This window comes from Phoenix dactylifera, chromosome 1 (assembly GCF_009389715.1).
Source record: "Phoenix dactylifera cultivar Barhee BC4 chromosome 1, palm_55x_up_171113_PBpolish2nd_filt_p, whole genome shotgun sequence".
Classification (NCBI taxonomy): Eukaryota; Viridiplantae; Streptophyta; class Magnoliopsida; order Arecales; family Arecaceae; genus Phoenix; species Phoenix dactylifera.
In genome coordinates this window covers 28,437,813-28,509,312 of record NC_052392.1, presented here as the reverse complement: position 1 = coordinate 28,509,312, position 71,500 = coordinate 28,437,813, and the positions used below count along the sequence as shown (strand labels likewise).

At 39.5% G+C, this 71,500-nt stretch overlaps 4 protein-coding genes, 1 long non-coding RNA gene and 1 pseudogene across 12 annotated transcripts; 4 read left to right on the top strand and 2 right to left on the bottom strand.

The window, feature by feature from the left end:
- Positions 1–18,886: 18,886 nt before the first annotated feature.
- On the top strand, positions 18,887–22,115 carry LOC103722095 (aquaporin NIP6-1-like). Its single transcript, XM_008812539.4, has 5 exons — positions 18,887–19,211; positions 20,300–20,524; positions 20,617–20,811; positions 20,912–20,973; positions 21,382–22,115. Exons 1-5 carry the CDS (start codon positions 19,023–19,025, stop codon positions 21,569–21,571), a joined length of 861 nt encoding a protein of 286 aa, XP_008810761.1. The 5' UTR covers positions 18,887–19,022; the 3' UTR covers positions 21,572–22,115.
- A 10,634-nt stretch (positions 22,116–32,749) lies between these two features.
- Positions 32,750–35,592, bottom strand: LOC103722084 (exocyst complex component EXO70B1-like). Its single transcript, XM_017846984.2, has one exon. It carries the CDS (start codon positions 35,149–35,151, stop codon positions 32,992–32,994), a length of 2,160 nt encoding a protein of 719 aa, XP_017702473.2. The 5' UTR covers positions 35,152–35,592; the 3' UTR covers positions 32,750–32,991.
- A 276-nt stretch (positions 35,593–35,868) lies between these two features.
- Positions 35,869–38,665, top strand: LOC103700425 (nucleobase-ascorbate transporter 3-like). 8 transcript variants are annotated; one of them, XR_005513779.1, is made up of 8 exons: positions 35,869–36,433; positions 36,537–36,936; positions 37,013–37,198; positions 37,282–37,477; positions 37,628–37,786; positions 37,873–38,013; positions 38,113–38,172; positions 38,276–38,665. XR_005513779.1 is itself a non-coding variant. In XM_039131155.1 (3 exons), the coding sequence occupies exons 1-3, from the start codon at positions 36,056–36,058 to the stop codon at positions 36,836–36,838; spliced, it is 603 nt and encodes a 200-aa protein (XP_038987083.1). In that variant the 5' UTR covers positions 35,882–36,055; the 3' UTR covers positions 36,839–36,979. The 8 variants fall into 8 exon arrangements, 1 of the variants encoding a protein (XP_038987083.1); XR_005513778.1 differs by having other exon boundaries at positions 37,360–37,477; positions 38,113–38,665; XR_005513776.1 differs by having other exon boundaries at positions 38,113–38,665.
- A 2,730-nt stretch (positions 38,666–41,395) lies between these two features.
- Positions 41,396–43,723, bottom strand: LOC120112304. Its single transcript, XR_005513770.1, has 2 exons — positions 43,067–43,723; positions 41,396–41,622 (listed from the first exon to the last, which is right to left on the bottom strand). It is a non-coding gene; the product is annotated as an uncharacterized LOC120112304 (long non-coding RNA).
- A 732-nt stretch (positions 43,724–44,455) lies between these two features.
- On the top strand, positions 44,456–49,261 carry LOC103722057 (F-box protein SKIP1-like). The gene is made up of 2 exons (XM_008812492.4): positions 44,456–44,898; positions 48,430–49,261. Exons 1-2 carry the CDS (start codon positions 44,507–44,509, stop codon positions 49,001–49,003), a joined length of 966 nt encoding a protein of 321 aa, XP_008810714.1. The 5' UTR covers positions 44,456–44,506; the 3' UTR covers positions 49,004–49,261.
- Positions 49,262–54,558: 5,297 nt separating this feature from the next.
- Positions 54,559–58,855, top strand: LOC103724034 (annotated as a pseudogene).
- Positions 58,856–71,500: the final 12,645 nt, after the last annotated feature.

Sequence of the window (71,500 nt, the reverse complement as noted above, 5' to 3'; positions counted from 1 at the left end):
AAATGATTCCCAAAGGGAGACTATTGATCTAAGTACAACCAAGCCACTTCACATCACTATTGTGGAAGAGATAGTGACAGATATTGAGAGCAAGTCACCTGAATTGGCACTTGTAGCTAAAGATACCCATGCAGAGTCCAACCTTGAACATTCCCCAGTAGTAGTTTCTCTTCTAGAGGAGTTTCATGATGCACTCCCTGATGATCTTCCGGATGCACTTTCTCCAATGCATGATATCCAACGCGCAATCGATCTAGTTCCCGGAGCATCTCTGCCCAACCTTCTACATCATAGGCTCAGACCGAATGCATATGCTAGGACCTGGAATTTAATGTTACCGACAGTTGAGTTTGCATGTAATAGTTCGGTTAACAAGTCCATAGGTATGAGTCCATTCGAAGTAGTGCATGATTACAAACTTAGGCAACCCATAGACCTGTTTTTCATTTCTCATCAGTATAGAGTCTTTGAGTCTGCACAATCAATTGTATCACATCCACATTCATTGCATCGAGAAATCAGCAATTGTAGTCACTTTAATAACTTAAAATATAAATCCTTTGCTGATTTACACAGACGTTATAATGAGTTAAGTGAAAGAGATTACATCATGATAAGAATTAGGTTTGAACGACTTTCTTCGGAAACGTTTAAGAAATTGCAAATTTGTAGTGCAGAACAGTTCAAAATCTTAAAGAAAACCAGTTCGAATGCATATGTTGTGGATCTTCCTGATGACTATGGGATTAGTGCGACATTTAATATTGAAGATTTAGTCCCATACAAAAAGATAATATTCCTGCCTTCTGACCCCTTTATTGATATACCTGCCTATGTTGGACACCCTGCCCTATTACCTGCTGTTGAGCCACCACCTCCCAAATTTCATGCACGCAGAGAACAAATAGAACATATATTGGATGAGCAGGTTATTTCAAGCAGGAACGGTGGTTACCAACGTTACCTTGTTCGGTGGAAAGGTCGACCAAAGTCTGATGTGACGTAGATTTCCAAAGCACAGTTGCAGCGCATTGACCCCGATCTTCTGGAGCAGTACGACAGCCGACCAGACCTGTACTCGACGGGGTCGAGTTTTTCTCACCCGGGAGGAGTTGATGGGGACATCAGAGCCCTTCATCCAGATGATCCTGAGCCCCCGGATTGAGCCAGACTCGTTTATTTGCATATTTATTTTATTATTTTATTTTTGGGCTTATTTGCATTCTAGGGTTTATTTGTGGTTTATTTTATTTCTGGGCTTATTTGCATTTTAGGGCTTATTTGTGTTATTTGTGGGTTCATTAGGATTTATTTCTGTGTAAGGGGGGTTTATGCAAGTTGTGTATTTGGGCCCTATATATAGGGAACTATTTTCATGATTAGGGTTGAATGAATGATTAAGAATTTCTTTTCCCCCAGATCTTATTCTTCCTCCTCCTCCTCCCCTTCTCTTCTTCCTGTGTCTCTAGAACCTCTTCTTCCTTCTTCCTCTCTTGTTCTTCCTTCTTCTTCTCTTCCCCCCGCACTGGTGCTGCATCATCCTGGCTCATTTTTGGTGGGGTTTGTGAAGTGTTCGGGAGAGCATGGAATTGCAGTGGCAACCATATAGAATGCACTAAGTTTTCTTTAAAAGATTACATAAAAAAAAAAGTTTTCTTTGAAATAAGTGGAACCACGAGGTTATTGGAAATATCTTTAAGGACTCGTTTGGTTAGCGAAAAAAAGAAAAAAGAAAAACTATGGTTAATGAAAAAATAAAGAAATATTGTTGCTTGGTTGGAGTTTTCAAAGAACAGAGATAGAAAAATAGTATTCTCATGAGAATACTATTTCTATGTTTTATAAGAAAGACAAATCTATGGAAGGCATAGAAAAAATACTTTTCCACCAATTGAAAATTGGGATCTGTTTTTTTTTAAAAAAATACTTCTAAACTATCAAAATCCTTGAATAAAGTCTTTTTCTTTTATTAAGGATATAATAGGTATTTCGTATAACTTTTCTAAAAAAGTAAATACTCAACCAAACATAAGCCACTCTAGGATATGCCATTTTTTTATGGTCGACCAAACATGCTAAAACTATTTTTTCAGGCATTATATTTTCAAAAAAAAAAGAATTTTAGTGAGAAAATTTTTTTTAGTACCCAAACAAGTCCTAAAAGAATAAATGAACTGAGAGCTAAGATTCTCAGGCTATGGAAGCAGTGAATGAGGGAATTAACAATATGACCATTTTATCCTCCTGCAGCTACTCAGAGATTGTAACAGCTTACTTTTAGATTCCAGGAAATCTTTTGAGTCCAGTGGATTAAAGATGATGATGCCAGCCCCTTATTTGTTATATACATCGACACTACTTAAAAAGGAGGCCAAACCTTGCAAAACCTTGCTTGTAAATAAGGGACTGCGAGGCCAAAATCGTTCATGCAATGATCTTTGTCATGGCTCTTAAGGAAACTATTGAGCATATACTTTTGCAGTGTCAATTTGCACAAGTAGTGTGTCAAGCATTTAGCTCTCTAACAGGATATCAATTACCCTCACTCAATGCTTTGGAAGCAATCTTACAAATGATGATAAATAAAGATGTTCAGGGTTCAAATCCACCAAAAGAAGAAAAAAAGAATGTTGGTTAGTTTAAATGTTCTACTATAACAATTGACTTCTATTTGAGGTAGCTACAAGTCATTCTCACATTATATATATTAAATACCTTTCTCATTTGAACTTTTCTAGTTAATACTCACTAGAGATTAATCTTGTGAGAAGGCACACATCATAAGGGCACCAGATAAATACATGCCCACCACTATGCTTCAACGAAAATGGATTGTTTGCATGGGATTGTCCAAAAGTTATTCCAGTTTGATCTATAATTTATCGAAGTTAAACAAAATCACTATGAAATAAATGTTTCAGACGAATCTAAAAGTGAAAAATATAACAAGTAAAAGAGGTTTTCTGCGAACAAAAAAAGAAATGATGGATGACTTGGTCGAATACAAGAGGGTCAATTACCTTATACCCCCCAAAAAATTTGGAGCAGCAATGTTATCCAACTATTATTAACACTAGATTCTTAGATGCATCCTCTAATGATGGGATTATCTAATCACGGCCGTTGCACCAATCATGGATGGCTATGATGGGAGAACTTGCTCCACTTTATGCACAAAGCATAGAGGATCCCTCACCTTTGTCTCTAAAGTATTAAAAGTGTAACAAAACACACACACACATATACACAAGGGGTTATACAGTGGAAGTAGCCCCTAACCTTTCTGAACCCCGGTGAAGTAAATTTCAATCTCAGATCATTTGGTACAACTGTGAAATACTTTACCAGCTTTGTAAGCTACCACATTCTATAAAACTTTTATGTAATTAACCTGATTTTAGTTGAATCCGTCGTAGGAGTCTCAATCTAATTAATTTAAATCTGACTCTTTTTTCAGATTGTTTATGGTAAACTTCAATCGTGATTTTAACTTGGCTAATTAATAATTATACTAACCGGTAAACTAAGAGTTTTAGTTAGCTTCAAGTCTGTAAAAGAGATCTTCTGAAATATTGATCCCATATATGTTAAGTTAATTTGAGACTGCAACTGAATCCTTAAAGATGACCTAGGCCCAACTGATAGCTAGAGTCATCTAACTAGGGCGGGAAGTGGGCTGGGCCGGGCTATGCCTCTACCCAAACCCGGCCAGAAAATGTTTGGAAATTCAGGCCTGAATTATCCATTTGGGCCAAAAATAGTTATGGCCCGAACCTGATTGATAATTAATATTTCATAATATTGCTTTACAAGAAAATAAGCTAGTTAAAAATTAGTCTATTTCTTACAATACAAGTAAATGATACATGATACATTATTCTCAGCTAAATCCATTTTAATTTGTTCTTTACTTTCTTATTATTTTCTCTAAATAACAACATACAAAAACAAATCGATTTAGACTTAGGCCCTGTTTGGGAGAGCTTTTGGAGGGCCAGAAAACACTTTCTGGCCCTCCAAAAGTACTTTTAGATGAAAAACTGTGTTTGGTAAATTTTTCAAAAAGCTGTTTCAGCTTTTGCGGGAAGCTGAAAACAGCTTTTGGGAGGAAGCTCCAATTTGGAGCTTTTGCGAGGAAGCTGTTTCAGCTTTTTCGGAAAGCTGTATTTTTGACAAAAATGCCCATATTAAAATAACATAATTACATAGTTTGTCCCTTTATAAACCTAAAAATCTGCTGGAGCCAAGAACCCTGGCCGTCAGACTCCCTTCCGTAAGAAAATGTATTTTTCTTTTCAATATTTGTATGCATCTCTTGAACCACATTTTAGAAGAAAAAAATTTTAATCCTTTTCCATACCTTCCAAAATCAATCTATTGTTTTTTTTTTTATCATCAACCTCGCGGCCCACGCTGAGGTCCTCCTCGAGCGTGGACCACGAAGAAGAGCCCCTGGACCGCGGAAAATTATTTTATGGGAAATTATGGAAAATTATTTTATACTAATAATTATTATATTTTATACCTTTATATTAAATTCGGATTTTATTTGGGCTTAGGTTCCGACCAGGCTAGTGACATACCTAGCTCAACCTGAAAATTAAATGTGTTCTACATCTAAAATCTAAATCCGATTTGAACTCTTTCAGATCTAGTCCGAAATTTAGTCTAAAGTTGGGCCGGCCCGATAGGCTTCACGGCGGCCCTACATCTAACCTGCTAGCTATAGTCAAAACGAGCAAGCCTTAGATCAACCAATTTTGCATTGATGCTGCGAGTAGACTCTAAGTGACTTATCGCCATGGTTTTCAAAGCTTTCTTTCCATCGAAAATATCATAGATCTTTTTCTTCATTCTGGAGGTCCAAGATATCACTTAGTTTTCACCACATCACTTCAGTCACAAGGCTGCTTATGTGTCAATATTCTTTTCTAATTTTGTTGCATTCGCAATCATCATAGCTGCTGTCATCTTGCCTGCATTTACCCATTCATTTTTTTCATTAAAAATCAAATAATAAAAGGTGAGGAAATTTTGGATAGAATCTAAACTTTTTAAAGCCTTAATGGATATATTAGAGTGATACATGGCCCGGCTAATTTAATAAAACCAAGATAACATTATCTAGACATTGATTTTTAAGAAAGTAACAAACCAACGAAGAATATCAACCGACATTGATGTCATATGAATCGATATCTTAAGCTGTACTAGTTTGAATTATTGAGACTTTATATATATTATATTGGTAAGTGCCTATATTAATACAGGCAAGACGTTGGTGGAGCTGAAAATCTCAAACGAAATCATATGACATTCTGTACTTATGCGCCTTACTCAAAAAATATCATATATGATCATTGAAGCCAAACTATATTCTCTGGTAATTTTTTGATTGGCTTAGCTAAGGTCGAGCTTCAACGTGTATATATAATCTAATAACGCAGCGGATGACCCGTGGATTTCTACTGTTCCGCAGGCGCGCTGTCCCCGCACCATCGGCAATGGAGCCTTGGAAACTAAGATGGTACGTGATTTGATGGCTGCTGGAACCAGATAATGAGACGGGGGATTTATCAAACAATGTTTTGGAGAGGTTCTCGGTTACCAAGTGCTCGTTATAGCGATTCCTTTGAGGAATACGGGTAATAGACTCGAGAAATTTATATTAAAAATATGATTGGAATTGTTTGTACTTTTCATAATACTGATATATTATATATATAAATTAAGCCCAAAATATACTCAAATATAACAATAAAAATTCATAATTATGAAAAATATACTAGAGAAGAGATATAGTATAATACAATACCAAAATTTTATGATTTGATATGAATACTAAATTTGAATGTAACAATCAGATTCCATAATATTTTGAGATCGATCTGAGCTGATATACTAAAATTATCCATATAATATGTGGCAGCTATGATATCCAATATCATATATATTATAATAGATAAGATTGTGTATGATTCTGAGTTGTAATACTCCTCTCAAGTTGGTGTGTAGATCCGTAATACTCAAGTTGGGGTGTTGGCAAATAGAAAAACTTATTTATGAAAAATAACATTCCTACTAGTGCTTTTTTTTTTCCTCAAGTAAATCATATATGCGGTAGCATTTTTGGCTATAGGGATATCCTACAAAAATGCACCTACGTGCATAAGGTCCAAATTTATTTTTGGCTTGGATATGAGAAAAACAAAGACATCTGAAGGTACATAAATAGTGGTAAGAGAGTTTTTTTATCAAAAAATATTTTATGAGGAGATTTACCACCTAAAATAGGAGAAAAAAGTCAGTCAATAAGATAAGCCGCAGTTAAAAGACACTCATCCCAAAATTAGATTGGTAGGTTAGCTTGAAAACGTAATGCTCAGGCTACTTCAAGGAGGTGTCTATGTTTGCTCTCAACTATTCCATTTTGCTATGGTGTGCCAACACAAGATATTTAATGAATAATTTCTAGAGAAGCAAGATAAGTTTGCAATTGATGATCCAAGAATTCTATCCCATTATCACTTTTAACCATTTAAATTTTACAAGAAAATTGGTTGTCTACAAGAGTAATAAATTTTTCAAGCAAATAAAATATTTCATGTTTGAATTGCAAAAGAAAAATTCATGTTCAACATGAAAGTCATCCACAATTGTTAAAATATAATGTGCCCTAGTATGAGATTGAATAGAATAACCTCTCTAAATATCAATATAAATAAGTTCAAAACTGAAGAAAGCAACAAAAGTACTTGTATGAAAAGGAATTCTAGTTTGTTTGGCTAGAAGACAAATAATACAAGAATCTAATTTATTTTGAAAAGTAGAAAGAGAAATAGAAATATCTTGTACTAAAACTTTTAAGCTTAGAGTCAACGAATAAACCATATGATTATGTCAAAGACTCAACTGAGTGCAATAAGCTGTAGAAGTAGAAAAAACTGGACCCTTGTTATTGTAAAGACCATCTTTTTCTTTATCCAAACTAATTAGCTTCCTCGTTGATAGATTCTGAAAAATACAGAAGTCAGAAAAAAAAGACGGCAACACAATTATGTGTTTTAGTAAACTTACTACTGGATAGTAAATTTAAATTAAAAGTGGGTACGCAAAGAACATTTTTTAACTCAAAAGAAGAGGATATTTTAATAGTCTCTTTTTGGGTTATTTAAACTGTATCTCTAGTAGGTAGTTTAATGGATTGATGAGTTGGTAAAGGTTCAAGTGATAAAAAAAAAAAATTAGAGTTGGAAATAATATGGTCAGAAGGACATGTGTCAATTATCCATATCACAGGTTGTGAGTGGGAAGAAATACTAGTCATATTGATGAAAGTGGTGGTTTTGTTGATGTTTAATATGGATAGCAATTAGACATACTACTCTGGCGTGAGCTGAGCACAATAGATGGGCCAAGAGGATTTTCTCTATTGGCAATGTGATTTGCAGCTGGAGTAGAGGTTTTGGTTCCTCTACGGTGGTTTGGGTAACTATGTAATTTGTAACAAGTGTTATATGTGTGACCAAGATTATTGCAATAATCATAGCATGGTCGTCCTTGACTGCCATGACCTCCACGACTATGACCTTCTTGTTGGTTACTAGAGTGACTAGAATCACGCTTGTCAAAACTTAAAGTACCCATGGCAGCGCCTTTAAGAGACTACATTAGTTTGACTTACAGTGCTTTCTATTTCTCCTCTTGCAAAATAAAAAAAGAAGTTTTACTTATTGTAGGTAGTAGCTTCATGGTAAGTATTTTGCTCCGAATGATTGCAGGTAGCGCTTGAGATGGTCAGTTTAAAGACCATGGTTAAGCCTTCACTATCACCTGCAGGTTTTAGTGAGATGACAGCGCTTACGATCCTAACAGAGTTCATCCTAGAGTGGCACACTTAGGATTGGTTGCCATGCAGACAGGCTCTCCAGTATAGATGTATTGATATGCTCCCCCATTGTGATCAATGCACTGAGATAGAAGATTTTGTGAGCCAGGTAATTTTTGAATACCCCAAAGCTTTACAAATTTGGAGAAAAGCCTTCAATCTTCTGTCTCTATCTATCCTTGAAATTTGGAGACTTTCTTCTAGGTCATGAAGCGGGGAAGTCTTAGTTTCGCTGATGATAAGTTGTCTGATCATTTGAGTTATCTTGCATTTTATGCTTTGTTAGCTAGAAAATTGAGATTGTTTGAAAATGTGAATGCAAGCCCTCCTATTATTTTTTCTAAAAAGCATTCGCCATGCCTCGAACTTCATACGAGCCAGATCATAAAAAGGATTTAATGGGTGTTAGGAAAATTTAGAGTTTTGCTTTAGTAGGTTCTGCATTCTACGTTGCTTACTTCACTTGGAAACATCCATCTTTTAATTTCCTGAAAATTAACTTTGATAGCAGTGTGAAGAACGTGGGTCAAATTGTTGGAGTTAGGCTTGTTATTCGGGACTCCAGATCAGCACTCATGGCTGGAGCTGGTTCATCACCATATGATGCTACAATCCCTTGGGCAGAAATGATAGCTATGTGGAAAAGCTTGATATATGCTCTCATTGTTTGTTTTACAAGGTGGGCCACATCATTTTGGATAGAGATTCTAAAATAGTTATTTTTTTGGACCAATGTAGAATTATATCTTCAGGGATCAAATCATCCACTGATAAGACTTAAATCAAGCATGAACTCATGTATGTTAAGTAATGGGGAAGGCTTCTGCTCGCACATCTTGATATTTTGCAGACCGATTTGACCCGGTGTATCGGCTTTGTGGGGTAGCCGTTCCAGCCAAAAATTAAGAGAGAGAGAGAGAAGGAGAAAGAGAAGGAGAGAAAATGGGAAGAGAGAGAGCGGAGACAGAGAGAGGCGATGGGCCCGGCAGGGGAACAAACGCGCGTGACCAAGGGGCACCGCCCAGGATGCTTTTGGCGGGCCGGGCCACAACATGGAGAGAGATGCTTTTGGCGGGCCAGGCCACAACACGGAGAGAGAGAATTAGTGCTGGCTCTTGCCACCAACCAAAGAAAACGTGACGCCGTACCTCCAAAGCGTAAGCTTCTTTCAAACTCTCAAAATGTAACAACTCAAGTTAAAATAACAACTTTGGTGACCTAAAACTTCACATTTTCGTATGTATCACTGCAGCCAGGCTTTTGCTTTCATAGGCAAGAACATCACAATTTGGAGTGGTTTAGGTCAGATCTAGCCATCTAGGTTAAGTTGTTCCAGGTTTGGGCAAACCCATTCATATCCTAGCTTGGTACTCTAAGAGGTGCAAAGCAGTGGACCGGAGTTGAGGTTCATCTTCTTTCGTGCGAATCTAGCGTTTTGGATCCCACAATAAATGCTTCAAGATCCATACTAATGAATAGATAGAGTTCAAAGTGCTTTGAAATCTGTGCAGAACATGATCCAACGGTCGATGTTGCGAAAGTAGATTACAAAGGAACAACCCAAACCCCAAAGCAGTTGGCTGTCATCCATCCATTCCAGCTTCACTTGTAGATTGACTTATTTTGGAGGTCATATTACCTCTTACAAAAGCATTCGATGGGAACAGACCAATGCCGGATGTCACGGAGCCTATCTTCAGTAGGATATCAAAAGTCCTAATTATATTAGAACATTAGAATTATATTATGAATTCTAGTTGGAAGAATTTTTTGTCTCCAGCCGTTGAATTGGTAATTGGTTGGACCAAATCTACTAACGGATCAATCCAATCATAAATGGAGAAATATAGAAGGAACAATGAGCAATACATACCGTGTTTGTGCATGTCGCATATCCCTTTATGGTCTCTTGATTAGGCTCTCAAAAAGAGTTTATTGTTAACTTTATTTTATAATTTTTTTAGTAAATTAGAAAATTTAAATCCTTCGAGCATAGATACATATATAGAAATCAGCAATTAAAATATTTAACAACTGAGCAAAAATATTTGTCAAAGAATCCCATATCTTCCTATTTAGTTGTTAAATGTTTTGTTGGACTATTTTTTTCTTTTTGTTCAAAATATTTTTATTTCTTCTTTATATATTATCCTTTTTGCTTTCCTTGTGGTGTATATTAGTGCCTACCTTTGATGTTCTTGGGTGTTGGATGATCATTCTACTTCGAGTCCATGATCATTCTATATTATATCAGAAGTTAGATTATGAATTTGTAAATTTTATATTTGTGGTTTGGCATGCCTTCTACAATTTTTCATAATTTGATGTGGTCTTGTATAAATGTGTAAATTTTGTTTATAGTTCAATATGCCGATCTAAATGGCTGGCTTTACGAATATGGATAGTTGATTTTATCACCATTTTTCCACTTCTCAAATTGAAAAATATGAATTTTTCATGTTGAAGGTCCATTGTGATAGTAGATTTCATCACCTCTTTTCCACTTCTTAAATTAATAGGATAAAATTTATTAGATATCTCGGCTAGTTCAAAAATAGTGATGTCACTAGAAACTCATAATAAATATGGAAGTCAGAAGAATATTGGTGTTGCCGCCAAATCCAAACTGAGGTGGGACTGTGGACGACCCTGAGATCGGTTGGAGGCAAGCTTAGCAGGCTGGTTGAGGCGTCGGATACTAGTCTCTTCTGCTGGGTGGCTATCAAGAAGTCCATTTGTTGAAGAGTTTTTGGCTAGGAATCTTTCGATATCTAAGTTAGAATAATAAAACAACAATGTGGAAGGAAGAGATTTCAACAAAAGGTGGTCTGTGTGAATGATAGTGAGTGTTTATTATGTGCATCCCAAGTTGCCCTATTTATATAGAGAAGCCACTCTTATTGTTACCTGGATCGATATGACGTGCAATGATGCTAGGCAGTGGTTAGTGGTACGGCCTCAGGGCTGTCAGTTGTTAGGGCAGTTAGCCTCCGTTGATATGTGTTGATGGTTCTCTTTGGCTGGCGATTCTCAGTTGGAGCTAAAGTTATTTACCTCCATTCATGTCTTTGGTCAGGGGGTCAGTCTGGTCTGAAGTTGAGGTGTCCCATATTTCTTTCATCAATAGGTACTAAAATTTAAGAAGATGATTTCAATTTTACAAGTAACACTATACTGAGAAAATTATCATGATATCTAAAAATATAGAGAAGTCTTAAAAAAAATATCCTCGTGATTGTTTATTTAAAATTCAACGGTGCCGAAAAGGGCTTTCAAATAAAATTTTCATGTCATTCAAGGCTTTGCACAGAATATAGATGAAGAGCTTGATTGGTTCGAAAACGAAGATTTGAAGCAAAAGAGCTTGGTTGGCTAGAGGCAAGATCGAGTCTATAAAAAAAACTAAGGAATAATAAGGTTGTTATGTAGGACTCCATATCAGCATCCGCAGTCAATCTCATACCTATGTCCATTATTGAAGCGCCAGGCATTCCCAACGAAAATATTGGAGGAGCACCTATCAAGGTATATGATTTTTCGTCAAATTGTCAACTAAATTTTTGTAGAAATGGAATAGTCAGAATCAGTTACAACGTTCGACCTTTTAAGAGTCTGATGGAGTTCTAGGTTGTTTTTGCACCAACGACATATCACGCTCTTCTGGACATATCATAGATTCATAAATATCAAGCGGTTCCATCGACATACCATCAATGTATTAAATATTGATCAAAGAAAAAGAGGTAAGAGTACATGAGTGAGCACTTCTTTCGAAAAGTCTGAAATTCATTTTGGTAACGCCATCCATTATTCGGAGTTTGCCGAGGATAGAGAGAGCTTTCATCGAAAGTCATGGATGCAGCTGGTTCGCCACTGTACGATGCTACAATCCTTTTGGCAGAAACGAGTGCTGTGCGGAAAAGCTTGATGTATGCATTATTGTTTGTTGACAGGCGGGCCACATCATTTTGGAATGAAGATTCTAGGATAGTTATTTTTTTTGGATCAATGTAGAATTATAGTTTCGGTGATCAAATCAAATCATCCACTGATAATGGACATATGGTGACTTAAAATCATGCATAAACTCATGTAGGTTAAGTAATGGGGAAGACTTCTGCTCGTACATCCTCTTGATATTTTGCAGACCGATTTGACGGGGTGTATCGGCTTTGTGGATAATGGACATATGGTGACTTAAATCAAGCATAAACTCATGTAGGTTAAGTAATGGGGAAGCCTTCTGCTCGTACATCCTCTTGATATTTTGCAGACCGATTTGACCGGGTGTATCGGCTTTGTGGGGTAGCTGTTCCAGCCAAAATGTAAGAGAGGAGAGAAAGTGGGAAAGAAGGAGAGAAAATCGGATGAGAGAGTAGAGGGGGGACAGAGAGAGGCCATGGGCCCGGTGGGGGAACAAACGCGCACAGCCCATGCGCGTTTTCCAAAGGGCCCGGGCCCTGGGCCCCGCCTAGGATGCTTTTTGGGGGCCAGGCCCCAACTGGAGAGAGATATTTCGTGCGGGCTCTTGCCACCAACCAAAAGATATTTCGTTTGCCGACGTGCCCAGCATTGAATAAACGAGATATAAATCTTTTCCTTTTATATCTGAATTATGGGATGGATGAGTCGGTAGATCATATACTATTCCAATATGTATGGTCGAGAAGTGCCTGGAGTATGACTGGGATCCCAGGAGACACTTGAAGTGGGAGAGATTTTTTCCTGGAGGAGGTTCGGTATTGGGCTGGTGTTTCTCAGATGCGGAGATTGGCTATTAGGGCGTCTTGTACAGCGTATGAGATATGGTTGTCCAGGAACGCCTGGATGTTTGGTGAGCGCCGACTGTCCATGCGGTTGGTGATAGAGTGGGCCCGTGCTCAGGCTGCAGAGATTATCCATGTAGAGTCAGTTCATAGACCTTTGACAGCTCGGGACATCTGAGGCCCCCATATTGCTTCGGTAGCTCCACATAGGGTATTCTTTACCTGAGAGCCCCTACTCCCGAGTTTCCTCAAGGTGAATTTTGATAGCTCTATCTCGGATGGTGGCAGGAGGGGAGGGGTTGGATTCGTTGTTAGGGGCCCGAGTTCTGATGCGGTGGCAGCATAGGGCTGTCAGATTTTTGATACTTCGGTTTCAGGGGCAGAGTTGCGAGCAGCCTGGATGGGTCTGTACTCCGCGCGGCGGGTGTTCTGGGCGAGCTCGGTTTTTCTGGAGGGTGACTCGGCCACGGTGATTAACTGGATCCGTAGGGGCCCGAGTAGTCATGGAGGTGCTCATCCCTTGCTTCACGACATTTGGATGATAGTGAGGGAGGGTGTTACATTACAGGCTATGCATGATATCGTAAGGCCAATGGGGCGGCTGACTGGGTGGCAGCATATATAGCGAGCCACTCAGGAGGCACCCTATGGGCTGGGGAGAGAGATGCCAGGAGCACTTCGAGACCTTTTGTATTCTGATTCTATAGAATGTATTCGTATCCATGATGTATGAAATGCCCGCTTTAGTAAAAAAAAAAACAAAAAAAAACAAAAAAAAAACAAAGAAAACATGACGCCATACCTCCAAAGCATAAGCTTCTTTCAAACTCTCAAAATGCACCACCAAAGTGGTAGCATATTTGGAACGGAGCTTTGCTTTTTCCGACGTAGTTCAGGTTCGAAACACACGGTCGTCGATTAAATATTGGGGACTGGATGCCCCCGCCTCGACACGCTCGGTGGAAACGCTATCTGGTCCAGCTGGCACTGAGGTGGCGCTGGGGTGACGTACTCACACATGAGGTGACCCACGGGTCAGAGAGGATAAGAGCAAAAATTTCTACCCACATCGAACATTTTCTGGTGGAAGGAGGGCTCAGTGGGGGCTGCTACACGGGTGAGGTTTCCTCTTCCTCCTCCAGAAATGCAAAAACTTAATTAAAATAACAACTTTTCTGTGCTAAAACTACACATTTTCGTATGTATCACTGCAGCCCGGCTTTTGCTTTCATAGGCAAGAACATCACAATTTGGAGTCCAGGCATCTACGTTAAGTTGCTCCGGGTTTGGGCAAACCCATTCTTATCCTAGCCTGGTACTCTAAGAGGTGCAAAGCAGTGGACCGGAGTTAGTATCTTTTAAATGATAGAAGGATTCACCTTCTTTCGTACGAATCTACCGTTTTGGATCCCACAAATGTTTCAAGATCCATACTAATGAATAGATAGAGTCCAAAGTGCTTTAGAATCTGTGCAGAACAAGATCCAACGGTCGATACTGCGAAAATAGATTATAAAGGAACAACCTAAACCCCGGAGTAGTTGGTTGCCATCCATCCATTCTAGCTTCACTTGTAAATTTGGACTCATTTTGGAGGTCAGATTACCTCTTACAAAACCACCCGATGGGAACAGGCCAATGCTGGATGTCATAGAGCTTATCTCTAGTAGGATATCAAAAGTCCTAATTATATTAGCACATTAGAATTGTATTATGAATTCTAGTTGGAAGAATTTTTTGTATCCAGCTGTTGAATTGGTTATTAGTTGGACCAAATCTAACAACGGATCAATCCAATCATAAATGGACAAATATAGAAGGAAAAATGAGCAATACATACAATGTTTGTGCATGCCACATATCCCTTTATGGTCCCTTGAAGTTATTGGTTGAACCATTTCACATTGCATACTTGGAAGCAGCTCCTTGCTCCCGATTAGGCTCTCAAAAAGAGTTTATTGTTAACTTTATTTTATATTTTTTTAGTAAATTGAAAAATTTAAATCATTCGAATATAGATATATTTGTAGAAATCAGTAAATAAAATATTTAACAACTGAGCAAAAAGATTTGCCAAAGAATCTCAAATCTTTCTATTTAGTTGTTAAGTATTTTGTTGACTATTTTTTTTTTTTGTTCAAAATATTTTTATTTCTTCTTTATGTATCATCCTTTTTGTTTGTCTTGTGTATATTAGTGCCTACTTTTGATGTTCGTGAGTGTTGGATGATCGTTCCACTTCGAGTCCGTCATCTTTCTATATTATATCAGAGGTTAGATTATGAATTTGTAAATTTTGTTTTTGTGGTTTGGCATGCCTTTACAATTTTTCATAATTTGCTGTGGTCTTATATAAATGTGTAAATTCTATTTATAATTCAATATGCCAATCTAAATGGCTGGCTTTACGAATAGGGATAGTTGATTTTATCACCATTTTTCCACTTCTTAAATTGAAAAATATCAATTTTTCACATTGAAGGTCCATTGTGATAGTAGATTTTACCGCCACTTTTCCACCTCTTAAATTAATTGGATAATATTTATTAGATATCCTGACTAGGTCAAAAATAGCAATGTCACTAAAAACTCATAATAAATGTGGAAGTCAAAAGAATATGGGTGTTGCTGCCGAATTCGGACTAAGGTGGAAGCGGAGCTCAGACGACTTTGAGATCGGCTGGAGGCGTGTTGAGTAGGTTGGTTGAGACGTCGAGCATTTGTCTCCTCCGCTGGGTGGCTTGCAAGAAGTCCATTTGTTAGAAAGTTTCCGGTGAAGGACCTTCCAATGTGTAAGTCAGAATAACGAGGCAATAATGTGAAAAAGAGAGACCTCAGCTGAGTGTGATCTCTACAAGTGATATTGAGTGCTTATTATGCGCATTCCTCGAGTCCTCCGAGTTGTCTTCTTTATATGAGGGAGCCAGTCTTGTCGTTACTTAGGCCGATATGACATCCAATGATGTCAGACAGCGGCCGATGGTAGGCGCGAGAGTCAGTCTGCATGGGCAGAGTGCAGCACAGGTCTGATGTGGGATTGGGGATTGCCATGACTGGGGCTACTAAGGTTGTCAGTTGTTTGGGCCGTCAGTCTTGGTCGATGCGTCTTGATGGTTTTCCTCGGCTGGCGACTCCTTGGGTAGGGCTAAAGTCATTCATCACGGTTCATTTCCGAGGTCAGGGGGGTCGGTCTGACTTGAGGTCGAGGTGTCCTGCATTGTCTCCATCAATGGGTACTAAAATTTAAGAAGGTGATTTTAATTTTATAAGCAACAATATACTGAGAAAATTATCATCATATCTAAAAATATAGAGAAGTCTTAAAAAAAAGATATCCTCGTGATTGTCTATTTAAAATTCAACGGTGCCGGAAAAGGATTTCAGATAAAATTTTCATGTCCTTCAAGGCTTTGCAAAGATTACAAATGAAGAGCTTGATTGGTTCGAAAATGAATATTTGAAGCAAAAGAGCTTGGTTGGCTAGAGGCAAGATTGAGTCTTATAAGAAAAACCAAAGCATAATAAGGTTGATTAGCTCAAGTATATACCGAGTCTAGAAGATTATCAAACGGAATGTAAGCTAAATCAAGTCTCGAAGAGATTGAGATGGAAGAGGCAATCAGTTCCGAAGCCACTTACGAGTCCAAGATACAATAATATTTTAGATGTACGGAGAACTAATCTTCAGATTTAAATAAAACTGAAATACAAGAATTAGTTTCATGTATAGAGGGAGCCAGCTACATATACATGCATGGAACTAGAAACATGAGCATGGGTGCACAAGAAGTACATACATTGGAGCACATGCATGGACATGGGACATGATCAAAATGATCCAAATTTGAGCATGGCATAACAAAGCAAAGCTTGGAGGACACAATGATGAGATCACATGGATATGAATTGGAGAAAGGAGGGAGAAATTATATTAAGATAAAAAAATTGTTGAAATCAAAGGGCTCAGTTCAAGACTTATTCCATTGTGGAAAGAGGCTAGTTTTTGTTTCAGCGTGTTTGGGCAATAATGGAGGGAAAGTGGGAAAGTGAGTTCTTTTATGATTTTAAAATGTTTTAGCATTGGGTTAGAATTTGAATATGGGAGGGAAAGTGGGTGGAAGCGGGGATTACAGCTACGAACTTCGGTACGAATGCAAGTTTGGTCGGCAAGCGGGTGCTCAAGCCGATTCGAATGAAGGAGGGAAAGGAAGGTGGGTACACAGTTGTTTAAAGATTTCTTATCTTCAGGGCAAGTTGGATTCTTCTTGTTTACTACTTGTCATGATCCCACTCGGCGTCCTCTTGTAGTTGAGTAGAGTAGGGATTCTCAATAGTGCATGCATGCTGTGCAGCACTGAGACGACCCCCATGGGAAAAGATATATCTACAAAAATTATTATTATTTTTTTTTTTTGAGAAACAAAGTTACAATCAAGTATATATGCATAGACATATCTACAAAAATATTAAAAAACTACAATATTGCTAGTTCTTATCACTATTTATCGATTTCCATTTTAGTCTGATATGGAAATATGGCTATTCGCCCTCGTCTAGAGAGTAATAGTGGTAAATAACAAGTTTTATAAAGAATAATAATTAGATATAATATATAATGGAATAAATACTAGACACTCCGACTTTAGGCCTGATAGACCTCTCTATCCTCAAATGTAAATCGAGGCGTACAACTTCAGCTCGGTGAATGACTTTGGCTCCGACCGAGAAATCGCTAGCTGCGCAGAACAATCGACACGTATCGACATGAGCTAATAGCCCCAACAACTGACAGGTCTGGTACTTTGCAGTCACAGCAGCATCACATTCTGTGCCCTACTAGCGCACAATACTGCCTACGTGGACTGGCACCTATGCCGCTGCCGTACCATCGGCTACTTTCTAACCATCATTGCACGCCATGTCGATACAGGTAATGACAAACTGGCTTTTCTATATAAGGGGAGTAATCTGAGGGACCTCAGGTATGCAAGATACATGCTATATGCTATCCTTCTCACATAGTCCTCACTTTCCTAAAATCTCTCTCTCTTTCATATTGTTGCATCGTTGACCTGACTTAGGCATTGAAGGGTCTTCGACCGGATATTTTTTGGTAAGTAGTTTCTTGCAAGCCACCTAGCAGAGGAGTCTAGCACCCAACGTCTTACACAGCTCATCCCGCTCAAAGGCCATTTTCCATTTCTCCTTGACCATCGTCATACGCTTCGTGGACCTCTCGGCCAACCACTTTGTCTCGCTAACCACATGGGCATGCTGAAAAGGGGAATAAGAGTCAGTAATCAAATTGAAGGACGACACGAAAATCTCGCCCTCGATCGAGGTAGTTGTTCAGCTTCCATTGTCCAAACCAGAGTACTGTTTAGCCTTGGAAGTAGGGGACAAGTGATGGAGAAAATACTGGACACCTCGACTTCGGGCCCGACCGACCTTCCTGTCCTCGAACGTAAACCAAGGCGAACTACTTCCACTCGGTGAATGACTTCGACTCCGACCAAGGAGTCGCATGTCGTAGGGAGCAATTAGCACGCATCGACAAGGGTCGATAGTCCCAACAATCGACAACCTGCAATCCGCAGTCGCAATAGCATCACATCCTATGCCCCACTAGCACATTTTGCCGCCCACATGGACTGGCACAATTACTACAATCATACAATCGGCCACTGCCTGGCCATCATTGCACGTCACGTTGGCCCAGCTAATGACAAACTAGCTTCCCTATATAAGATGAGCAACTCGGAAGACCTCAGATACACAAGATACATGATATATGCTACCCTTTCCACACAATCCTCACTCTAATAAAATTTCTCCTTTCCATACTACTGCTTTGTTGATTTGACTTAGACGTCAAAGGGTCCTTCGCCAAAAATCTTTCGAACTTCTTGCAAGCCACCAACGGAGGAGTGCAATGCCCAACGCTTCAACTAGCCAACTCAGCCTGTCTCCAACCAACCTCAGAACCATTCGAGCTGCGCTCCTATCTCGGTACAGATACGATGACAATAATCCATATTAAAAAAAAAAAAAAAAGACTCTGTGATGCCTATACACGATAGAAAGCCTTCAAAACGGTTTTATTGACCGTTATTTAGAGACCCGATACAAACATGAACGTTGTGCCAAGCACGGAACCTGTTAACTAAAACCAATACCCGAGAGCATCACAACCCAAATTCCCTGGCCCAGCAGCGCTCGTCTATTTAAGGTGGCCGGGCGGCTGCGTCACACCCACAAAGGTGTAGTAGGGAAAGAGTGGAAGAAAAAGAGAAGGTTAAAGTCTACTTCCTCAAAAGCAGTGCCTCCTCCATCCTCCCTTTCCTCCCTTGTATTCTTTGTTTGTGGACATGGGCGAAGACGGCGCCTCTGCTCTGGCCGCCTCCGAAGCTCCACTACTCTTCGGCGGGTACAAGACCAGCCGGGCCGCCGATAGGTGGCGTTCAATCCTTTGCCATGGCAATTGCTTCACAGTTAAGCCTTGGACCATCGATGACGATGGCCCGAGCATGCCGGCTTCCCTTTCCCTTGCAAGAAAGGTGAGTTTCTCAGTCTCGTTTCCCATTTGCTATTTGCTATTGGAAGTGCATCCAATTCCTCGGAACTTCTAAACAAAGGAGAACATCAGACAACGTTCCCGTTTCACTCATCTCGCTATCGTTTCCACTGAATCATTCATAGCATGTTGCTAAAATTTCATCTAATCAAGATTTTCCAATAGTTGTTTTGCATTCTTTCCGTCAGCGAAGGAATCAAGTGAATCATCTGCATCGCAATTAAATCCTTCCTAGTAGATAAGATTCTCTCTCTCTCTCTCTCTCTCTCTCTGTGTGTGTGTGTCTTTTTTTTAGGCATCCAAGTAGATAAGATTCACTAGAGAACCAAATTAAAACACTTTTTCTTCTTGAGGACAAAATATTTCGTGCCAACCAAAAAAAAAATAAGGAACAGTCAAATAATGGAGAATTATGTAATTATCAGTTGTCATTGTCGTAACGCCAAGCTATGTTTTTGTGATTCATTAATTAATTACTTGCAACAAAAGTTAGTGCCGAGGATGTTGACCTGGCTAACTAAATTTTTTTTTAGGAGGAAGAAGAAAATTTAAAAAAAAACTAGTGCATACGTACCTGACATCTTATCCATAGTTGCTTTAATACTTTTTGTTGGATATATATAGGTGACATGGTATAGCAACCAAAAAAAAAAAATTATAAACACACACAGAGCAACAAATAAAAAAAAAATTATGGACACACACATACACAAACAGCAACCAAAGAAAAAAAAATTGTAGACACACATATGTATGCTTATATGTATGTATATGTACATGATGGTTTAAGAAAATAGGGCTATTAAAACACACACACATATATGTATGTATGTATGTATACATGATGGTTTAGATATAATACGGCTATTAAACGTTATCTGAGAAGATATTTAAAATCTGGAGATCAATCGAGTGCTCCAAGGAAAAGGTGAAGAAATTTGTTTCCCTTCCCTACCAATAGATTCCTAATTTCTAAGGTGCAGTAGGCAGAAGGTGCCGGGTTCTTATTCATAGGCTGTAAAGAAGCATAATTGACCACTAACCAGCATTTTTTGGTGGGTCTGTCGGCAGGTGGGGGCTGAGTTCATTGGCACTTTCATGCTGGTGTTCGCCAGCACGGCTGCGGCAATCATCGACCACCAATCCGGCGGTGCCGTCACCTTATTAGGCCTCGCAGCCTGTTCCGGCATCGCGGCGATGATCATCATCCTCTCAACTGGCCACATCTCCGGTGCTCACCTCAACCCATCTGTCACCATTGCCTTTGCCACCTTCAAACACTTCTCTTGGGAGAAGGTGAACACCTTGAAGCAAGAAATTAACTTCTATGTCGACATAAGGAATTAGATATAGTTCTATAAGCTTATATTTGGTTGCATGTGTGGAAGGTTCTTGTATACATTGCGGCACAGATGTCGGCATCGCTCTGTGCAGCATTCACATTGAAGGCAATCTTTCATCCCGGTTTGGGAGAAGGCGTGACGGTGCCGAGTGGTACTGCGGGTGCAGCGTTTCTAATGGAGTTTATTATTGGATTCAATCTCATGTTTGTCACCACGGCAGTTGCCACTGATGTCAGAGCAGTGAGTACTTTCCCTTCTTGATTCATTATATCCATGGAACAAAAGATTGGATCCATCAGGGTTCTTAATTAATTCGTGCAATCTTGATCATTTCATTCAGGTTGGGGAGCTGGCCGGGATCGCGGTAGGAGCAACTGTAACAATGAACAGCCTCATTGCTGGGTTCGTATGACATGTTCTATGATTAGATTAAAAAGAAATTAAAACCAATACAAAATTTCTAGGTGAAGTAGCGAATTCATCATGCAAGAGTAAAAGCCAGTGTACGCTAGCTCGGGCATAAAGATGAAATCAATTACACTTTGGCACTGTGTAGTGTTTCTCATCTTATATGCTTATATGTCGAGCTTTCTCAGCAAAATATCCCGGTACAGTCGAGAGAGATATTTTGAACAAAGAAACTTTATTGTGATAGAGTTGAAAAAAGTGCAGAGACGAAAAGGTAGATTCATAAATATCTCTCTCTTTCAGTCTTTTCACCCAACAATTAGCCATCTCTTTCAATCTTTGCTCTCAGAAATATCTCACTTTCCGCTGTACCCAATAGTTAAGTGCTCAAAAATATCTCAGGAGGATCAGCGGAGCATCCATGAACCCAGCGAGGACGCTGGGCCCGGCCATGGCGGCGAACGACTACAAGGCCATATGGGTATACTTCACGGCACCTATCCTGGGGACCCTCACCGGGGCCGGCGCCTACTCTGCTGTCAAGCTCAGAGACGACGACGCTACCCCGACTATGCGAAGCTTCAGAAGGTGACGACAGCCATCGATTGTTCTTTGTCCAAAAAGTAGACGACGATAGTTTTGTCCGATAAGATCTAGCTTAATAACTTCGTATGTCCTCTTGTATGTAACAATGTAATCGTAAAGCTGGTTGGTGTAAGATGATAGTTGTGGGGGGGCTGAAAGGTTCATGAATACACCATCAGCAGTCTATGAAAGAAAAAGGGTTATAAATAAAGCAAGAAATTTGCTGAGGAGGAGGGTTGGGAAGTTGATTGTTGGTGGTGAGATATCAATGGTGGTCTAAGCTTAGGTTTTGGAGTCGAAGCTTCTTTGTTTTGATCCGTATGTTGTTGTAAGAAGTTGTGACCCGGGCTTGGGTTGAAATGGAGTAGGCGCCGTGTTGTTTAGGAGACTTTGAAGAATATTATTTGTTATTCTCCTTATTCTCAGTGGCTTCAAATGAATTTAGGAGACTTTGAAGAATATTATTTGTTATTCTCCTTATTCTCAGTGGCTTCAAATGAAGGCTTGTGTTAAATTCAATGTAAATTATGGAATATGACTGTTCTAGAATATTTGTATCTGTTTGCACTAATGGATGCCCTGGTGCATTTGTTGAGGAGTGATTATTGTTTGTACCATGTTGTGGACCAGTCCAACTACGAAGCAACATGCATGATGACAGATAGAAATAAAAAAAAATAGATAGAAATAAATTAAAAAAAAGCACGATACATGTGCATATTTGTATGTGATACTTCATGGTTGAACGGGTCCACCAACTTGCAGACGCGGTCCAACTAAAAATTATATTTTGCGGAGATTTTCTAAATTTTCTACAAAAAAGTTATGTTTTTCCTGTGACTTACACACTAAATTTCTTTGTAACCAAAGATTTTATTTGTTGTGGCAGCATGGAAACTGAAATGAAGTCATTGAAATCTTCAAGTCCTACTGATGCATCAGCTGGATATCAACAAGGAGAGGATGACTAAACCCAGAGTTGAGATAGCACCGCATTGTTCCGATAAATATCAGTGATCCACTTGATAACTAACCATATTGATCTGAATTCTGAAACTGTAGTGCAAGATTGCTGTCATGAGACCGCTCTAAGCAGCTTGGATTTCAGCCAGGGGCACTGATTGTATGAGCTCTTCTAGAAACTTGTATAACATTGCCTTCATTATCCCTAATAACAAAGCCCAATCTGTTAACAAAAAAAAAAAAATAGCCCAATCGAGTAGATTCTTAGTTCCATGAAACATCAAAATTAACTTTTACCATGTCACATGGAGAGATATGCAAGAAACCAATAATTGATGATCACAAGATGAGCTTGCTTCGCTGTCGGTACCCCAGAACTGCAGGTTAGCAGTAACAGTTGAATTCGATATAGAGACGTGAAACTCCTCTATTAGAGGATGGGCAAATTGATATGTCCTAGAAGAAATTATCTCATTTTCTTGATGGATATTCGCTAAGGATTCAAATCCATTCAAATCTAATTACAAGTGTCATGGTCGGCCCGTGGACAGCCTCTATAAACCTGTGTTGCAGTGTCCTCCTAGTTTACATTTGCTATGGGCCGAGTTTGCTCTAATACTATTTGTTACAATTTAGGATCTCACTCAAAAAGACTAGTTGGAAGGTATTTTTTGGGTTCGTTAGACCTGTATAAGTACTCAAGATCTTCTCAGCGAATAACCGATGTAGGACTAAACACACGCCCATACAGATTCTTACACCTCCCGAGTGAAAAAAACTCTAAATTTACATAACAACCTACCCCAACTAACTTTCTACGAGAAGATTTGAACTAGAGGTGCAACTTTTCACTTCCACACCCATCTGAGATCAATTCCTTCCTCAACCTCTGAATGCTGCTGAATGTACCTGATTACTCCATCTTCTATTCTCCACTTTAGATATTCCAGCCTTATACCAAACCAGTCTATCCGGATGATGATATTTAGGCAGGGGAAATCCTGATATCATTTGAATCATTCCAGACGAAAAAATCTGCTCCAAAAGATTAGCATCCCAAGTACCATTGGTATTTATCAAATTAGACACCATCCGGTCATTATGGCATAAACACAATTGATGGGAATCAGGATTTGCTTTAATGGAACATTACTCGGCCTATTTTGACTCTTCTGCTTATGCTTTACGAAAGTAAATGCCAACCGGAGTCATTTGAGGACGAGTAAAGATAGCTTGAACCCTAAGCGATAAACCAATTTACATCGCCATATATTGTGGTCACGATTTGGTGGCTGAAGGTAGATTAGGAGGTGCGACATAGGCCTTCTCATGTATTAAACATTTTTTTTAGTACTATTGGTAAAAAAAATAAATAGCGCTGATTGGATTGCTTCCTATATTTTGAGAGAGCTTCAGATCTGTCTTCTTTTTTTTTTCCTCTATTTTTTATTATTATTATTTTTTTTGGGGATATACTTATGACTCATTGCATTAAAAAAAAAAAAAAAGGGGATGCACATAGAGTCATTGATGTGATACAGCACTTCCCATAATCAATTGCGATCATCATGCATGGCGACGCAAACTATTTCCATCAATCGAATATCAGTACGAAAGATGTTAGATACCAAACAAAAAAAGCCAGCTATGGGTAGCTGACCAGCGATGGAATCTTTTTTTTTAAGGATAAGGGAGGCTCAGCAGCCCGATTTGGATTTATTGAGGAGATAAAAGGGTAGAAGAGAAGAGATAGCTAGAGAGGGATAAGAAGGTAGAAATAAGTTAAACAAAAAGGAAAGGTACTCCAAGAGAAAAAGCCAAAACTTCACAACAGCTAGGAGAAAAGTGGCATGGATTAAAAAAAAGAGGAGGAGGTAGAAGAGATCATCTTAGCCGTTGTTTCACCGTTCTTCGATGAGAATTGAATATCTCTTGATTGTAACTACTGAATCGGAATAGAATACCTATCGATTGTAATACAATTGTAACTCCTTTCTTAGGAATGGAATGACTTTGTGGTCATAACTACAGAATAGCATGCTCCTACGGTTGTAATTATGTGATCTTGTACTGTCTATAAATATACTTGTCAGTAGGAATCTTCGTTCGATCACCGAACCGTCAATCTTAACTTAAATCAGTCATCAAATTAGTAAGTCCATTAATCTGTAGTGGAATAGTCTCACCAGCCCGTAAAATAATCGAAGTTGTGGGCATGGTCACGACTGGCTATTGATTCAACTCTTTACATGATATCTAAAAGCAGGTTTACTTACCAAGTCCCTTGGCCGAGAGTAGTTCCAGCGTGTAATTGTTAAATTGGTTCGTGATCTCCATGCTTCAACTTGAAAAAGGCATCTTGGCTATCATCTAGCCGTTCATCAAGTATTTGATAAGAGCAAAATATCTCTCGGTTCTAACCACTGGATCGAAATAAAATATCTGCTGACTATTCCACGGATGTGACCACATAACGTTCCCTTTCTTAAGAAAAAAACAACTCTGAGGTTGTAGCTATAGAATTGAATGCTCCTATCGCTGTAATTACGTGATTTTGTACCCTCTATGTATACTTGATTTTGGGAATGATGAGATAATGCAGTCTAGCTATTGATTCCACTCTTAATAGCTATTGAAGGTAGAGAAACTTTCACTATACTGCTTTGAGACAAATTTCTCCACCTTGGGATTTGGTGTTAGAAAATTTTAACTTCATTATGAGTCCAAAAGGCTTTCCTCAATCTGAAAAGAGGAATTCCAGAAGGTTAGTCAGCGGTAGAAGTAAAGAATTGATGCACTTGCTTGATTCTGGCCCAGATTTTAACAACTTCAGGCAGGTCTTTGTGATCGTAGAGTAGGAACCGTTCATTTAAAAACTGAGATCCTTAATTTGAAGGCAACAGATTCAAGAATGGAGGATTTTTCAAATAAATACCTCAAATTTCTTTCCTTCCAACAGCACCCACCATGAGGATTTTTTCAAGTAAATAAATGATCTACAGATTCTGTGTGGCAGCTTCAAAGGATAGAACTACCAACATATTTGCTCAGTTTTCTTTGCAGAAACTTTCAAGTATTTAAGTTACATATGAGAGCAAGCCAAAGGCAACAATTTACTTTTGATGGAGAACTAATCAAATGGTGTCCATTTAACCCATCTAGTGTTAAAAAACCCCTATAAACAGCCACAAGAGTAATTACCTAAACCTTCCAATTTCTAAATTAGATCAAGAAGAATTTGGGTGGAAATCAGCAAGAAGAGCTTGAAGTTTGCTCTGTTCTTCCAGGGCATACAAGGAAGGATTAATGCAGCACTTTAAATTCTTGGTTTGTCATTTGGAGTTAAAGAAACTAGCCAGAGAAAAGGAATATAAATAGGGGAAGAAGTTTTGAGAGGTGCCTCAATGAGCCAAGAATCCTTCCAAAACAGCACATTGTATCCATTTCCAACAATAAAAGAAGATCTGTTACAAAAAGGAGGGAGGGCATCAATAATCCCCTTCCAGGTTTTAGAACATTTTTTGCTGGGTTTCCAATATATATATATATATAGAGAGAGAGAGAGAGTTTGACTCTCTTGAAGTAGGTTCAAGAAATGAATTTTCCTCCATCCCCATTTAGCTAAAAGGGCATGGTGAAAAGATTTTGAGATCTTTGATTCCAAGGCCAAAGCCCCCTTCTTCTCTCTCTCTTTTTTTTTTTTTTTGTGGCTAAACTGGATGTATTATATATTACAGGTACAGATACAGCAAAAAAAAGTCAAACAATAATAGGTCTTGGAGCGCACCAGATCTCTTTCTTCCTTACCCAAACAAATTTTTCTCAGTTGATCCTGCTGGATGTTCCATGAGCAGTTAGTTTCAAAGCCTTTCTAAAGATAGGCCTTTCTGATAGCATCAATTCTTTTCAACCTGATACTTCAAAAGTGACATACAAAGCAGTGGCTTGACTGTTAGAGTAGAATTAATCAGAGTCAATCTGCCCTTGAAAGATAGAAATTTTCCTTTCAAAACTGTGGCATGGCTGGTAATCCTAATAAGTCTGTCATATTGATTATACAATTAAGGCAATCATGCCAATAGTCGACTTTCATGGATCTCTTATAATTTTCCTTCTTCCAAAGACTATATACATCAAGGCTTGATGTCATGTATCATGGCATAAGACTACCATAAGTTGGCCTCTCAAAGTGTCATAAATTGGCATTGGATTATTAGATTAGGCCAGGAATAGTCTGTGCAAGACATAAACTGGGCTGATTGGATCTAGTTATATGGTCATGGATGAGGTTGGATCGGATCTGATTATAGGTTTCGGTAGCAAGGTCGAGCCAATCAGATGATATAGGATCAATATGTAGCACCAAAATTGTTTTATAAGTCTGGTTATTACTTCAAGTAGTTCCATTTGGGCAAAGGGCTGGCTAGGCCTTTCTTTTAGGCATGCCAAGATAAAAGGTTTGGACTACCAATATATGCAACCTAATAATAGATTTCGAAGGTTTGAGTTGGTTTTGGCTGATGGGGTTCACGCACAATGCTAAACTCTGAAAAATCGCTTAGAAAGTTTGCTTGAGAGTGTTGCACCATTGCACCACTTCTCAATACCTATTAAACTAAAAGGAGAGAGAAAGTTAGAGCTCTCTACAAAATTTAGAAAAAATTAAAAGAAATTCATAAAAGAAACTAGGGGAAAAAAAGAAAATAAGAAGACTTCATGAAAAAAAAGAAATATTTAAAAAGAAGGTGTCCAAAGAGTTATAATTTTTTTTGGACTCTATAAACTTAAGAAAATCGGCTAGAAGATGAAGTGAAAAAAAAAAAAACAACATACATCGCCAAACCGATAAAAAAAAAATCCAACGTTCAGGTCATGTGCCTATAGGATCATGAGGGCCACTAGGATTTGGCAAATTGAAATTTTGTGCATTTTATTATTTTTTTGATCTTTTTTTATTTTGACAGTAAACATTGGCTCTTTTTTTTTTTTGAAGAATATTAGGTGGCAAAAATTGAAGTTGCAATTTAAACTCGAAGATTACCATGCTTAACAACAGAACCGTCAATGGGACGGGCTGCCTTCCAAGGGGCCCAACGGGATACAACCCAAAGTTACGCTCAGGTTGTAAAGCGCAAGCTGGGCTAGAATAGGTTGCAGATCGGGCCTGGATTAGATATTTGATAAAATTGGGTCAAAGTCAATTTAGAGCCCATCTCAGTCCCAAAGCATTCAAGATTCCCAGGCTAGGTTTTAAGCTTGGGTTGGTTTTGAGACTCTGATCCAACGTGACCCTCAATGATCTGTCAATAAAAATTTTTAAAATTGACGGCGTTGGCAGCCAAAGCAATGAATTTTTAACCTTCTTTTATTTCTTCACTCGATCGCCATCTTCCACTCCTTTTCTAATGTGGATCTCTGATGATGAATGAATTTATTTTTCATGGAAGGATTGGGTTCTTATTCTTATGGAAGGTGCCGTTAGTGAAATGTGGCTGTATCCTTCGCGCAAAAGAAGGATTCACCTTCCTTTGCAACCATCACCATTGGATTACAAATTGTACAGATCTCAAAGATATCCAAAGTCTATCATTCATCCATTTGTACGGACTTAAATCAAGTAGAGGATGATCCAACGGTGAGTGGCGCGAAGGAAGGTGAATTCTTTTTTAGCCTGAAGGATACAACTATGCTTGTAGAGAGGACTGGAGACACGTGTGATGCAAGACCTACGATCAGTGAGATATACCAATCTGAAAGTTTTGATGTACGGTCCAGATCATGACATTAAATATGGATGGGTCTAAACTAACTGGGGCACATTTATTAAAGATTTAAGCAATAATGGAGGTTGCGATATGTTCACTTGATCACTCAAATTTATTTTAAAAGAAAAATACCATTGATGGTATATGATAATTCTAATATTGGATAACACATTAAGAAGAAATGTGGATACTTGTGAGATACAACTTCGTAAGTTTGAGAGACTATGAGAAGAACTAACATTAAGAAGAAATGTAGATGTTTGTGAGATGCAAGTTTGTAAATTTGAGAGACTACGAGAAGGACTAAGAGGTTAGAAGAAGGGTCGGTCACTATTTTTATCCTAGTTGAATAAAAGGAAGGGAGAAAACCCGACCCTTTCTAAGTTTTAGAAAAATCAGAAAAAATAAAAAAAATTGAAACATTTTTGAAAGTCATGTAAAAAATAAAGTAAAGTTTATGTTAAATCAACCATTTATGTTAAAATCATATGCACATTCATTTATGTTAAATAACACACACAAAAAGAAATTTATATTAAAATTGGTCCGTTTTTGTTAGAATTGTTTGCACATTCATTTATGTTAAAATTATGCACAAAAAAAAGTAAAATATATTTCTCTGTTATTCGTATGTGCAAAAAGTTTCCACTCATAAAATAATTTCACACATACACTCATAAAAAATTCATGTGCAAGTACAAAAACTTACATTAACATATAAAAAACCTTTTGATTTATAGTGGCATAAAAATAAAATTAATTAAATTAGATTCAACTAAAAGAAATCCATGCATGCATAAAAAAGAAAAATTAGTTTTATTTTTTTGTGATTCGTACGCACAAAAAAATTCATGCCAAAAAAAACTATGCTCATACTCATAAAAAAAATTTAAACATATGGACAAAAAATTGCATGCACACACAAAAAGCAAAGAAATATAATCATACTAAATTTAGATTTTTAATGGTATGAAAAACTCGCTCAAACATTATTACATGTATGCACAAAAAAATGCGCAATCATACTAAAATTAGGTTTCAAGTGACAGAAAAAAATTAATTAAATTATACTATAAAAGAAATCCAAGCATAAAAAAGAAAAAATAGTTTTAGTTTTTCGGTGATTTGTATGAAAAAAATTTCAGCCAGAAAAAAATTCTGCATCCATGCATAGAAAAGAATTTTTTTTATACGCTCATATATAAAAAATTGCATGCATGCATAAAAAAATTTAATTTACAAATGAAATTATTTTGAAAAGCTATTAACTAAGTATACCCATGTAGAAGAAAAATTTTGAAATATTTGAAATAACTTTAAGTTTGAGTAGAATTTTTCTTAATTAATTTTAAAAATATATTGATAGTTTAGAGTATGTGTAAAAAAATTAGGAACCTTTAACGTATGTTCCCCTTCATGCATAAAGTTTTGAGAAAATATATGGTATCAATTTGATGGACCCTTCTTAATTAGTTTTAAAAAAAGTATTGGTCGTTTATATGCCCCCAATAAAAAAATAATTTTAAAGTTATTTTAAAAAATTCTTAACTAATTTCACGTACGTAGTATAAAATAAAAAATAATTTAAAATAAATTTAAATCTCTATCTCTATATATGTCAAATCACGAGAAAGTCACCTCCCCTTAAAAATTTACAAAAAGTAGAGAAAAATTTTAGGAAAACTTCTATTCTTGTTTCTCCATTAAATGACACATTTTACTATACCAATCCAAAGGAATCAAAAAGAATACGCTGCACCAAGTGACTTTGATAAGACTAGGTTCGCACAAAGATGCACTTCAAACTCAAAAGGCACCATTAGTTTATGTTTAACCTCTAGAAGGTGTCGGGATGGAGAAGTATGATGGGCATCAAGCTTGATATAGAGAGAGTCTGTGATAGGATGAGGTGGAACTTCATGACACATTCTCTGGAGAGCTTCATCTTTCATCCGCTCCAAATCAGGTGGAGCCCATCGCAATTTTGCCATATTGGTGAACGACTCCCCATCGCAATTTTTCGAGTCATCGATGGGGCTGAGACAAGGCTGCCCCTTGTCATCGCTTATGTTCATTATCTATGCAGACTCCTTGTCTAGATCGCTCCAGCGTGCCTCAGTGATGCAGTAGGTGGAGGCCTATAGGCAGCATCTGACTTGGCTCAGATTTCGCATCTGCTATTCGCTGATGATTGTCTGCTATTAGCTCGTGTGACGAGATGGTCGGCTCTGGTGTTTTGGAGGATCCTGGGAAAGTACTATGCGGAGTCCGGACTCGACTCAGATCTCGCATCTGCTATTGCTGACGATTGTTTGCTTCAGCCCGAAGATCCATCCAGGTGTGAAGGCTTCTATCACGATAATTCTGGAGATTGAGGAGCAGGAGGGAACCTTGAGATATCTCGGGGTCTCAATCATAGGTCGGCGCCTCCACAAGGGGGAGTGCTCTTCCTTGGAGTTGGGCGTCAGATGTAGGCTGGAGGGATGGCAGGCGAGCGCTCTGCCTATGATGGGTAGAGTCACACTGGTATGGTCAGTTCTTAGCTCGATCCTTCTTAATCTATTATCCAACACTATGGTGCCTCTCGCAATGCTGTAGTGCATGGAATGACTATTCAGAAGCTTCATCTAGGGGCGGCATGGGGGTAACAATGGTGTTCACCTACTGGTGTGGGATACGATCTGCCAGCCGAACAACAGTGGTGGCTTGGGGGCCCACTCCCTGATCAAGCGACGGGAGATCCTCGCAACCATATTGGTAGTCAGATTTCTTCTGGAGCCGGAGAATCTCTGGAGCTCTCTGTTGAGGGCCAAGTATGGGGATCCAGCGGACCTGGCAGTTTTTCGCACTGGTCGGCGCAGCTCCTCCAATTGGAGAGAGATCTGTGCCCGCGCCCTATCAGCTCTTTCGACGATCAGATGTGAGACTGGGGATAGACGGGCTATCGACGTCTTGGAGGACAGATGGTTGTTGGAGGTGCTGTTGTGTAGCTGGCGCACCTTGATCGACCTTGGTTGGTTGGATGGGCGTAGAGTCTGCGATCTGTTTGCTTCAGGAGAGTGAAAGTGGAATGAGGACCTCGTCCGACGGACATTTGGGGAGCAGCTGGCCGAGCAGATCTTGTCACTTCCGATTCCTACAGGGGATGTTGTGGACAAGAGGGTCTGGAGCGAGATTGGGAGGTCAGAGGTGAAAACTCGAGACTTACTTGGGTTGGTTAGGAGACATGCGGCTCTGCGGATTGAAGGGGTTGGATCTGGAGACTGTGCATCCACCTCCGAGTAGCTCTGTTTGTCTGGAAGGTGGTATGAGGGAGCCTGCCAAATAGAGGCATACTGGCTCGGCAAGGGGTGAGTATCTTCCCTGCTTGTGTGGTTTGGCCGGAGGTGGAGGAATCTATTTTTCACATCCTCATTGGATGTTCACGGACTGCTCAGATCTGGGGGTGCGCTGTGGCCTCCCTCGACCCACAGCAGGGGTGGACGTTGACCAAGAATTTTCTAGACTTCTTGGAGGGTTACTCATGGAGGACCGGTCTTGAGGAGAGGGGGATCAGGGCTACCATATGGCCTACCATTGTTGGCTAGATAGGAATGCCCAAGTCTTTGAGGACAGCAGAGCGCAGCCGAGGGTACTAGTGGCGGACAGAGCTCTACTTCATGCAGTGGAGGTTTTTGGCACCACCATGTCGTCGTCCCTTAAGATGGCTAGGAAAATCTAGAGTTTCCATTTTGCTCCTGTAGTGTCCAGGACCGTGTTTGTCTCTTTGGAGCTCCCACCTCTGGCTTTCTCAAGGTGAACTTCGATGGCAGTGTCAGCGAGAGTGAGCAATAGAGGTGTGAGATTTGTCATCAGACACCATGACGCCAGATTGGTGGTGGTCGGCGATTGGCGGATCTTCGATAAGTTGTTAGTGCCGAGCTCAGAACTGCATAGGAGGACATCACCTATGCGAGGCGTGTTTTAGGTGCGGACCGCATTCTCCTTGAGGGGGACTCAGCCATGGGGTCAGAGATGCGCGGCCGGCGGGATGTCACTGCTACATGACATCCGTAGACTTTCGGATGAGTGTGATTTTTATCGAGCCACACATGTCTATAGGGAAGCGAACAGTGTTGCCGATTGGGTTGCTTCCTATGACGCATTATTTTGGAGATTTCATCTAAAAAAATTACATGACTGCTTCTTCTTCTTTGTATTATTTTTTTTAAAAAAAATTGTTGGATACAACTACATTGGTTGTGTATGAGTTGTTGTTGTATAAAAAATAAATAAATAAACATGGATCTGTGAGAGACTTTGGAATCAGACAGAAGTAATGCCAATCCATTTATTACAGTCATTTTTCCAAGAATTCAGCTTGTGCTTACATCACCATCAACACGCATGTTTTTTGGTAAAAAAATTTATTATCTGAAATTAAAACCTCTGAAACTGTGCATCAAGAACACCAGCAGTTTAAATACGGCCCAAATCATTTCTTTTAATCTTTGAGTTGTAGCCTCTGACAAAACTTTGACAGTTATTTTAATAATTAAATACATCCAATGCAAACCCTTAGAGGTTCCATGCAATCTCGGTTTCTTGACAGAATACATTAATACAACACCCTCTCTTCATTCCAACTCTAAGCACAATCACGAGCAGCTAAAAGAGAGAAAAAATGACGAAGGTGATAAGAAGCCATTCCCGTTCCCCATCATGTCCTCCTCCTTGCCATGGAGGAAGGGTTGCCGTCGAAGAGCTCATCGATATAATTCTCGAGGTCATCCGCCCCGAACTTGATGTACTTCTCCGTCTGCCGCCCCGGGTGGAGGTACTGCGAGAATCTCCCCAGAAACGACCGGTATGCCGGCACTACCACCGCCGAGATCGACACCCTCAGCTCCGACTGCATCTGCTCATCGCTCACCACCCACGAGCTCTGCGTCTTGCGGATCTCGTCGATCATGGCATTGAAGCTCTTGAACCGCTCCTTGAGCACCGGCTTGGACACATTCCCCCTCACATTCAGGCCTTCATCCCTGAAACAAGCGAGCACCTTCGACCACGTCTCGCGCTGGTAGTTCTTGTGGTACTGCCTCAACTCCGATGATCTCTTCCGGCGCCATGCTTCTCCGAGCAGCTCATTGATCCCTGCTGCCCCCTTGATCTTCTTCATGATGTACCTCCCACTGTTCATCAAGAATATGTTGCACAGTGCCTGATCCTTGTAGAGCTTGGATTTGGCCTCCAAATTCGAATGCAGCAACTCCATCAACTCCGTCAATTGGTCTGCAAATGGTTTCGGGTCAGTTGCAGTACTGCTGCTGCTCTGGTTTTCACGGTTGCTGGTGCTACCCGGTGGCGCATCATCGCCGTCGTCGTCGTAGGATGACGGCCTCTCAGTTCTCTGGTAGTCTTTGAAGACCTGCTCCAATGTGTTCGTGTATTCACACGCATATTTGAGGTAATTCATGACATAGCGGGTGAGGGGGTGGACGGCGCCGCCGGGCACGGGCGTCTTCCCTGTGTCGGTCTTGATCGAGCTCTCAAGGTCGCAGAAGATCGCTATCGCCGCCTCCCCGAGACGGGACTGGATGGCGGAGATCTCCGACTTGAGATCCCTCACTGGTGAAGCGGTCGACTCCTCCTCGTTCCCTTCGACGGAGAAGATGGCATGGATGGCCGGCGTCAGGTCTCTCAAGGTCTCGTATATGTCGAGCATCTTGAAGAGCTTCTCCGTGGAGCGCTTCGTCATGGAGACGGCCTCCGCGAAATTGAGGAGCTGAAAGATGGCACCAAGGGCGAGGTTGTTGAAGAGGCTGTTGGCTATGTCTCCGTGGCCTGAGAAGACGATATCGAAAAGCTCGCGCTCGCTGGGGAATGAGACGGTGATCGAATGCCGAAAGGCCTTGATCCACGTTGCGATCTCTCCCTCCAGCGAATCCCAAGCCATTCTTTGCACATCGTCGATGCTGATCTTCTCGCATCCGAGGCTGGATAAGCCTGCAAAGAAGGCGTTGCGCCGAGCAACGCTAAACACCTCGCAGCACTCGGTCACGTAGCCCGCGGGGATCATCACCGCGGCAATGCCTCGTAATCTCTCCACGACATTCGGTGGATATGTTTGGGGATATTCTTCATTGGTGCTGGATTCCGCTGAAGGCAAAATGCACCTGTCTTGTTCATGTTGTTGTTGTTGTTGTGGTCGGCTGAAAGATGGCGGCCGCTTAGTCTTCGTGCTGGTGCTGCCGAGATCCTGCTGCTTTCCACGAGAATTCTCGTCGAGGAGCGAAAAGAATTCGTCTTCGAGGAAGGCCATGGCACGGTGGAGGACGCCGCCGGTGCGGTTCATGGCATGGTTGTACCGGGGCTCCGACGATAATGGTGTTAACGCCGATGTCAGCTTGTTAACTCGCTTGAAAGCGTCGAGGAGGGAGATCTCGTCATGGTCGGGAGACCATTTTCGCTCGCCCGACTCGTACGTGGCGATCTCCTTCTCCAACGCGTCGACGAACTTCTCGATGGTCGATTCGGGGAGCTCGGGCAGCTCATAACCTTGAGCCTGAACATCTTGGAGGCTGGCAAGGACGCCGACGAAGCGATCAATCTCATCGGAGAAGGAAATGAAGCTGCGCTCGGATTCTTCGACATTCTCCTTGCTTGTTTCCTCCTCCTCCTGCTCCTTGTCCTCCTCCTCCCTCTCTTCCTCTATACAGTCCTCCTTGCTATCATCTCCCTCCTTCTTCTCGTATCTATCTTCAAACTTGATGGCACCTAAGGAGAGGTTCCTGTCAGATTCTCGGAGCTTCTCTTCGCGGCTAGAGGAGGAGAAGCTGTTGGATTTCTGAGGTAGAGGGGATTGTTTCGTCTCCATTTTCTCTGCTTTTTTCCCTGTGCTGTTTTCTTCTCAAAACGGGCTAACTTAGAAGGGAGAGTTAGACAAAGGAAGACGAGAAAGAGAGAGAAGGAAACTGAAAAGAAAAAGGAGAAAAAGGTGGAGAACGGAAGGTGTTTATTGTTCTGGAGGGGAGAAGGAGAGGGGTGGCGAAAATAGAGGAAGGATGATTGAAATGGTCGTTGCGGCCCACGTCGAGGAGAGATCGTTGCTCGCGGCATAGACAGTTGTCATTGTTTTATTCGTCCCAATCAAATGTTGACCACCTTTTTGTCTGCCATGCCTTCATCATGTTAAAAACTTAGTTGCCCGTTTAACAGGAGATTTCCACGCCAATTCTTATTTTAAAAGATCGGCTCCGACTACCACTTCAACGTCTCCGAGGTTGCATGCACGATTTCATTTCTCCCACTGTAGGGTCAACCAACTATAGAAAAGCTATCCTTTTCGTCTTGGTTGCGATCTAAGAGGATGCTTGTAACTTGTAAGCATTGTGAGAGATCGAAACCTAAAACAATACTTATAAGCGTCATCGAAAACTACTGCACATGTCGGGCAAAGACTTACAGAAAAAGTCGGTTTTACCGACGCTTTTTTGACGACGCTTTCCACAAGCGTCGGCAGTATTTGGTCGGCAAAGGACGACGCTAATAAGCGTCGGTGTAGTCGCCGGATAAGACGACGCTAAAAAGCGTCATCGGAAACGAGCCCTCTCTCTCTTTCCGTTTTCCCGGCCACCGCCCTCCACCCTCAACCCATTCCAGAGTTTTTTAAGAGGGGATCATCATCCCCATTCCTCGTCTTCTCTCTCTCTCTCTCTCTCATCATCATCGCCCCCCCTCCCTAACCCCCTCCAGATTCAAGAAGCAGAACGGCTCCGGCGATGATATCTTCGCCCGCCTCTTCGCCGCCTCCTTGGATCCCGACTTCGCCCCCCTCTCCCTCGAACCGCGGATCCTCAAGTCCTACCTCATCGCCGGCGAGACCCTCTACGGCCTCTTCCTCCTGCGCTCCTCCCCGACCCTCGCCGAGATCCCCGACCCTCGCCGCTGCCCGCACCCCAGCCATCCTCCGCCTTCTGGAGCTCTCCACCGCCTGGGCCAAGAAGGCCCTTGATCTCGGCCCCCAGGGACTCATGTTCCCCATGATCGAGTCCCCCGGCACCACTGTTATCCTTCTCGGTTTCCAGCACTACCTGGTTATGCTTGGCACCACTGTTATCATTCCTACTGCTCTTGTTCCTCAGATGGGTGGAGGAAATGTATGACTTAATTACACAAATATGCATGATCCATGAGGTTGATGGTTCGTTTAGCTTTTGTTTTCACAAAAAATTGTACGTGAAACCACTTTTATTGCTTTAGGATGAGAAAGCTCAGGTGATCCAGACATTACTGTTTGTGGCCGGCTTAAACACTCTGTTACAGACCTTATTTGGAACTCGTTTACAAGGTCAATTTTCTAAACCAATTGGCTATCTTGGTTTCTGAACAAAACACTTGAAAATACTAATGAGATTTCATGAACAGGCCTTCTAGTGTACATTGGGACAAGTTTCTTCTCTTTAGGTTCTTCCGAAGCTTCCTGCCTTTCTTTGTGTTTGAAGTATGTTATCTGTTGTAATTGGAATGTAATTATGCTCTGTCAGGTTTTTAATTTTAAGTAGGTTGAAGAAGTATAATAGAAGAGACGGGTCTGGACTGTCAAGTCTCTGTGAAGGATTTGGGGTTTTGTTTGATTTTCTTGCATGTGCTTCTGAAGCAGGTATCTCTTAGTTATGGAAATCCTAGTTGCAGAGATTTATTCATGTCAGTGGTTGCTTTTAGGATTGCTTTTGCAGCTCAAATTCATGGATTATGGTTGAAATACGGATGTACCTCTTATGAGTCCCAGAGACTGCAGGGTTGTCATGGACGCAGAAGATCTGTATATGCCATGTCAGAAAAATATTTTGCAGCGTCTTGGAGGAAACAAATATTTGAGTATTGTTTATGATAAATAATCTGCCAACGGATCTAGTAACAAGGTATGCATAGTTATCATCTATCAAGTTTTGATCTCCTCTTTTTGCTAAATTGAGATTAATAAAAAAGGATTAAACTTGAGCAGCTGCTAGAATATGGTTTGTGCTTGTCGTTCTCAGTCAACCTCCTCCTCCTCCTTCATCCACTCACACTAATTATCCAGGATCAATTTTTTGGGGATGCACCATCTGATAATCGAATCGAGAACTTCTGGTTGCTAAGCAGAAGGTTGACTGCTGGGGCAGATCCCAATTCTAAAAAACAACTTGATTGGTTGCAAGGTAAGGGTGAAGTACAACGGTATAGAGCTAAGATTGTAAAGGTAGTAATGGTTCTATTCACATTTGTAACTTTATCGTAGATTAATGACTAAAAATATAGATTGATGGCTGCAAAAGGCTGGTCTGAATTCCCTTCTCATGGACATGCAGGATTAAATGGAAAGCATTTTCCAAATATACGAGGAGCTGAATTTGTTTGGGGTATGGAGGCTGGGTGAGTTTGCCCATCGACCAAACAGAATTTGCTGTGTGAAGTGGCAGCCTTTGGATGGTGGTCTTGTCATTTGTGAAATTAACATTTGCCCCCAGGTGGTACTGCTGCTACTGTTTGATTTCTCAGTTCAGCAAATTTTTGCTGCTTAATGATTCCCTGCATCTGGCATCATTCTTTGCAGGATTACTTTGGCCTCTGAAGGAGAGGCTAAAACTGAGAAAAGCTATTGCTATTTTCTTGTGTAGCATAAATCAGTGCATAGAAATGCATCGTTTCATGTGATTAAGAATTTGTAGTCTATCCTCAAACATTCTGCCGCCAGGTGGTACTGCTAGTGCTTGATTATTGATCGAGATCTCTCTCTCAGTTCGACGAACCTTCGATGCTTGATGATCTTTACATCTTGCATCTATCTTTGTAGGATTACTTCGGCCTATGAAGGAGAGCCTAAAGCTAAAGATTGCTGGTGATCTTCTTCCATGTGGAGTACTAAACTCAAAGGAAGGGTGGCATCTTTCCTTATAATTTACTTCTACCATAGCCTTATTTAAACAAAACTTGATATTTCTGCACATATTTCACAGACTGGGAGAAGCTGAGAAGGCAATTCACCATTACAAGCTATCACGAAAGGAAACCAGCTCTAATGACTTCTCACAAGTTCATGCTCTCCAGACCCATTTGGCCAAGTGTAATGAAGCACGTAAGCAAAAGGATTGGCTCACTGTGTTAAAGGAATCACAGGCTGCTGTCTCTGCTGGTGCCGATTCTGCACCACAAGTCTTACATTACAATAACCTTTCAGTTTACATGGTGGCAGAAATTATACCTTATCTTGTTTCATGTATTATCTTTGCCTTGAAAGTATATATGCCCAAGCTTCCTTATCTATTTCCTTGTCCAAATTGATTCATTATTTCAAAATGTTAGTTTTTACTTAATATTACTATGTTATATGTTTTTGCCACACCGCATATCGTTGCCCTGTTGAGATGCAATCAGGTTCCATTTGAAGATCTAACTGCAATCAAGATTTTAGTAGAACTTACAGTGAGGAACGTCAGTTGAACGCTGTCTAAAAGATTTCCTGTGTCATTTTGTTTAATATCTTCATAAGAAGAGTATTAACTGTGGTTGGGTAGAGATAATTTAAGTCTATATATTTTTTCTTGTGTTATGCTCTTAAGGTCTTTGCATTGCAAGAGGAGGAGGCTCTTAAGCTCCTAAGGCATGACGATGCAGATTCAGTGTTAAATGGTGCCGCTAGGAATGCATACATCCTCATAATCCGAGCACAGGTTGATATGGCTTTAATTTACATTCGTATTTTTATTTTTTTAAAAAAAATAGCAATCTCGACGCTTTAAAGCGTTAGTAAAAAAAGTTGTGGCACGCCTAAATACATTTGCCGACGCTTTAAAGCGTCGACGAAAACCCAAAACTAGCAATGCTTTGGGCTTTCCTGACACTTTAAAGCGTCGGCAAATGTCGTTTTTGCCGATGCTTCTATTAGCATCGGGAAAGTCCTGTTTCTGCCGACGCTTTCTCTTAGCGTCGGCAAAAACCGGACCCACGCCCACCTGCCCGACGTCTGACCCACGCTTTGGGGTGCGTGGGCTGGAAACTCGCCGACGCTTAAAAGCGTCGTTAGAGACTAAAAAAACCGCCGGAAGATATCCTTTCTTTTGTAGAATTAGCTTGGGGCAATCCTTAGACTCCACCACCAGAGAAGATATCAGACTTAGACGATGCTAAAAAGCCGTCAGAAATCAAAATGTCCTCCAAACTTGGTTAACTCACGTGCAGTCAACCAAGTTTTTGGATTTTTCTTTTGGTGCCTTTGCTTGTACTTTATTTATAAGTCGAAGTACCCCTTAGTCACATTTCTAGCCTTCCTCTAGATGCTGTTCGGACTTGCATGTCTCCAAGTTCAGACGTGCTCAGTATTTCGGAAAGAAAACTAGATAGTTTATATATTTTTTCCTTGTGATAGTCCCTGCCATTTACGCTTGAGCTAATTATAAGAGCTTAGGGTGCAGGATTTGTATGGATTTGATTGCGGACAACTTTAAGGAGGTGCAAACTATCTACTAAAGTTGAGCCCTTTCTATGGAAGAAGGATATATACTATTTGTTTTCGATTTAAATCTGAGGAGGAAAGGGATTCTATTCTGATGAATGGGCCATGGATTATCTCCGATCAAAGTCCTTTTGCAATTGAGCCATGGCCACCGGGTGTTATCCTCAGAAAGAATTCAATTAACTCTACTCTATTATGGGGGAGGCTGCTGGCTGCCTCTGCTTCCTATTGAATATTGGGATAAGTAAAAGATTTTGAAAATTGTTTTAATTACCAGAGAGCCGATGTTTTGTGGATGATTTTATAGACCATATTAGACGGCCGAGGTGTGCTCGTGTTTGTATTAAGGTTGATATTTCGAAACCCTTGAAGCTAGGTCGATCCATTCAAGGAACAAATTCAATCTTTTGGTAGCTTTTTGTTTCTGAAAATTTACCAGTAGTTTGCTTTAGTTGTGGCCATCTTGGCCATATGGAGGGGAATTGCCATGAAGATATTTGTTTCTCTACCCCCAGAAATACACAAATTCAGCCGCATAGTTTCATGGTCGTGGAGGAGGAAATTAGTGACCCACTAATATCTATGGGACATGGGGAAGGTGGCTTTTCTAGTGCTAGCAGTGATCATCAGTCTCGTTCGCCGAAAAAGAAAAGTGTGGGTCATGGCTTATCGCAATGGGAAATTGGAACCCTAACCCTAGTTTTCAGGTGGAAATGAGGAAGACAATCGAGTAGTCTATCCAAACTCGTATTTTTATTAACCAATAACACATGCACTTTGTTGGAACTAAAGAAAAGGATATTCAATCCACTGGTGCAACTTAAGTGAAGGAATTACCTATTTTAAACCGGAACAAGAAAGAGCACATAACCACTGCTTGTGAACAGCTCACTCGATGTAACTGTGGACTCAACTTGGATTGAACCGAGTCAACCGACTGAAGCCGCGAACCTAGGTGCTACTGAAGGGGTGAATCTAGGTGCAATTGAGTGATCTAATATGATGGAAGAGGGCTGGGTGAAGCCTACTAAAGTTGCATGTTGTCACTCGCTTGAGCGTCGCATGCCCAAGTTTGAGCTGAATTTATTTGGCCCACTAGCTCAGGTTGAATCTAATGGGTCAGTAGAAATATAACTAATAATCAAATAATTATATTTCATGATAATATTCTATGATCAATCCTCTTGCACTTAATTTTGGTCAAATCCAATTAATCACAACATGAAATATAAATTGCTCCACTGAGAGAACTCTCAACCAGCTTATTCACCCTTCGACTACAAGCACATTCATGTAGCATTTTGATTTCAATAAAAATAAAATAAACATCACAAATATGATTCAGAGATGACAAAAATTTATCAATAATTAAAGCAAACATAGACATCCGTCTCATTGCTTAACTTCTACTCAACTCAAACTTTCAGGCAAACCCTAAGGATCCTAAAAGTTAAGCTCTGATATGCTATTTCCATCATGATTCATCACGATCCTTAGTGATCTTAAACCTAAGCTATGCTAATACTAAATCTATCGCACATCCGAACCTAGAGCGTAACAGACACTATATACCTGCATGGCGAACCATACAAACACGCAAGGCTACAAATCATATCATAATCTTAAAGCAATAATAATCCTTCGAATCTTGAAAATTTATTTAATCATAATCTAAAACAAATCATTCTCATAATCAATTGTTGCAAAGTGACATAAGTTAGAATATTTAACTAATTCAAATAAAATAAAATGTTCTAACTGAATTAATCTAAACTAGAACTCCAATAATTACGAATATCTTCAAAAGATCTAGTGCACTTCTCTATGTCTCGAGCAATCATGATCCAGGATCTGAAAAATAGAGAAGGAAAGAATAATGAGCTATATTAGCCTAGTAAGCAATGTAACACTATAAAGTGGGGTCTAAGCATGCTAAATAAATAAATAATTAAAGAGCATGCATGATACTGACTAGGGATAAATTAATTTTTTAATAATATATATATCTTTTGAAATTTATTATTATTATTATTATAAACTAATACTAGAGACCCAATATTAGGCTATGGCACGTTACCCAGTAGCATAGGTTAGATATAAGATGCACAAAGTGTTAAATACAGCTATTCTAATCACCGGTGGCTCAGTGTCAAAACCAATTTCTCATATTATAAGTCGACAGGCCAACGAATAATTTTCATTAGCGGGGCCAGATCATAATCCTACTGAGAATACATACATATGAAACAAATTTCATAATTTATTCAGTCATATTTTTCAAATTTTATAACATAACACACAACATTTTTTTTGTAAACAATTATAACATTATAACAGTAACATGCCCGACCTATTTAATCAATTATAAAACAAATATTATAATTAAACATAATAAACTAAGTATCACTTTACTAAAGATCAAAAAATTTACTTTGAAGTATTAGGTTACTTACCTCTTCTTGCTTCAAAATCCTACTTCAAAAAGGTAATTTAGGTTCACATATTTTAATATCATTAAAATATCATTAATTTTATCCTTATTTTAGCAGCCAAGTAAAGTTACAAATTAAAATATTATTAGGGATACGACCTCATGCCCCTAAATCAGATTGGTCAAGTGGGAGTGCCCAACTGCCTGGGTTGGTCCGAGCAAGGTGAACTCAACTTGTGATATTTATACATGATTTAGATAACTCAATAAAGACCAATAGTAGCCAAATTTTAAAAAGATTTGGCTAGGGCACAGATTTTGGGCCGGTCTACCGCCTGAATATCGAGACGGTTCAGAGCCTCTAAATTAGGGTTAACTTGGATCCGAGCAGCAAGAAAAGCAAGGCTTACACTAGGATCCTGAACTGGCTAGAGAGAGAGAAAAAAAGAAGAGAGAGAATTTTAGTTTGGATTCAATCATAGAGTCTGGGTTTGGCCTGTTAAGCAGCATAAATCATCACTATATCTAGCCCATGGGCCAAAAAAAAGACAAACTAACAACTAGGAAAGAAAATTATTTTTTTTTGTTCCCCCTCGGCCAAAAATGGGGATGAACTGGGAAAAGAGAGAGGAGGGAAAGTGGTTGATGGCCCGGTGGTGGCGCGGCCTGAGGTGCGGTGGCGCGGCTTGAGGCACGGTGGCGCAACCTGCAGTGCAACGGCATAGCCAACGGCGAGGTGCCATGATGGTTCAACCGTGCATAAGAGGAAAAAGAGGAGGAAGAGAAAAAGGGGCAGAGCCCCAAGCTGCCTTATGTGGCAGCTCCCTCAGCCAAGGAGGAAGCAAGAGGAGGCGAGGGACTCACCGACGAGCGGCGGCGGTGGCGGCGGCAGCCCTCGGCCGAATATGGTGGTTTCCAGTGAGCTTTGCAACGATAAGGCTCGGAACGAGGCAAAATAGAGCATCCGAGGCTGTAGATGGAAAAGAAGGGTTTTTGGGGGTGGCAGCGGTCGACCGAGGTGGCACGACGGCCACCGGAGACTGGGAAGAAGAAGGGAAGGAGGCTCAACAATGATCAATTATCGGAAAAGAGGGAATTTAAGGGTAGACTTTGGAAAGATGAACTCGATATAACGGATGATAATGCCGGCAGTTTATCCCCGCGGGGGGGGGGGGGGGGGGGGGGGGAACGGCCCCAGCGGCTGTCGGCCGCTCCTTACCAGCCTCCGGTGCCACCGTTATCGTGGCCTTATCCGATAGGTGGAGGCATGGGGCAGAGGATCCTGACCGCATCCTCTGTTCCCAGCGCCCAATTTTTTTTTTGTTTTCGATTTAAGGACAGAAGTCGGCTACGCCTGCCGACTTTAGTTTAAAATGAGCTCAACTGGGCTGGGTCTCACAAGTTTACGTTGTCATAGTTTTGGCAATGGATAGTGGAGTGACGCTGGTGCCGAGCAAGTGGAGGACATGCCAAGAGTCTGATTGAAGGTAATCGATTGGCCTGTAGGCAGCAAAGAGGATGGGAAATATGTGGGGCCTAGGGGTGGTGGGAAAAAAATAGGAGCGGACGCTAATGGCGATAGAGACCTCCTCGGTGGAGGCTCGAACAGGTCATCATGGATGTCACCAATGTGGAGGTTGTTGATTGTGAACGCGACGAGTCCAAGAAACTTTTTGTCCGCTCATCACAAGCATCTAGAAGCCTTTTTTTCCCTCTCAAATTTGCGTTCCATCCCCTGAGATCAAATGGCACATCGGGTCACCTGCCCCATGGAATAATCAATATTTAAAAGGGATTGTTACCTTCTTAAGTAACAATCATATTATAAAAGATACATTACCAGAACTGAAACTTTTTAAATTGGGAAGGTTATTTGGACATATTTTGTAGCTGCTCCAGCTTTACACCATCTCATTTCTCTCGGCTCTAATGGTCGTATAAGCAAGTTGTGAAAAAGAAAAATTAAATCAATTTAAGCAAAATAAAATATCAACTCAATGTTAAAAACTGTAAAGCATAAAAATATTAGCCTGTACATTAATGAAAAGTTCACAAAAATAATAATTTTCTATTTTTCTTATAAAAGTATATAAAAAAATATTCTATATATTACGCGAAAAGTGAACGAGGACCGGAAAACGGCAGTTCTTTCCGTTACGTAACGGCCGTCGACCAATTCAGCGGTCTAGAGCTACCGGCGGAGGAGTGGTAGCCTGGTAGGTGCCTACGTCTCCCTCTATAAGTCGTGTCCATTTTATCACCCCCGACACAGAGAACCGCGAGGCATCGGAACCACCAGATCCCATGGCGGACGGCGAAGAGAGAGGTGGGAGAGGAGAAGAGAAGGAGGACGCGGCGGCGGAGGAGAGACGGGATTGGTCGGAGCTGACGCCGGTGTGCCTGGCAAACGTGTTCCGCAGGCTCACTCTGGAGGACCGGTGGAACGGGGCGATGCTGGTCTGCCGCGCGTGGCTGGACGCGGCCCGCGACCCCTCCCTCTTCGAATCCTTCGACCTCGAGCCGGCCTTCGACAGCGCCGGCTCCGGCCGCCCCGACGACGCCGCCTGGTGGACTCCGGCCTTCCGCCGCCGCGTCGACTCCATGCTCCGATCCGCCGCCCACTGCGCCGCCGGGTCGCTCCGGGAGATCCGCGTCCGCCACTGCTCTGACGACGCCCTCTCCTTCTCCGTCGAGAGGTACGCCTAGGGTTAGGCTTACGGTTTCTTTTTTTTAAAAAGAATTTCCTCGGTCGTTTTGAAGTTAGAATCTTGGAATTTGGGTTCGGTAAAGTGCTATTTGATTTGACTTCGAGAATTTTGAAAAGACTTTTTTGAAATTTAAGATTATGGTTGCATCGCCGAAATTTAAGATTAGGGTTTCGGTTCCGATTGAAGCTTTCTTTTTTTTTTCTTTTTGTTAAATTTATTGTTGGAATAGCAGTGTTGGGTTTTGACAGAGATTATGAGATTTAATACTTTCGATGAAGACAACATGTAAGGAGACGAGAAAAACTTAATTTGAACGTTGGTTATTAGATGGATGATAATTTTGGTAGTGGTATCATAACGCTGTCGTTTTGATAATTCCACTCAATTAACGTGGTTGGATAATGGAACTTTTTTCGGGACGGAAATCAATTGCATCATACGTTGGCTGAGATCATAAACTTACTTTTGCCATAAATTTCGTATGACATCAGTTATATTCTTATCAGCACGTATATAGTTTTGTTATGGATTAAAATATGGTGGTGAGTGAGGCCAGTTGAAGATAATGTGATGATGAGATTGATTGACATTCAATGGGCCTTTCAAAATAAGATCTGGGGAAGAATGAGTAGAGGATTTTATTTATAGGCCAATTCGTCAGGGTAGAAGAGGAGGTGATGTAGGATTACTTAGTTAATGGGCATGTTAAAAAGGTTGATTGGCAAATGAGATTCATAAGGTCAATCATGAATAATTGACATAGGGTTGTGTGATGATTATGATCAAAATTTGATTTCACTTGATATTGATCCATTTTGGCTGAAATGGATTTATTAACTTGGAACTATGCTGAAACTAACTATCAAGAACTCAGTTTTGGTCAGGCCCAACAAGTTCTTCTAGTGTTCAGTAAGAACTAATAAATTTTCATCGACTTTTGGTGGTTCACACTCTCAGCCAGAAACAGACCAAAACTCAGGCCAAGCATTTTTTTCAGAGAAGCCAATGGGGTGGTCGACTGAGTGGCTGCCTACGCGGCCCACCACTCAGGGTACACCCTTTGGTCAAGGAAGGGGGAGCTGCCACTGGCACTCCGCGAGCTGTTGTATTTTAATTTTATTTGGTGTATTCGTACACGCACTGTATGAAGCACCCGCTTAAGCGCGAAAAAAAAATAGACCAAAACTAGACATATATGGTGTTTGTGTTCATAATATTATATTTTCTACCATTTTGGAGCCATTCTCCATTCATTTTAAAATTTAGTATCATTTTGAGGCCACTTGTCCATTTCTTCAAGTAAAATTGGTTAAACAGTAAGGACAATGGTTTATTTCATTTTTAAGTAGCAATTTTGTTGGGTCATTTGTCTAACATATGAGGAGCAAGAAGTATAGCTGCAGTTTTTTACTTTTTATAATATCAAAGCATTTAGGTGTTTTGCTATAATAATTTGAGAGGAGTAATTGTTCCGAAGAATATTTTTATCTTTAAAAAATTGTAAAAAATATAAAATGGATCTATGTGGTAGATCTACCTCCTAAACAATGAAGTTGCAAAATTTATGGTTGGACTTGCTAGATCTCAGGTTAAATCTTAAGTCATCTGGTTGGGTATATGTAATTGTTGAATTCTTCATAGTTAATAGATCATAAGTTCTGGTAATTGGTACTTAATTTTCTTGTTAATGTGTCTTTTTATTTGTATATTTGACGATTTTAGATGTTTATGGTTTTAGTTACATTTTATATTTTAATATAGTCTTTAAATTGGAACATGAACTATAAATCCAAAGTCTATAAATAATACAATATGCTTTAGAATCATGTAATATAAATTCCTGGACTCATTTACCCCCCTTATGTTTTCTAACTTTTCATATTTTTCTTTTTTTAATCAATGTTCTGAAACTTTCTAAAATTAGGGAGATTGCTGAAATTGTCAAAACAGAAGCCTGGCAGGACATTCAAGTAGAAAGCAAAACCAAGTTTCTGAATCTCGGTTGTGAATAAAATCGTCGATTGTCTTGTATACACAATAAACTTGAATATATTTTACTATGTAGTTTTCAATGTGAAATGAAGCAACGTGATGCATTATGGTCAAAAATACAATGCTTTGATCAGTTTTGTTATTTTGGATTAGTATGACATGGTGGAGACACATCTATTAAGATCTGATTCCCAGTCCTGATTCAAATAGTTGGAATGAGGCTTAGCAGTTATGGTGATGACTTTCTATATTTTTTCTTATAGCTAGCAACCAATTTCTCTCCCAAAGTTATATTTATAGAAGAAACTATTATTTTCTCAAATTCTGTCATTATAATGGTAACCAATTGGATGAACATAGCTCAGCTTCTTGTTTTTTCTATATAATAGAATAACTTGCCCGATTCCTTAAGTTATTTTCCTTTTAAGGTGCAGAATAAAAAGTCTTTTGCAATGGATTGGACCATGATTTTTCTTTTTCATGTAACATGATATAGCAAAGGAAAAAGGAATATGAATGACTTGGCTCTCTTTCCATCAACTCTCGAACATGTGTATCTTGAGTAATAAGAGGGAAGGGGGACACAGACTAATGAACAGTTGGTGACCAGAGCAGCAATCTTAGAACTTTGTCTCCCACGGAGGGTCAAGTCAGAAAATAGTGCTTTGAGAATAATGGTGACCAGAGGTGTGATGCTGGACTTTTATCTCCCAAATAGGGTGAAATCATGTAATAATATTTTTGACCAGAGGGGCAATGTTAGAGTTTTATCTCTCAGTGAGGATGGAATTAGATAATAAGACTTGAGATTAATTTCCATGCTAATCAATGTACCTCATTTGGTAATTAAACATGTCAGGGACGAATGACTTGCATTAAACTTGAGGATTGCTTTTAGAGTTTTCTGAGGCTCTTCTTGGATGTTTGATCCACAATCCGTATGATATATGCCACACAAGTTGAAGTTGGTGCCGAAAGAGGCAGAATTAAGAAGTTGGAGGGATCTGCTGATCGTTATCCTGCTATCTTTGGGATAGTGAACTTCGACTTGCACAATGATTTTATCCTGAAATTTTAAATACTGGTATGGATAGCCTCTCTTTGTTTAGCTGACAAATTGTTACTTCTGCATCTTCACTTCAGCGTTTCCCACCCATGTAGGAGACATCATGGGCCCTAAAAGTTTTTCAATAACTGGTATTATAACTCACTAGCCTAAGTGGAGGTAATCCTACTTAGACTTGGTTTCTTTTTCTGACTTTTCAAGCTTAAGTCAGTTCCTCGTGAAATGGCATTTGGATCTTGCCTTTTTCATCCATTGATGGTTATGCTTATAAATGCATTCATTGTGTGTATTTATCCACTTTTTTCTTGAATTTTTCTGATTCTTGGATTTGTTGTCTTCCTTTTCCTGATGTATGTTTAGCATTAGCCTTTGCTTTTTTAAGCTCAAGAAAGAAGAGTGTCTTTTATTTTGGGCCTTGTAACTCACTTGTTTGAGTTGTTATGAGCTTATTGCTTTTGCAGGTCGCCAAATCTCCAAACCCTTTCAATAAGGAGTTCTCAGAATGTAACTGATAGATCAGTGTTTAAGGTTGCATCTTGCTGTCCCATGCTTAGGGAATTAGACATAAGCAATTGTTATGAGATTTCCTACAGGTCACTTGAGGTGATTGGGCAAAAATGTCCTAACCTGACAATTCTCAAACGGAACCTGTTGAACTGGCTTGACCCTTCACAGCATGCTGGGATAGTTCCAGATGAGTACCTAAGAGCCTGCCCCCAGGATGGAGACCTGGAGGCTGCAGCAATTGCGAGATTCATGCCAAAATTGAAGCATCTTGAGCTCCGTTTTTTTAAATTGACCATCAGCGGCCTTGTTTCGATTTCAGAGGGATGTGGTAATTTGGAGTCGTTGGACCTTTTTGGATGTGCAAACTTGACAAGCAGGGGGATAGAGCAAGCTTCCACCAAGCTAAAGAATCTAAAGACACTTGTGAAGCCAAACTTTTATATTCCGAGATCTGTGTTCCATACAGAAAGATATGGGCACTGGAGATTGTATGATGAAAGGTTCCAGACAAATGTTTTTCAGATATGATTTTCCCTGATCTTCGTGCCAGTGGCATACTTCTTAAAACTGCTCTTTGTATAAAAGATTGCTGCATCTAAAATAAGTACTACTGTTGTAGCGTCCATTGTAATTATCGATGTTGAAGTTTGATTTTTAATGTATTTGAACTGTGGGGAAGCTTGCTTCTAGTCTGGTGGTGCTTCATCTTATATTATGTTGCGATTCAGGCTAATACCTCCTTTATAGCTCTTGTGATACGTATTTAACCATTGATTTTCAATGAAATGAGCCAGTATGCTGAATAGTTTTGTTTCTGTCCATTTCTTTTATTACTGCATGTGAATTTAGCTGCAATCTTAGTAAAGCATCACATTGTAGCGTAGCAGCAAGTCATTTCTGTTTTTCACAAACTGATGCCTCTGGATGTGCTTGTTTAGTTGAGCAAATGTCAATGCTTGGCCATAACAGCAGTGCTTCCCAAAGTGCTGCGGGATGCTTGTGCCTTTGAAGTCTTGCTAACAAGGTATCAATCTACAGCTCTACTGAATTAGCTAATCAGTGTGCTTGCCAGCCGAAGTCACTTTGAACTCTTTTTAGCCCAGTTCCTCTCAGAGACCGAACCGCTTCGGAGCAACCAAATGCCCGAAATCATTTCTCACATACCCAAAGTGATTTATCCAAAGGATTCCTTTGGTCATCTGAGAGTGGTGGGCAAATCAATGTCGGACCTTGGCCGGCATAGTGTCCCTCTTGAAATCTAAACTTTCGGCCATGGTAATCTATAGAGCTTCGATCCTGTCTATTCCAAAGATTTTGGCTGAGCAGAATGATCAAAACATGTTTTTAGTCGAGGGTGGGAAAAAAACTCATTTTCGCTATTCGGTAAGAAGAAAGTGACAAAAAGCGGCTTTTCCATTTAAAACATGGGCAAACAGCAATCGGAGGGGGCCCCGGCAGAGAAAATAGTCAAGATAACGAGCGCTCCACTCGTCGAGTGGGCAACAAGAGCAGCAGGCAAGTGCTTGGTAGGCCAACAGCCCAGTGAACTGAGCGGGGCACTCGACGAAAGAGAGGCACACTGATTAAGTACGATAAACTGGCCTCATGGAGCTTTCTTAAATAAAAGTAGGACCGCTACGGGAGGTTGAACCAAAGACCTATGGAAGTCGGGGCTCGTCCCGGAGGGGGGTTGGTTAATGGAAAAATAAAGAATTAACTCATTTGATTAGATTTTCAAAGAAGAAAGATGAAAAAATAGCTTTTTTATGAAAATAAAATTTTCATATTTTACGAGAGAGCAAAATCCATGTGGAAAAATTCAATTTTGAAATTATAATTTTTTTCCCAGAAATATTCTTAAGCTTTTAAATAGAATGGGGTAAGATGTTTTCTTCTATTAAAGAGTATAACAGATATATTACACAACTTTTACAGGAAAGTAAATGCTCAATCAAACGTAAACTACTTTACAATGTGCCACTTTTTTCCGATCAACCAAATATGCAAAAATCTTTTTTTCAAGCATCATATATCCGACATAAGCTTTCCAAGAAAAACAATCCAATATATATATATATATATATATATATATATATATATATATATATATATATATATATATATATATATAATTTCACCAACCAAATTTTTTTTTTTCTTAGGTTTGGCCCTCTCGTGTTGCCATTGCTGGCAGGTAAGAGAGAGAGAGAGCCTTGTATCACCATCGCCATTGCCGACAGGTACGAGAGGGAGAAAGGGAGGAGTTGCAGGAGGAGGAAAGTTTGGAGTTGAAATGTTGAATGCACTCCACGACGAAGATGATAAAAGAGGCAGAGGTGCGATGCTTGACAGTGGCGGGGGTGATGGAGACGAGGAGGCAGTTGAGGGCATCGGATAGGGAGGGCGAGGAGGTGGCAGTCTTCCTCCTCTGGCAGTCGGTTGCCCTTGTGCAAGCCCTCCAACAGTCGGCCATCATGCTTGACATGCCCGCCATAGGAGAGATGAGGGTAGGATCATGGGAGAGAGGAATGTTGCTCCCTTCTGCCTTCCCATACACAAGCAACACCCCACCACTCCCTGTCATGCCTTGAACCTCGAGTCTGACCATGTGACAGGGCTACACACTCTCTAGGGCAGAGCTCTAGAGAATATGCTAAGCCTAATACATCCTTTGTCTAGCAACTCTTGCAATTGCTTTTTCAGCTCTTTCAGTTTAGCTGGAGCCATCTGGTAAGGAGCTTTGGAAATTGGAATAGTGCCACGAATCAAGTCAATGGAGAACTCAATCTCCCTATAAGAAGGTAGGTTTTGCAAGTCATCCGAAAAAACATTAGAAAATTTCTTCACAACAGGAACGCCCTCTAACTTGGGCTCCTTTTGCTGGGTGTCTTTCACAGAAGCTAGGAATCCTTCAAAACCTTTCTTAAGAAGTCGTTGGGCCTGTAGAACCGAGATCATCATCAGTAATAACCCGCCATTCCCAAGAAGTTGCGCACCTCAGACATATTGGAAGGTCTTCTCCACTCAACTATCGCCTCCTCTTTCTTTAAGTCAACAGAGACACCTTCCTTGCAAATTATATGTCTAAGAAAAGTAACACTATCCAGCCAGAATTCACACCTTGATAGCTTAGCATAAAGCTTCTTCTCTCTAAGGGTTTCCTCTCTTCTCTTCCTTCTCTCGTTCTCTCTCCTCTTTCTATCTCTTTCTTCCCTTTCTACCTCTTTTTTTTATCATTGATTCTTTCTCTCCCTTCCTCTCTCTAATTGACCCAGGTAATTGGTAGAAGAGATTCAAGGGACCTAGTGATGGACCCCTAGTGGACACTGGTTGACGGTCTAGGTTACTAGTCCACTATATGATTTTTCTTTTGATAATTGAGTTTAATGCTGTAGAGGGAGAGTCATTTGCACAAGAAGGTTTTGATCGGGGTACTCTGCACCCCAGCTCGTGGATCGCGTGAACTAGGTCAATAATTGTTGTATTTAGTCGATCTTCGGTAAAGGTAAGAATCTTTGTACTTGGTCACCAATATATATACATGTTTATTGATTTGTACCGCTAGATTTGTATCAAGAGATTTATATCATAAGATTTGCATCGTGAGATTTACATTGATAGATTTGGTTTGGCATGGGATGGTATGATTTGTATGATTTTCAGTACGAATATACTTGTATAATTATTATATGTATTAGATATTGAAAACAAGATTATATGAACAATGATATCTTGAATTTTTGGAAAAGTCTTTACTAGTAGGGGGCTAGCGCGCCCCTATATCTATATTGTGTAAGCATTTTCTTCGTCCTTATGAAGTTTTTTTTTCCAGACAGGAGATCCCGAAAAGGTTGGTTCTGCTTTCTTTTTGTTTTTTTTTTGCATCCCAATCAGTATTTCTCTCCAAAAAAGGAGGAAACCAGTTGAAATTATGACTCTTCCGTCCTCATCAAGAATAGACAAGTTCAGAAAGGAGGAAACCAGTTGAAAAATGGATGGATCGTTCAGAACGGGTTTGAGTTTAGCCAAGAGACGCGAACGAAGAGACATGCACTATGTAAGTGGAAATTAATTTGACAAGAGTAATATGTAAATTAGAGAGATAAGATATAGTTTGAACTAATATTTTTATGGAATAGCCTCCACAGGATTATACATGGGATAGCCTCTACGAGCTTATGTGTGGGATAGCCTTCACGGGCTTACGTATGGGATAGCCTCCACGAGCTTGTACATGGGATAGCCTCTACAGGCTTACGCATGGGATAGCCTCCATGAGCTTATGCATGGGATAGCCTTCACAAGCTTACGTGTGAGATTTTGTTTAGCAGTCTTGGACTGAGTCATAATCTTGGTTAGCCCAAAGACGTAAAACTATTGCTATAAAATCTGAAAATCAAGTTAATGAGAAAAAGATAATATGCCATAAGAAATTATTGTCGAACAATTAGTTAGACTTGATATATATATATATATGTGTGTGTGTGTGTGTGTGTAAGATGATAATGAAGGCTTATGTACATGTTATTTGAATGAGATTTTCGAATATTGATATGGTATTCATTTTATCTGGTATTGTTTCCTTGATTATTTTCTTATTACTTATAGTGTAGTAGTTTAAGATTGTTACTGGGCTGGAAAAGCTCATATTCTTCTTTATATTTTTTTTTAGAGTCACGGGATGTGTAGTTTCGGATGGGAGGGACGTAAAATTTATGCAGCTATTAGTTAGTTAGTTAGTTATCACTATTATTTTTCTAATAGCGATAAATATCTGAAACTTTGTAATTGAGTTAGTTGATTATTTAATGTTAGTGATTTTATTTGATTGATTTGATTATAATTGTTGGTATTATGTGGATATTATTCATCTTAGACCTTACATGATCTTTAGGGCTTCGCTTTAGAAATTATGTGGTTGTGTCATGTGGTCAACTCGGATGAAGGGTTTGGGGCGTGACACTACCTTCCTCCATCCCTTTGTCCCCAACTCTTATCCTCTTTTCTTCTCCGCCTCCCTTTCCTTCATCAACCTCATCAATAACGATGTCTTCGAGAACAACATCGTCATCACATCTCTCTATGCCACCTGTAGCTGCCACTCGGTCGTCAGCGCCATCGCCAGTTTCTTCTCCTTCTCAATCGCCACCACAACATCCTCTATTGAAGCCTGGCTCAGCATGCATTGTCGTCGCCTCCCGCCTATATCCCGCCTATAGTTTTCAAAAGTTAAATGATTGAGTTTTAAGTCCAAATGGACCTGTTTTCTTTCTTATAGACGTTTTATTTATTCTGATTCGAGCTATGTTTCATTCAAACAAATAAAAATAAAAATAATAAAATAAATAGTTTTTAAAAGTAAAAAGAGAGATCGATAACCTGCTGGCAACCGATTCTAGTAAAATATCATTAATACCCCAAGCAATTAGATAATCATGTTATTCTTTATTTTTCTATAAAATAATACAGAGAGGCACTGTAGCAAAACTCTTATTGAAAAATATTAAGCAAAACATGAATAGGGATGGTTGCTCACTTGCTTGTGAACTTGCTAAGTCTTGAGTCCGAGAAACTTTTTGCCCGCTTATAACGAGCGTCTCAAAGTCCTTTTTCCTCTGTAATTTGTGTCATAGTCTGTGAGATCAAAATGGCACATCGGGTCATCCGTACCATGGAATAAATCAATATTTAAAAGGGATTCTTACCCACTTAACTAACAATCATATTACAAAAGGCACGTAATGCAGCAGTGAAGCTTTCTAATTCAAATTTAAGCAAAACAATATCAATTCAATGTTATGAAATGTAATATAAAGCATAAAAAGATTAATTAGAGAATTATGTATTTTTTAGTTATCGCTTGGCACTTTTCCATTAACGGAAATTTCACAAAAATAATATTTTATATATTTTTTCTCTGAAAAGGTATATAAAAAATAGGAGTCATTTGAAGGATGGGAAAGTAATTTCTTGTAAAAAATATTCTATATAAAAAATATTCTGTATATATATATTCTTTTCTTGAAACGGCCGTTCCTTCCATTATATAACGGCCGTCAACCTATGAAGCGGTCATAAGTTACCGGCGGAGGAGAGGAAGTTGTCTACCTCCGCCTCTGTAAGTCGTGTCGATCTTGTCACCCCCGACGCAGAGAACCGCGAAGCATCGGAACTACCAGATCCATGGCGGCGGCGAAGAGAGAGGTGGGAGAGGAGAGGAGGAGGAGGAGGCGGAGGGGCGGAGGAGAGACGGGATTGGTCGGATCTGACGCCGGTGTGCCTGGCAAACGTCCGCAGGCTCACTCTGGAGGACCGGTGCCAGGGGGCGATGCTGGTCTGCCGCGCGTGGCTTCCCTCTTCTAATCCTTCGACCTCGAGCCCTCCGTCGACGCCGCCGGTCGCCCCGACGCCGCCGCCTGGTGAACCCCGGCCTTCCGCAGCCGCGTCGACCCCATGCTCCGATCCGCCGCCCACTGCGCCGCCGGGTCGTTCCGGGAAATCCGCCTACGCCACTGCTCTGACGACGTCCTCTCTTTCTCCGCCGAGAGGTGCGCCTAGGGTTAGGCTTACGGTTTCGTTTTTTTTTTTTTTAATTTGTTTTTTTCTTTTTCTTTTTTTAAATTTCCCCGATCGTTTAAAAGTTAGAATCTTGGAATTAGGGTTTAATGAAGTGCTATTTGATTTGACTTCGAGAATTTTGAAGAGACTTTTTTGAAATTAGGGTTTCGGTTCTGGTTGAAGCTTTCTTTTTTTCTTTTTGTTAAATTTATTGTTGGAATATCAGTGTTGGGTTTCGACAGAGACTATGATATTTAATACTTTGGATGAAGACGAGATATAAGGAGACGAGAGAAACTTAATCTTGAACTTTGGTTATCAGATGGATGAAAATTTTGGTAGTGGTATCTTAACGCTGTCGTTTTGATAATTCCACTCAATTAACGCGGTTGGATAATGGAAACTTTCTCTGAACGGAAATCAATTGCATCATACGTTGGCAACCTACTTTTCCCAAAAATTTTCTTCGACACTGCCCGTATATAATTTTGTTATGGATTAAAATATGGTGATAAGGTCCGTTGGTGAGGAGATTGATTTGACATCCCATGGGCCTTTCAAATTAAGATTTGAGGAAGAATCAGTAGAGGATTTTATTTTTATGCCAATTCCTCAGGGTAGAAGAGGAGGTGATGTAGGATTACTTAGTTAATAAGTATGTTAAAAAGATTGAGTGGCAAATAAGGATTCATAAGGTTTATCATGAATAATTGACATAAAGTTACCTGTGATGATTATGATCAAAATTTGAAGTTTCTCTAGATATTAATTCCTTTTGGCCAAAATGGAATTGTTAACTTGGAACTATGCTGAAACTAACTATCAAGGACTCGGTTTTGAGTTAGGCCCAACAAGTTTTTCCAGGGTTCAGTCAAAACTAATAAATTTTTGTTGACTTTTTGGTGGTTCACACTCTCAGCCTGAAACAGACCAAAACTAATCATATATGGTGTTTTTGTTCATAATATTGATATTATCTATCATTTTGGAGCCATTTCTCCATTCATTTTTAAGTTTAGTATCATTTTGAGGCCATTTCTCCATTTCTTCAAGTAAAATTGGTTAAACAGTATAAATGATGGTTTACTTCATTTTTAAGTAGCAATTTTTATGGGTGATTAGTCTAACATACAAGGAGTAAAAAGTATAGCCGCAGTTTTTTTTTTTTGATTATAAAATCAGAGCATTTAGGTGTTTACTATAATAATTTGAGAGGAGTAATTGTTCCTAAGAATATTTTTTATCCTTAAAAACTGTAAAAAAGCTAAAATGAATCTATGTAGTAGATCTACCTCCTGAACAATGAAGTTGCTAAATTTAAGGTTGGATTTGCTAGATCTCAGCTTAAATCGTAAGGTCATCTAGATTGGATATATGTAATTGTTGAATTCTTAATACTTAGTACATCGTAAGTTTTGGTGCTTGGTACTTAATGTGCTTTGTTAATGCCTCTTTATGTTAGTATTTGATGGTTTTAAATATTTGTGTTATTAGTTACATGTTGTATTTTAATATAGTCTTTAGATTTATAGATTTGGAACATCAACTATAAATCCTAAGTCTATAGATCATATGATATTCTTTAGAATCTTGTAATATAAATTCCTTGACTTATTTTTTCCGCCTTATTTTTCCTATTTTTCCATATTTTTCTTCTTTTTTTAAACCAATGTTCTGAAACTTGCCAAAATTATGAAAATTGCCGAAACTTTCGAAACAGAAACCAGGCAGGACAGTTAAACGGAAAGCGAAACCAAATTTTTGAATCTTGGTTGTGAATAAAAACATCAATTGACTTGGATACGCAAACTTGAATATGTACTATATAGTTGTCAATGTGAGAAATGAAGCAATATGACGTATATGATCAAAAATACAATGCTTTGATCAGTTTTATTATTTTGGATCTACTGTACAATATGGTGGAGACACATCTATTAAAATCTGATCCCCAAGCCTGATTCAAATAGTTGGAATGAGGCTTGGCAGTTATGGTTATGACTTTCTATATGATTTCTTATAGCTAGCAACCAATTTCTCTCCTAAAATTATATTTATAGAAGAAACTATTATTTTCTCAAATTCAATCATTATAATGGTAACCACTTGGATGAAATAGCTCAGCTGCCACTTCGTCTTCTTCTTCTTCTTCTTTAAATATCGATCTGATTGAGTAATTTGCTAGATCCCCCTAAGTTATCTTTGTTTTAAGGTGCTGTTGGTGACCAGAGAGGCAATCTAATTTTGTCTCCCGCTGAGGGTCAAGTCAGAAAATAGTGATTTAAGAATAATGATGACCAGAGGGTTGATGTTAGAATTTTATCTCCCAGTGAGGCTGAAATCAGACAATTGTATTTTTGAGAATAACAGTGACCTCAGGGGCAGTTTTAGAAGTTTACTCTAAAGGAGAGTGGAATAGATAATAAGACTTGAGAGTAATTTCCCAATCTATATGGTATGTTAACTAAACAGTTGAGTGATGTACAGCTCACATTAAACCTAGGGATTGTTTTAGAGTTTTCTGAGGCTCCGCTTGGATGTTTGAACCACAATCCTTATATATATGCTGCACATGCTGAAATTGGTGCCTAAAGAGGAATAAAGAAAGTTGGAGGGATCTAGTGATCCTTCACTATCCTGCTATCTTCAGGATAGTGAAGTTCAACTTACACAATGATTTTATCCTGAAATTTTAAATTTTGGTACCCTTAGCCTCTCTTTTTGTTTACTGACAGATTGTTACTTCTGCCTCTTCACTTCAATGCCTTCCACCCATGTAGGAGAGATCATGGGCCCTCAGAGTTTTTCAGTAACTGGTATTAGAATTCACTAGCTGAAATGCAGGTATTCCTACTCATGCAGACTTGGTTTCTTTTTCAGACTCTTCAAGCTTAAGTCTGTTCCTTGCGAAATGGCATTTGGATCTTGTCTTTTCCATCCACTGATGATTATGTTTATAAATGCATTCATTGTGTGTATTTTTCCACTTTTTTCTTAAAATTTTGTGATTCTTGGATTTGTTGTCTTCCTTTTCCTGATGTATGTTTAGCAATTAGCCTTTGCTTTTTTTTTTTAGCTCAAGAAAGAAGAGTGTCTTGTATTTTGGGTTGTTATGAGCTTATTGTATTTGCAGGTCACCGAATCTCCAAACCCTTTCAATAAAGAGTTCTCAGAATGTGACTGATAGATAAATGTTTAAGGTTGCATCTTGCTGTCCCATGCTTAGGGAATTAGACCTAAGCAATTGTTATGAGATTTCCTACAGGTCACTCCAGGTGATTGGTCAAAAATGTCCTAACCTGTTAATTCTCAAACGGAACCTGTTGAACTGGCTTGACCCTTCATAGCATGCTGGGATAGTTCCACATGAGTACCTAAGAGCCCGCATGGAGACCAGGAGGCTTCTGCAATTGCGAGATTCATGCCAAAATTGAAGCATCTTGAACTCTGTTTTTCTAAACTACCCATCAGCGGCCTTGTCTCGATTTCAGAGGGGTGTGGAGATTTGGAGGTATTGGACCTTTATGGATGTGCAAACTTAACAAGCAAGGGGATAGAGCAAGCTTCCACCAATCCAAAGAATCTGAAGACACCCGTGAAGGCCAACTTTTATATTCTGAGATCTGTGTTCCATACAGAAAGAGATGGGCAGTGGAGATTGTACGATGAAAGGTTCCAGACAAATGCTTTTCAGATCTGATTTTCCCTGATCTTTGTGCAGGGGCATACTTCTTAATATTGCTCTTGTATAAAAGATTGCTGAATCTAAAAAAATACTACTGTTGTCGTGTTTATAGTAATTATCAATGTTGAAGTTTGATTGTAAGTAGGGATGAAAGTGGATCGGATAATATCTGTCCGGATCCATTTTTATATCCAAATTTATCCGGATATGGATAGAAATTTGAGTATTCGATTAATATCCGGATCCATGTTCGTTAAAAAAAATGAATATGAATATGAATATGGATAGACAAATATGGAATCTATATCTAAATATTTGATTTCATTTGTAATTCTATTTAATTTTACATAAAACTAATAAAATTTTAAGAAAAATAAATGATCATATTGATATGCTATTAACTTGATTTATCATTAACTTAGTAATATATTTGATTCTATGATTATAAAGTTTAATTATCCGATTTATATCTGTATTAATATTCATATTTTTAGTATCCAATATGTATTCGTATCTATTTAAAATACATTGTGAATTTTTCCATCTGATTAATAGTTGTAGCCGTATCTGTATTCGTCAAACAAAATAAATATAGACATGAATATGCTGGCATCCAATCCGATTTCAGCCCTATTTTTAATGCATTTGAGCTGTGCGAGATTTTTTTTAGTCAGAGTCTTATACCATGTGGCCATTCGAGCTAATACCTTGGCTTTTCTGTTGCAATTTAACCATTGATTTCAATGGAGTGAGTATGCTGAATACTTTTCTCTCTGTCCGTTTCTTTTTTTATTCATGCATTTGTATTTAGCTGCAGTCTTAGTAAAGCATCACATTGTAGCAGCAATTCATTTCTGTTTCTCACAAAGTGATGCCTCCGGGTGGGCTTGCTTAGTCGGACCACAACAGCGGTGCTTCCCAAAATCCTGCAGCATGCTTGTGCCTTTGAGGTCTTGCTAAAAAGGTATCAATCTACCTCTTTACTCCAATAGTATGTTATCCTGATGAGTTTAATCAGTGTGCCGGCCGACTGAAGTCACTTTGGGCATTTTTTTGGCCCAGTTCCTCTCAGAGACAAGTGACTTCAGGCCGCTTCAGAACAACCAAATGCCCGAAATCACTTCTCACACACCCGAAGTGATTTATACCTAAAGTGACTTTGGGTGTCTTACTTATGCTCAACCAAACGTGCCCTGAAAATATAGCAAAGTAAAAAAAAATATATTTAAAGGACCCTGAATAATTTAAAATTACTCATAATTTCTTTTGCTGAAAGCTTCAGCTTTGCCAACTTCGCTTTATATGGCCTTTGACATTGTAGTTGAAAGATATAGATGAGAATCACATGTAAAATCAGCAGAATATGACATCTCCCTTTTATACACAAATTTGTTGGCGGATCGTTGTTAAAAGGTCCCTGATTAATTTTAATTTGCCTGTAAGTACCTTATTTAAAGGCTTGGTATAAAGTTGGGAAGTTCATTCACCATCATTCTGCACTACATTTGCCGATAAAAACTATTCTTAAGCTCCTGACTATGTTGCAAGCCACATATAAAGTAGGCAAACCTGTGAACTTCATCTTACATGATATATGCTGCCGAAGAGACATATGCTACTATATCCATAACTTAGTAGAATGCCATCAAGAAAATATTGCAGAGAAGGGTACCTAGACTTTGCATGTTTGGCATCTCGATGTGACATTCTCCGTTTTCTAGATGAGCAACAGTCCGTTTCTAAGATGGATGGCGTGGTACCTATCCAAGCATGTATTGTTCTCTAGGGTGCAAAAAATATATCGGACTTTAACAACTCCTCCATGAGCATAGATCCAATGCCAGCTTAATCAAGGGAACTCTAGAATATTTTATTTTTTTTTGCTAGGACGGGTGACTTATATCTGACGAGTACGAATGCATTCAACAAAATTAGAAAACAGAATATCTCGGCATGTCTGGGGCAGCTTCCCATCCCCAGCTCATGAGGTACTATCCGCATGGCTGGCCACATAGGCGGCTATCCAATCCACAACCTATTAGCTTTACGGAATACATGCTTGGCTCGAAAGATCCCTCCATCCCTCGTCATTATCCGCCCTTGGACCCTCCTGGATCCAACTGATGATCGTGGCCAAATCACCCTCTAGAATGACTGAGCTGGCTCGTAACTCAATTCGGGCATGTCGAAGGTCTGCCCAGGCAGCCCTCAGCTCCACACCGAGCACCGAGATGTTAAATAGCTGACAGTCGCCTGCTGCCCTCAGCTTCAGGATACTTTAATTTTGATATGTTTATGCATTAATACTGCTGAATTGTTATGGAGGAAATTAAGTGATGCTTATTTGTTTGGCCCAAGTTCTTAACTATATCTTTCGAAATAAATAACTATTGTTATAATTGCCATTATTGGTCATTATAAACAACATAAGAGATCTCTAGGAAGATGAATTATATCGTTGGTATCGAGACAAGAATATCATTTTGGGTGGGATGAAGTTATTAACTTGGAAAAATAAAATTTGGGGCCAACGTTCTTATAATATGATGGAGCCGAGGCATTAGGTATGATGGGCCAAGGAGCCGTCTCTCCTAGGGCTCGTTTGGTTCGCAGGAAAATGAGGGGGGAAAGTGTGGTCAACGGGAAAGTAATAAAATGCCTCTTGTTTGGTTGGAGTTTTCAAAGGAGAGAGATGGGAAAGTTGTATTCCCATGGGAATATGATTCCCACATTTCATGGGAAAGTCTTTCCCATGAGAAACATGGGAAAGTTACTTTCCCATGAGGTGGGAATCACTCCTTTTTTATTTTTTCCCAAAAAGACCCTTCAGCATTAAAGAAGCATTAAAGAGGCATTAAAGGCCTAATTATTATTAAGGGCATAATAGGAATTATACATAACTTTCCTAGGAAAGTGGATGGTCAACCAAACATAAGCACTTTGGAAATTAGTCACTTTTCCATGGTTAACCAAACATGTCAAAAGTACTTTCCTAGGTATCCTCTTCCTAGGAATCTGATTCCCAGGAATCATATTCCTAGGAGGGAAAATACTTCCCGCGAACCAAACGAGCCCCTAGTGTCAAAAAGGGCGGAGGTCGATGCCGAAACGTGGAAGTCGAGACACGTCGCTGTTTTCGGTAGCTGGAGTCACGAAAGGAATCTAAGCTGGCCCTCACAAGGCGAGGACGGTGAGCTTAAATGATGCAGCCAGGGGCCCGCTTCACCGCCCATCAACTGCTTCTCGTCCTCTTAACCTTGGCAAGGACACCACGGTCGCTCATTACGTGAACCTTTCGGCGTGATTTTGACGACCTCGCTGGCTTATTAGGCGTTCTTCCACTCTCCCTCTCGCATGCGGCACGAGTTATGCATGTGAAGGCATAAACAAGCCAAGATAAAATCCAGCTTTGCTAACTTGCTATTAATTAGGCTTCAAAAATTTAAGCAGGTAGAAAGTGATCAACAATATATCTGAGATCTTAATAGAAACTAGTATATGGTGCATGAATAATTCTTTTATATGTTTTTATAAGTTTATACCTTTGTGATGAACTAAACTTTTCGAATTATTACGAGTATTGCTATTGTTTATAGTTCAGAACCACACTCTTAAGATAATTATAAGACAATGGAAGGGCTTATTGCTAATTCTTCATTTTACATCTGATTGTGTTGTTACTTTATAATGTTTATGATGGCTTTTTTTTTTTAATTAAAATGAGCAATTGTGCGGATAGTATATAAAAATTCAAATACTCGATGGGAACCTGACTAAAGAACATGTGAGTATTTTATTATTGAATTTTTCATTTTATAAATTTTCGACTATCAGTGATTCTAGGGCATAAACTAAGATTAGGTGTACCAACTTTATATGATTAATATTGTAGTATTTTTTGAAGAGTTTGGCATATGCATTGTATGTGAGAGATACAGTGGATGGTTGTGAATCTCATTTTAATTTATTATTTATGATTTTAATGTTATGTCTTTTTTTTAAAAGTAGAGACAGACATTCAATTGTGAAAGACATGCTTCTATTGTCTCTTTCCCAAAAGACAATTGAGCTAAATAACATATAGTATTAATTTAAGGCTATATGCCCTGGTAGGTTTGAGATGAACCACAGGAAACCTTATCAACAGCAATTTAGGTTTAATATTAGGATAGATATAGTAAGCAATAGACTATATCTCATCATATATGATGGGCACAATATACTTTAATAATTTAATATATGTTTTCGAATCTCTCTTAGCCTAAGGTTTGATTTGGAGTTACCACCTAACTAATGTGCTCGGAACTTATCTAATGGGTTAAGGCTTATGATAAGGATTTAGTTTAATGATGGAGAAAAGCTTATAAGTACACATCTATTATTCCTCTATGAGGAGATGATAAAAGATAATAAATTTTTTAATCTATGCTTACAGTTTAAACATGCATGGTAAATATATATATTAAAAAAAAAAGAAACGAGGAGATGGAGAGAAGGGAGGAAGAGAAGAGAGAGATTTAAGCACTTGGTGCTTCTTTAAAACTCACTCTTTCTTTCTTGTCTGTAGCTAGTGGAAGGTTAAAGTTTAAGTTTTAGTAGGTAGAAGAAAAGAAATATGCTGAGTGAGCTAGCTAAGATGTGGTGAGAATCACAAGGTAGAGTTTTTCTAGAATTTTCCAAATTCTAGCTTAACTCTAAGGGTCTGTTTGAAAAACTAAGAGAATTGGGCTAAATAATCGAGCTGGATTTTCTATAGGATCATAGATTACACAGTTTATTTAAGTAAGGCCGATATTAACTCAATCCCTCTCCAGTCTAAATCGTGTGGGGGGGGGGGGGGGGGGGGGGGGGGGGGGGGGGGGGGGGGGGGGGGGGGGGGGGGGGGGGGGGAATCTCTATAGATCTTTTTTTTCCATCTTATAGTCTAACAGGCCAATAAATGAGATTTAGGTAAAAACTAGAATGGGTCTTTAGAAGAAACTGACTAGGCAGACTAACAAGCGCATTCTTATAGGAAATCCAGCCTATTCCTACTGGATTTCCTAAATAGGCCCTATGAGATTGCTTTTTTTTCTATGGATTTTGTGTTTATAAGGAGAGGTGAGGGATTCTAAGGTCAGGAGTTAATGGAGGGTGAGGCTGCCCTAAATCTTGAGGCTAGGAGAGGGGATTGAATGGTTTAACCCTATCGGCTATTTGGTATAAGGAGAGATTGTAAGATGGTAGAGATGAAAGTTGGGATGATTGAAGAATGTATCTTCTTGGGTTATGTTTCTTAATTTAGAGGGCTAGGATTATGCAAAAGAGAAACAATTGGTTTGAAGATTATGCTTGAGTTATGGTGAATTTGAGGTGGCAAAATTTTATTGGTTAAGGGTATAATGAGAGAATTGAAGAGATGGATGGTAGAGATTTAGAGAGGATGTGAATGTTTAACTGTATTTTTTTGGAAGGTTGGGACTTGGAAGTGTAGGAGAGAAAGTATGGTAAGGATTAAGTGAGAGAGTTTTATCTGAGAGTGAGAAGAAAAATTAGATGGATAAATTTGATTAGATCTTTCTTTCCTTACAAAAATAGATTATGCAGAAGGTGGATGGGCGGTTAAGATGTCGTTAGGAAGGAGGAGAGTGATCCAATGATTGAGATGAAGTATGACAAAGGTGTCAATAGTATCAAATGTAGGAAGGGTTTAGGAACTAAAGATAGATGTAAAGGCTACATATAAAACATCTAAAAAGAGCTGATGCATGTCAAATATGTAAATGGATAACATCAGTTATGAGGAAAAATCTTAGGTTTCTCTTAAGTAGGGAGAGGATCCGATTGAATGAGAATCGACTGACTCAGAGGAAACAATGAGCTAGAGGGCTCATAGGGTGTCACTTGACTAGTAGCACCCTATAGGTGAGAGGGATGGACATCGGGCATGTTTTTTTTTTTTTTTGTAATAGTATAGAAAAAACACCCTTAAATGATCTCAGCTTGACCGCATATAGCAAACTCTCATACGTTCAGTTTGCGATAATAAAGCCAAATCTAGATGCATAGCATCACTTGAAGAAATATAATTAAAATCTCTACTTGCTAGACAATCCATAGAGAAATTAGGTTCTTCAAAACATGATTAGCATCAAAGAAATCTAAAGATGCGGAAAAATGAAAGATTTTTGGAAGAAGATGATTCTAAAACATTGAAGAAGACTTCTATTGATCCAATGCTAGAGTCACCTTCAAGTAAAAGTTTTCTGCATTGTAGAATAAAGATCGCAACCATAGCCCTTCCCAGGTCGCTCTTAACTCAATCATAGAAACGGATGCTATCAAAAAGTGCTTGGTACCATCTTAGAGAAGTCAACTATAGTGGTCTCTAATGAGAAATACAATAGTACCTCGATTACCTCTAAAGGAGCCATCAAAGTTGATCTTCAAAGTCCCAAGGAGTGGAGGTATGCAATGGATCTATAAAGGAGAGGAAGAAGAGCTGCTAAAGCTACAAGTGACCCAGCACCCTAAAGGATTGAAGCAAGAAACAACTGATCTCTCCACATAGTCAAGGGCTAGATGAACTGATTGACGAGCAGTAAACCTTAAGATTAATGAGCATCCAACCACAATAAGCAATGATGGACTTCAGTGAGAGTAAATTTGTATCTGAGAGATAGATTAACAATGAGTTAGAAGAGATAAAGTTGAAAAAAAAGAAGGTATGACATAGATATGTTTCCAAGTCTCATAAGCCACATAGTACAAAGATAGATATGATCCAATTCCTTCTCTATATTACAGGCATCACAGGTGGTTTCACTACAGTTAATAATACCCAGACAATTTTTCACCAAAATAACTTAACTCTTAGGATAGTCATTAAGCTCCAAATTGAAGAGAAGATCTTTGAATCAACGATTCTAGAGCGAAAATCAAACAATAATTCACATTAAACCTCTTGAGCCTTCAATTTGTATGAACTAGTTTTATGCCAAGTCAAATCATCGTCACACCTAAATTTTGGGATAGTAATAGAATAAATTTTGGCAGCCATCTCTGTATGGAATATTAATCTAGAGTAGAGGAACATTTCAAGAGATAAGTAGATTAGAGATATACTGACCATCCAGATAGAAGGTTGGATTAATGGCAGTGGACCTTCGGTACAATAGAACATTACCACATTATAGTTGGAGTTGAACAAGAAATGACTTTCTAAATGGGTGAGTACTTCCTTCTGCACTTATAGGTCTCCCATGAGCTATTAAAAACCACAAAGAATTGCACTTTAGCATTAGGTTCATAGCTACTCTAGCTAAAAAAGCTCTACATCTAACAAAGTCTTGAATGCCAATACATCCATGGTTCTTCAATGTACACAGTGCCTCTCATGTAACCAAGTGAATACCTCTCCGACCTATATCATGGCCCCACAAAAAAGATCTAAAAGTCTGTTGAATCCTATTAATCACGATAGTTGACATAGCACAATTAGCAATTAGATATAGAGGGGTCAAAGCTAAAATTGATTGAAACAATATAAGCCTCCTTTCCTGGGATAATACCCTCAATTTCCAACCATCTAACTTGTTATTAAGCTTTTCTAGAAGGGATTGGAATTCAGAAACTTTCAAGCATCTACATGAAACTACAATATTGAGGTAGTTGAATATCCCCGACCCAACTATAAACTATAACATGTCTGAAATATCTTTCTGCAAATCACCATTCAACTTGGAGCTAAATAGAATTTGAGATTTATTAATATTCACAAGCTGCCCGGACTGATTATAGTAGAAAGACATAATATAACTAAAAAGGTATTGATGTTTGATCTCGTGGCCCTTGCTATCAGAAGGAAGACATCTGCGAACATCAAATACAAAATTATTGGACCACCTCGATTCGACTGGAATACTTTCACAATACCACTTCCCACAGCAACTTGTAAAGCCCTGGACAACATATTAGAATGAAGGATCTAAGAATAGATTAATGACATTTTGGCTAATCCAAACCTATATTTGCTTCATAAAGGGTTTTATTTGAAATACAAAAGTAGGGTTTGGGCAAATTAAATGCATGTATCATGCTTAACCTCTAGAATAGGGGGTAATTAGGCTAGTTAAAGATTAAGGGTTAGGATTGAATAATCTAGAGCTATGATTGGATGGTGTATATCTAGGACAAGAATTAGATGATCTAGGATAGAGGTCAAGTGGTTTAAGATGGGGATTGATTGAATATGATTGGACACTACTAAGTGTGATTGGGCACCATTAGGTATGATTGAACATGATTGGGTATGGTTGTAACTGGGAGGTTGACATATGGGTTGCTTAGACCTGGGCCTGGGCGGGGTAGCATTAATTTGGTTGGTTGAGGTTGGGTTTGGTTGATTGGATGGGTAGGATTCAAGTTAGATGGACTAGGGTTTCAGCTAGATGGACTGAGGTTTGGGTCGAAGGAACTAGGGTGCAGGTCAGGTGGACTAGAGTTTTCTACCATTATGCAAGAAAGTTATTTTCTTTGTATTTTTCGACATTTAAAAAAACTATAGGGTGTGCTACTAAAAGGAACATAAATGGAGATAAGTGGATCAAGATGAGATTCACTGGCCTCACAAATTTTGCCTTAAATAAAATACAATAGTCTTAAATGAACAATTAAGATTTAAATCATGATATAATTTGGAGAGAGATAAATCTAAAGGCTTAAAGGGCCTCATGAATGGTTAGCTCGAAAGATTATGTATTGCGATATGCTTTGAGGCTCATCCTATGTGCGCAGGAAATGATTTTTTTGACCTAATAATACTATCTTGGCAATCTATTATTCAGCAACACCTATGAATCCCAGTATGCTTTGTGACTTACACCGATCCTCTTGTATCATGTGCTAAGAGACTTTTGTATGCACACAATGGCAACCTTCCTGGTGCTGATTAGTGAGGTGCATAGATGTTGAGCATAGTTTGAGAGCTTACAAACACTTCTCATCATGGCTCTAATAAAATTCAATAAATGTCGCATTTATTGTTGGTGATTGGCCCTTTATTCTTGTTATTATTATTGAAATCATTACTTTATCAATCAGCAAGATCCATTCTAAATGTTAGATAGTGGGGGCTGCACTCTCCAATCCAACATTCATCCCGATTTTGTGCAAAAAAAAAAAAAAACCCTCCATTCTACATTTTTGGTCAGTTGGCTAGGCGGCTACTATCAATTAATCATCATCAATCTCTTAGAATATAGCAATCTTATATTAGATGTTCCATATCTTGTAGTCCCTCATGATAGTGAAGCAAGCATGCATGCATGGATTCGGCTCGCCGAGTTTGGATAATTTGAAACTTGGCCTTCATGTGTAATAGCAGCTGTTGTATGCAATAATTTGCTAATCCTATTTAAGATACGTTATGTTTGACCAAATATCATTACCTTATACAATTCATCAAATTGTGTTTAAATTATTAAGCCAATCCAACAAATTGCAAACACTGTATTGTATGCTTAAAATTATCGAGTAACAGTTAGGCCTAGACCCTAACAGTGAACCTAGATCAATTGGGCTTAGCAAAATGTGTCATTGAAGCATAACCAAATAGATTTTGTACCAAATTGATAGACATTCTAAGACTAGATCGATCAATTTTAATTCTTATAGCTAATAGTTTGTAGCTCAGCCAACTGACACATAAATTTGGCATAAATTTTGAGTGGCGATAAATAACTTTGGCAGGAAAAAATTATGTCAAAAAATGCAGTTGGTTACCTCACGTATGGCTAATTAGGATGCCCATAGACTTGATATTGGTTGAAAGAGAGAGGCCTGACCAGAAAAGTTTGATAGTGCTATTTTCAAGTAGAAGTACAATGAAGCTTAAAACTAGGATGCCGGTTCTTCTAAATAATCCAACTACTTGGCAAGAGACCCAATTCTGATTATGTTCAAACTCGTACTTATAACAAAACTATTAAAGCACTTCAATTGTGTTATATAACTAAATCCTTGTAACGGTGGTGGGCTGATGAAGTTTTAAAAATCAAAGGGAGAAGGGGACAAATAAGTACCCTTCCCTTTTATTTATAAAATACTTGATTTATCGAGCTTCAGAAAATTCAAATTATCACCCTGTTATACATATATATATATATATATATATATATATATATATATATATATATATTTATATTTATTTATTTATTTATGTATGTATTGTTGTAAAAATAATAGATGGAGAGAAGGAATAATTTATCAGTTGAGCCGTGATTTTACTATCCTTAAGAATAGGAATCTCGGTGTGGCAGGTAATGGCTGCCTATCCTCCAGGATACAATAACTGGATCACTTCAAGCGTACACTCGCAGATGCAGTGTTTCTATCTTAATCCTTGGATCTGATAGAGTTTAAAAAGAAAGAAAGAGGTGTTTTTAAAAGACACGACGTTTTACCAAGAGACAAAACAAAATAGTTATAAAATTTAAATTCAAAAAAAAAAAATTAAACGGCAAAAAGAAGCCAATTTTGGCTTCGACCTCCATTGGGCTCGTGCGCACATGGGCTACTTACTTTATTTGCTGCACCAAGTAGGGCTGTCAACGAGCCGAGCCGAGCCCGAGCCACTGCAGGCTCGGCTCGGCTCGTTCCATAAAAGTATAGGCTCGGGCTCGGGCTCGGGCTCAGTACCGAGCCCTGTACTAGGCTCGGGCTCGGGCTCGGGCTCGCTTGGCTCTGTACTAGGCTCGGGCTCGGGCTCGTAAGGCTCGTTTGCCCGAGCCCGAGCGGCCGGGCCCGCCCCCACCCCGGTGCCCCATCCCCATCGTTCGTTCGTCGGAGAGAAGAACGAAGGAAATAAAGAAAAAAAGAAAAGAAGAGGAAGAAGAGAAGGAAGGGGGCGGCCGCGAGCACCGCCGACGCGGGCGTCGGCCGCGGGTCGGCCGCGGGTCGGCCGCAGGCGCCGCGGGCGCCGGGGGCTCGGCCGCGGGGGAGGAAGTAAAACTTTCACTGTGAAAGCAGGGGGGTAGGGGGCACCTCGACGCGGGAATGGCCGGATGGGGCGGCGGCGCTTCACGCTTGTTGCCTCCCCTGCCGGGGGCGACGGCATCGGGGGCGGAGAAGGGAGAGGAGGAGGCGGCGAAGCTTCTCAGAGAGCTGGGATCGGGTGCACGGCGTCGTCATCGTCGTCGTCCTCGTCGTCGTAGCCGTTGTCGGAGGGGAAAGGGCATCGGCTTCGGGCCTGGGGGCGAGCCGGCGAGGAGAACGGAGAAGAAACCGAGAGGCGAGAAGAAAGGAGGGGTTGGGATTCTTGGGAAGGTTCTGGAGAAACCGAGAGCTGAGAAGGATTTAAATGGGCCTTGGGAAGGTCCTCCGTGAGTCCGCGTCAACTGTTCCCATCTCGGACTGGTTGCTCATATTCTCCTTGGGAGTTGGGACTTGGGAGGGTAGTTTGGTATTTCATAAGGGGTATTTTGGCAAATGTGTTAACATAGATAGCCCTCATTTAGGCTCGTTTGGGATCGTGAGCTGCTCGGGCTCGAGCTCGGGCTCGGGCTCGAATTTAAACGGGCCTCATTTGGGCTCGAGCTCGGGCTCGTTTGACTAACGAGCCGAGCTCGAGCCGGGCTTTTACCGAGCCGGGCCCGAGCCGAGCTCGAGCAGCTCGGCCCGTTGACAGCCCTAGCACCAAGTTAAAAAGTTGAATACTATATAAAAATTTTTTGAGTTTTATCTCTTTCCAATGTAGGACTAAAGAAAGTACACTAGACAAAAGACAAAAGACAAAGAAGGGCAGACTTGAAATTTTGAAATATTCCAACATGTATATATGCATTTACGTACCTCAAGTTACATATATACTTTGGATGTGGAATACATGTAACAAAGAAATAAAAAATTACAGGAGAAATAATTTAATTTGTTAGAGAGTTGGCACTTGAAAAAAAAGAAAAAACAATAAAATGTGAAGCAAAGCTTGTATCTCCATTTGAACAAGATATAGTTGGAGTAGTTTACTATAAAGAGTACAATAACCAATAGCCAAATGGTACGCGTTTTGTCAACTGCACTTGCCACTTTCCCTGATTAATGTGTTTTGACATTGCCTTTTCAATAGTTCTAAATAGAAAATCAAAACAAACAAATTTCCTTGGAAATTTCTATTCCAACATACTTTTTCGTTGCCAATTGCATGGTATGCATCTATTTGGTTTCTTTTTTACTCCTTGTGCACATAACACATTGCAGCTACTGAGCTACAGATCCTTGACAATCCATCTTCTATTAATTTCCCATAACTTGGCACAGGGAAAAACTTGATAGGCTAATACATGTAATGTAAGATTTTGATGGGGAAAAGAATTCTGATGGATGATGTAAGAAAATATAAATATACAAATAGATCTATTTCATCTTGCTAGCTTAAGCTTTTGGGATAAGTGGTGATTTTAACATTGATTTTAATATGGTATCAGAATGGAGGTCCTAAGTTCGAACTTTGTCTCTGCACTCTTTAACCTTATTATTAAAAAATTTCATATATTGGGCTCACCCATTAAAGAAAAGTCCGGCCCACATATGAGGGGGAGTATAAAAAAATATAAATAGACAAATAAATCTATCTTATTCTATTAGCTTAAGTTTTTTAGAATAAGTGTTAATTTTAATATTGATTTTAACGGATGATGCATCGAACAAGGATCCACATTGTGGTCCTTGCAATCTTGGCCCGGAGACTTGGAGAGTAATGAATGAGTTTGTGCACTGAGCCTGCTATTTTGGACTGTGAGGTGGGC

Coding starts and splice junctions, on each gene's coding strand:
- LOC103722084 (XM_017846984.2), bottom strand. CDS start 35,151: ATGGAGACGAAACAATCCCCTCTACCTCAGAAATCCAACAGCTTCTCC.
- LOC103700425 (XM_039131155.1), top strand. CDS start 36,056: ATGATATCTTCGCCCGCCTCTTCGCCGCCTCCTTGGATCCCGACTTCG. Junction 36,434..36,536: donor CTCAGATGGGTGGAGGAAAT/GTATGACTTAAT, acceptor TTATTGCTTTAG/GATGAGAAAGCTCAGGTGAT. Junction 36,625..36,701: donor ATTTGGAACTCGTTTACAAG/GTCAATTTTCTA, acceptor TTTCATGAACAG/GCCTTCTAGTGTACATTGGG.
- LOC103722057 (XM_008812492.4), top strand. CDS start 44,507: ATGGCGGACGGCGAAGAGAGAGGTGGGAGAGGAGAAGAGAAGGAGGAC. Junction 44,899..48,429: donor CTCTCCTTCTCCGTCGAGAG/GTACGCCTAGGG, acceptor TTGCTTTTGCAG/GTCGCCAAATCTCCAAACCC.
- LOC103722095 (XM_008812539.4), top strand. CDS start 19,023: ATGGGCGAAGACGGCGCCTCTGCTCTGGCCGCCTCCGAAGCTCCACTA. Junction 19,212..20,299: donor CCCTTTCCCTTGCAAGAAAG/GTGAGTTTCTCA, acceptor GTCTGTCGGCAG/GTGGGGGCTGAGTTCATTGG. Junction 20,974..21,381: donor ATGAACAGCCTCATTGCTGG/GTTCGTATGACA, acceptor AAAATATCTCAG/GAGGATCAGCGGAGCATCCA.